Source organism: Scomber scombrus, chromosome 22 (genome assembly GCF_963691925.1).
Source record: "Scomber scombrus chromosome 22, fScoSco1.1, whole genome shotgun sequence".
NCBI lineage: Eukaryota > Metazoa > Chordata > Actinopteri > Scombriformes > Scombridae > Scomber > Scomber scombrus.
The window spans coordinates 19,297,703-19,368,687 of record NC_084991.1 but is presented as its reverse complement, the minus strand read 5'-3'; the positions used below and the strand labels follow the sequence as shown (position 1 = coordinate 19,368,687).

At 39.2% G+C, this 70,985-nt stretch overlaps 5 protein-coding genes across 9 annotated transcripts in view; 4 read left to right on the top strand and 1 right to left on the bottom strand.

The window, feature by feature from the left end:
* cacna2d4a (calcium channel, voltage-dependent, alpha 2/delta subunit 4a) overlaps positions 1-8,528 on the top strand; it is an 88,498-nt gene extending 79,970 nt beyond the window's left edge. Inside the window, exons 26-37 of the mRNA XM_062443561.1 lie at positions 741-785; positions 1,005-1,067; positions 2,858-2,928; positions 4,323-4,398; positions 4,515-4,567; positions 5,191-5,246; positions 5,590-5,604; positions 6,065-6,073; positions 6,215-6,329; positions 7,122-7,237; positions 7,646-7,728; positions 8,436-8,528. Of these exons, the coding sequence (XP_062299545.1) occupies positions 741-785; positions 1,005-1,067; positions 2,858-2,928; positions 4,323-4,398; positions 4,515-4,567; positions 5,191-5,246; positions 5,590-5,604; positions 6,065-6,073; positions 6,215-6,329; positions 7,122-7,237; positions 7,646-7,728; positions 8,436-8,528 (795 nt within the window). The remainder of the gene's footprint in view (positions 1-740; positions 786-1,004; positions 1,068-2,857; positions 2,929-4,322; positions 4,399-4,514; positions 4,568-5,190; positions 5,247-5,589; positions 5,605-6,064; positions 6,074-6,214; positions 6,330-7,121; positions 7,238-7,645; positions 7,729-8,435) is intronic.
* Positions 8,529-12,898: 4,370 nt separating this feature from the next.
* Positions 12,899-28,320, top strand: cpsf6 (cleavage and polyadenylation specific factor 6). Of its 4 annotated transcripts, none has more exons than XM_062444159.1 (11): positions 12,899-12,980; positions 15,503-15,712; positions 15,914-16,017; positions 16,533-16,678; positions 16,971-17,144; positions 18,297-18,404; positions 19,488-19,986; positions 20,076-20,191; positions 20,307-20,460; positions 20,620-20,819; positions 27,891-28,320. In XM_062444159.1, exons 1-10 carry the CDS (start codon positions 12,921-12,923, stop codon positions 20,804-20,806), a joined length of 1,758 nt encoding a protein of 585 aa, XP_062300143.1. In that variant the 5' UTR covers positions 12,899-12,920; the 3' UTR covers positions 20,807-20,819; positions 27,891-28,320. The 4 variants fall into 4 exon arrangements, with proteins under 4 accessions (XP_062300143.1, XP_062300142.1, XP_062300145.1 ...); XM_062444158.1 differs by having other exon boundaries at positions 16,533-16,687; XM_062444161.1 differs by lacking the exon at positions 18,297-18,404.
* Positions 28,321-31,555: 3,235 nt separating this feature from the next.
* yeats4 (YEATS domain containing 4) lies at positions 31,556-34,389 on the top strand. The gene is made up of 7 exons (XM_062444171.1): positions 31,556-31,764; positions 31,897-32,016; positions 32,141-32,207; positions 32,317-32,411; positions 32,635-32,724; positions 33,144-33,231; positions 33,425-34,389. Exons 1-7 carry the CDS (start codon positions 31,714-31,716, stop codon positions 33,592-33,594), a joined length of 681 nt encoding a protein of 226 aa, XP_062300155.1. The 5' UTR covers positions 31,556-31,713; the 3' UTR covers positions 33,595-34,389.
* Positions 34,390-35,007: 618 nt separating this feature from the next.
* On the top strand, positions 35,008-44,229 carry napepld (N-acyl phosphatidylethanolamine phospholipase D). 2 transcript variants are annotated; one of them, XM_062444167.1, is made up of 10 exons: positions 35,008-35,216; positions 38,578-38,653; positions 39,159-39,278; positions 39,477-39,617; positions 40,289-40,513; positions 40,629-40,732; positions 40,831-40,996; positions 42,102-42,250; positions 42,363-42,477; positions 42,981-44,229. In XM_062444167.1, the coding sequence occupies exons 1-10, from the start codon at positions 35,122-35,124 to the stop codon at positions 43,110-43,112; spliced, it is 1,323 nt and encodes a 440-aa protein (XP_062300151.1). In that variant the 5' UTR covers positions 35,008-35,121; the 3' UTR covers positions 43,113-44,229. The 2 variants fall into 2 exon arrangements, with proteins under 2 accessions (XP_062300151.1, XP_062300152.1); XM_062444168.1 differs by lacking the exon at positions 35,008-35,216 and adding an exon at positions 36,584-36,904.
* A 3,952-nt stretch (positions 44,230-48,181) lies between these two features.
* On the bottom strand, positions 48,182-65,543 carry LOC134004772 (proline-rich protein 5-like). Its single transcript, XM_062444166.1, has 10 exons — positions 65,266-65,543; positions 62,659-62,748; positions 59,795-59,992; positions 57,828-57,908; positions 56,749-56,855; positions 54,491-54,582; positions 54,167-54,307; positions 50,512-50,656; positions 49,876-50,181; positions 48,182-48,898 (listed from the first exon to the last, which is right to left on the bottom strand). The coding sequence occupies exons 2-10, from the start codon at positions 62,682-62,684 to the stop codon at positions 48,546-48,548; spliced, it is 1,449 nt and encodes a 482-aa protein (XP_062300150.1). The 5' UTR covers positions 62,685-62,748; positions 65,266-65,543; the 3' UTR covers positions 48,182-48,545.
* Positions 65,544-70,985: the final 5,442 nt, after the last annotated feature.

Genomic DNA, 70,985 nt, shown 5'->3' with positions numbered 1-70,985 from the left:
CCACATATACACGGGTCAATGACGTATACGGATTTATATGAAAATAGTAAATTAGGTGTTTTATGTGTTTTTCCATCTCGATGAATTAGAACTGACCTTAAAAAAGTCATGTGGTGAGACCGTGATCTATCTTAAAATAAATGAATTTAAGTGTTTCGAAACAAATTATTTGCATTTCCTTTAAGTTTTTGTAAATAATAATCTAATATTTATGTTTCTATAATGTCAAAGTTGCCTTCTTAAATGTATGTAAGACTTATTTTTCCTGTAAATTGCTTAAAAATGATTGAAACATTTTAAAAAATACAATTAGTTAAGCATACTGTATCAGTGATTAATATTAAAAGTGATATTTAATACAGTTATTGGTTTTATTGGTCGCACCACATGATATTTTGTCACTTTGAATAACAGAAAAATTACTAATAACTTGTGTTTTTTGAAAAGTTAAAGTGAGTACATATAAAGGAAAGGTACTACATATATATATGGTATTTTTTTAATCAAAGCAACCTTTTTCTAACTGAAAAAAATGCAGTTAGACTGAAAATGTAGGCGTGACGTCATTGACCCACACAAATGCCCACAAAAAATGCCATCAGATAATAACACATCATACTCACAATTGTCACTTTCATCCATATTTTGTCAGTGAAAATCCTCCATCAGTTTTGTTATCATGATGTGATTTTGCAAACATTTTCTTTTCTTTATTTTCTGTGTGCTTGTGTATCTTCCAGTGCTCCAATGTGGAGGGGATTTGTCCTCTTCGGTGTGACAGCATTGTGAGTATATCCCGCTATATCTCAAGCTGGTGGGAATTTATGAATTTTCTACATAGTATGTGGTATTCAAGCACCCAAAATACAAAAAAAAAAAACTTTATCTTTTTCTGCTTTTTTGTAACCACAAAAGTGAGAGACTGACTTTTGTATATTTTGAGTGAAATAATAGCTTACATAAGTAATTGCTTTCTCTGTTGCTGTCTCTTTCTGTCGTCTCAGGATATCGAGTGCTACGTGATTGATAATAATGGCTTTGTCCTAATTTCTAAGCAACGCAATGATGTGAGTTCACACACACACACACACACACACACACACACACACACACACACACACACACACACACACACACACACACACACACACACACATAGCTGGGGTGTTTTTTTGTCACTGACTTGATTATTTGAGAGCCCTTGCACTTGGTAATACTCATGACCCAGCAAGAAAAGAAACACTCAGAAAAAAGGTCCAAATTGTTCAGTGCCTCTAAATTAGAAATCTCAATCTATCAATCACTTACATTTTCCTTATGATCTCCCCATGTATCTTAATCCAACGTGCAAACCAGAAATCTATGTAAATGCTACTTTTCGTTGCCTTTCATGAGAGTTTCACTTGGTCACTGTTGGAGTTCAAGCTGGATTATTTACTCTCCTTGTAACACTTTTGTTCTTTGCCCAATAGTAGTAGTAGCATCACATTTTTACATTTACATATTGAAATGTTCAAAGCAGTAAAATGAGTCAGAGATCATGAATCACATCCACTGTATAAGTAGTGCAGCAGTACAGATGCACCACAGACAACAATTCCTCCCAGCCTACAATTATACAACACAACAAAAAAGTACAGAGCCATCAATGAGCTCTGTAATTTTACTGAGGCAGTGATAGTTTATTTTTTGTCAATGGTCAGTTGTTTGTTCTCACTTTTTGCTTTTGCTGTTATTTTAAAAAAGCAAATCATGTTTCGATGTCTTGTAAGTGTTCATTTAACCTTTGTGTCGTCCTCCCGGGTCAAATTGACCCCGTCTGTTTTGACTGTTCCTTCTTTCCTCCCTTCCTTCCTTCCTTACTCCCTCCTTTCCTTCATTCCTTCTTCCTCCCTTCCATATTTCCTTCCTTCCTTCCTTCCATCTGTCTTCTCTGCCTTCCTTCCTCCCTTCCTTCCTTCCATCTTTCCTTCCTTTCTTCCTTCCATCTTTCCTTCCTTCCTTCGTTCCATCTTTCATTCCTTCCTTCTTCATCCCTTCCTTCCATCTTTCCTTCCTTTCTTCCTTCCATCTTTCCTTCCTTCTTTCGTTCCATCTTTCATTCCTTCCTTCCATCCTTCCATCTTTCTTTCCTTCCTTCCTTCTTTCCATCTTTCCTTCCTTCCTTCCTTCCTTCCTTCCTTCCTTCCTTCCATCCTTCCAACTTTCCTTCCTTCCTTCTTCCTTCCTTCCTTCCTTCCTTCCTTCCTTCCTTCCTTCCTTCTTCCTCCCTTCCTTCCATCTTTCCTTCCTTCCTTCCTTCCTTCCTTCCTTCCTCCCTTCCATCCTTCCTTCCTCCTTTCCTTCCTTCGTCCTCTCTTCCATCATTCCTTCCTTCATTCCTTCCATCCTTCCTTCCTTCCTTCCATCCTTCCATCTTTCCTTCTTTCCTTGGCTCGAGGACAACAGGAGGGTTAATACATTTAAGCAGTCAAATCAGCAACATACATATCCCAAAAGAAAGCAATAATTGTTCATTAGAGCACTCTTATAGTAAGCCGATTGTTTGTTTTTTGGAAGGTTTGAGAAAAATACATTAAAAAGGAAACCTGAAGGGGTCCAGCTCTACTGAGTGCATGCAAAGGAAACACTACCACAAAGTCATGTGTGCTAAAATACATCAAGCAACACACAACATAACATAGTCGGATGAATAATTGATCATGAAGTTCACATTGAGGTGAAAGTGGGAAGGAAGAAGACCAAGAAGCAGAGTTGATTTTGATGAATTGGTATAATTGGTATGAAATGAATTGATATGTTCATCCACACAGATCCTAACGCGCAGTGTTCATCCACCTTTTGTCTTTCCTGACAGGCGGGGAGGTTCTTTGGCGAGATCGATGGATCAGTGATGACCACATTGATCAGGATGGGCATGTTCAAAAGGTAACGCCTGGATGTCATTGACTGAGTGAAGAGTTGACAAGATAATTGGGTGTTTTTCTTGCCTTAGCTGAGGACAGACAGGCAGTGTTGCAGGCCATGAATGTTAAACTGTCAAATGTCTCATCTCTGTAGTGAGAATCTGTAATGTCCTGTCCCTTCAATCGCCAAAAGTTCAAGGAGGAGAGGTTCTTATACACCTTCTTTTCAAAAAACACTAATTCATTAGTATGCATATCAACCATAGACTGTATATAAAATGGACGTAACATCTGTGACGTCACCCATCGGTTTGTGGACTGCTGCTCGGAGGCCAATAGTTTCGGATCTGAGCAGTGCCATCTTGAACATTTCCGGTGCATGCCGGGAAAAATAAAAACACGGATTCTACTTATATGGGCATCAGGAGGAGCATGAGGCGCCCTCCTGAACCTGTGAACCAATCAACCTGTCAATCACGACGTAGCCACGCCCTAATGCATACCCTGCTTTATCGTCAAATATAAAATCAGGGAGGCCAAACTTTCACAAATGAACATCATACTGCATTGAAGAAGGCTTTAAACTAGCGATTGAGACCATAAACACATTTTGAAAACGTTTACTGAGGTTAGAAATCAAGTGAGAAGTTGGTGAATTCTCCATTGACTTGTATAGAGACGAAAGTCCTTTTGACACCAAAGCGGTCGCCCCCTGGTGGCCTTTTGATAGAATGCATAGACGCCATAGCCTGGAGGGTGTTATTTACTTCCATTACAGAGGTTTAAAAGCTGTGTTGCTATTTCTATACAGTATCCTGTGTGTCTAGTATCTACGTGCCGAGGGTAGTTAATTCGCTCATCTTGGTCTTTATGGTATCTATATCTGCTTTTGCCTTTTGCTCCCCTTTCAGCTTCTTTGACTGCTCTGGATTTTTTTCCTTCCCCCCTCTTACTCCCCCCCCCCCACCCACCCCACTTTTATGTTTGAAATCTCATGAGTGATGTGCTATTTTTAAAACAGCTAAAAGATTTCATCATGCTTCATTTGCCACAGGATATTACATAACCGGGTTTGAGCATGCATTACCTGCATATGTTCAGTAGTACGTAACTGTCCATACTTTAGAAAGGAAGATAGTTCTAGCAGGAAAAAGGGCATCTGGACTTGAGTTGCCCAGTTGCCCTCAACTTAGCCCCTTCTGGGTATATCATGACCTGGATGTCTGAGAATCTTCACAGCCATCTAGCAGGGAGCAGATTTTCTACCAGGTTTCTATAAAAAGTAAGCTCAGTTATACAATGCTGCGTGTAGCATCCTGGAGGGGGTCGAGGGATCGATGTAAGTCAATGAAACGCCTCCAGAAAAGTAACATTGTGAGCTTTTGTGAATGTGTGTGTGTGCGTTTGTTTCCTCAGGGTGTCTTTGTTTGACTACCAGGCCATGTGTAAGATGAGCTCGCACTCAGTCAGCAGCGCCCGGCCTCTTCTCAGTGTATGTGCAGTAAAACTCTACGTCTATGTATCATTATTATCATAGTCACACATACACACATCAATTATGCAGTAATTGTGATTTTCTTACTTCTATCTGTTTATCTATCTCTTCAGCCGTTCTATGGTTTGGCTTCAGCCCTCAAGTGGTTCCTCTCCAACTTCCTACTGTAAGTGTTGCTAAGGGCAACCAGAATTGACTCTCACGGTTTTTGACAATTACGGTCTCCAAAATCAATAATCCATAACAGGGTTACAATTTGCTATTATGAGTCACTATTCTTTAAATTCTATTTATTCTGCTATCATAACTGTTTTATTATTTTAGTTGTCAATTAAATGATTAGGTCTAACTTTTCTAATCTGATCAATCATTTGATCTAGAACCTGGAGCACAAGATAATTAACTTATCCTTACTAACCTATTCTTACAATCACACCCCTTGTTAGTATTTTTATACAAATGTAATCAATATCATTAAAGTCATCAAATTAACGGTAGAGTAACCTGTATAACAACAATTTAGGCTTAAGTCAATTTATACACTCAATACCTTTATATATTAGTAGACTGGTTATCCAATTAATAAAAAAACAAAAACAAAACAGAACAAAAAGCAGCTACTAAAGATACCAATTACCTCTAAATAACGTGAGGACCCATTTTAATATTCCCATGACACAACTTTGGGTCTTGGCCCAGTTTTTCATGCAATCTGCTTGCAATCTGCCACCTAATCGACTCTCTCTCTCTCTCTCTCTCTCCACTCTCCTCTTTTCTCCACTTCCTCAGGTTTCTCCTGGAGTTTAATATCTGTGGCTTATGGCACACGGAGCCTTTCGCTGATGGTGAGCTCACACGTTAAAAATGTGTCCAGTTAAGGTCAAACTCCCCTGTCTTTATCATAAATGTCATTCTCTACTGTATATGTGAATCATGTTCATCCTGTAAATCATCACAACCTTCAAAGCAGACCTGAATTATTACAATATTTGCTTTATAAATCAGTTCTTTAAAAATAATCACCATGACTTGAGGTCATTATGAAATAACATCTTGTCCTCTGATCCTCTCGCCTCTCATTTGCCTCCATCCTGCGATTGCTCACACATTCACCATCCTCATTATCTCACCTGTCGATCATCCACCCTTCCTCCTACTCCATATCATCATTGTCATCCCTCCATTCAGCCAAGCCATCTTTCAGTATGCGTGAGTATCTGTCTTGGAGTGTTTTTTTTTAAGGAGGATCAGTGTTAATGTAAATCTACATTTCTGCATTTTGTGTGTTTTTTGTGTGGTTGTAGTGTTTGTATTATACTTCAAACAAAAGTAAAATTTGGTGTGTCTGATTACATAAGTAGCTCTCAGTGGGAGCAGACAGTACAAGAAAACTCTCAAGTTACACTCATGTCATTTTAAGGAAGTCAAACAAAAAAAAAGTCACTCACAACCCTGCTGTCGGACTGTGTTGACCAGCTGCAGAGACGAGAAGATGTGGAGACATTTTGACAAGCCATTTTGGTTCTCTTTTCTAGTTTCAAACCTGCCATTTTGCCTGTACACAGCCACCACATTCAATTGTGTTTGGAGCACACACAGAGAGAGAATACCTTGAGTCACACACAGCAATAAATGGCTGAAGTGTGAAGCGTTTAGATAGTAGCCAGCTCCTGTTACAGACTCTCAGCTTGTCAGTCACCAACAAAATGTCACACATTCTCACTCTCTCTCTATCACACACACACACACACACACACACACAAGCAATCCCAACCTTGTGACATAACCCTCATTTATTCTCTATCTGTCTCAGCTCATAAGAAAAAAGGGGACATCCTGCAGCCATGTGACACAGAGTACCCCAGCTTCGTCTACGAGCCGTCAGTCAAAGAGACCAACAGCATTATTAAATGTGGACGCTGCCAGAAGTAAGCACTCGGTGCACGGTCTCATACACGCTCATGCACACACACACAAATCTCGCAGTGCAGCCCTCTCTAAGCCCCTAGACCAGTCAAATTAAATTGTCCCTTCCAAAAATCCATTTTCTACAGCTTTGCTCTGCTCTGCATACTGAGAGTAGCATGTGTTTATACAAGTATATCAGGAAGTAGGAAATAAGTTGAAAGCGGACAAAATTAGATCAGGGTGCATACGGAGAGTGAATGAGAGACTGAAAAGAGGACGTATCAAGGGAGGTAAATGAAAAAAACAGGGAGGGGGCAGAGTTGGTGACAGAGACTGAGGTGGGAAAACAGTGGGAGGTGAAAAGAGGAGGAAGAGAGAGAAGTATCACAGCATATGTGACAAAGAAACAGGGAGAGAAACATTATAGTTCAGTAGTTTGTCTGTATTATTTCAGCAGGTTTGTGATCATAGGTTGAGTGTGAACGCCCTCATGTGGCCAAAAGTGGTATTACACAGCGCGATCACTGCTGAGAATATAGTGCAGGACAAGATTCTTACATTTCAGTGCAACTAACTCATGCAGTCAGGAAGGGTGATTTATTTACATAAAAATAACCCCATACATGAGTAGATTAAATATTGTTTATTATATTTTTCCCTTTTGGGGGGTCAACACAACAATCAATTCATTGCTAGATTGTACCTGCGCTGACTCTGTTCTCCCTCCTGGAGAAAGTATTAATGCTATCCATTATTTTGAAGGTTTTTTCTGTTTATTTTCAATTCTTTCAATTTGTTTGCCATTGTTTCAGGATGTTTGTAGTGCAGCAGATACCAAACAGCAACCTGCTGATGCTGGTGGTACAGGCGGACTGTGACTGCTCCAGACAGCATCCACCGATCAACATGAACCCCAAAGAAGTCAGATATATCCTTTGATATGTTGGTATATGCTGGTTCATCTCTAAACATGATATTGGAATTATTATATTGGATTGGAAGCTTTTGAGCACAAGCATATTTCTCAGTTTTGGTAGAGAATTTAATATTTTGAGAAAAAAAATGAACAAAATGTACATAATCAGTTTGCTGCCTTTCTCCACGCCTTTATTTTGGTGTCACTAATGTTGCAACAGGTGATGATCCCTCACTGGCTTCCCACCTGTAAAACATATAATCATGTTTTGATCATGCTTTTTCCTTGCATGCACTCTCTGGGAGCCCATTGTGTGCCTTTTATGTTACATTTCAAGAAAAAGCTTTATCATTAATATCTGAATGAGAATGGGAGAGAAACCTCTCCTTTTCCTGTTGTTGCTTCTTGACCCCGCTGTACATAACGCCTCAGTAAAGTGTGACAGGATGAGGTCGCAGAAGATTCGCAGACGCCCAGAGTCCTGCCACGCTTATCACCCTCAGGTCAGCCTGCTCCACTCCATAAATCACTCAGCAGTTAACAAACATCTGCAACCAACAGTTTTAACCCTCCTGTTGTCCTCAAGTCAAGGAAGGAAGGGAGGAAGAAGGAAGGAAAGGAGGAAGGAAGGGAGGAAGAAGGAAGGAAAGGAGGGGGAGGGAGGAAAGAAGAAGGAAGGAAGGGAGGAAGGAAAGAAGGAAGGAAGGAAGGAATGTTGGAAGGAGGGAGGAAAGAACGAGGGGGGGTGGAGGGAGAAAGGAAAAGAGGAAGGAAGGAAAGAAGGACAGAGGAAAGAAGGAAGGGGGGAAGGTAGGGGGGAGGAAAGAAATAGAGAAGGAGGGAGGGAGGAAAGAAGGAAGGGAGGAAAGAGAGATGAAGGAAAGAAATAGAGAAGGAGGGAGGGAGGAAGGACAGACGGAAGGAAGGAAGGGAGGAAAGAAGGAACAGTCATAACAGACGGGGTCAATTTGACCCGGGAGGACGACAGGAAGGTTAACCAAGTATAGATATTTTTGAAAATGTTAATAAACACTTAATTTTCAGACTGAAATGCAGTTATTTTTCACAGCATACATTAAGATAAAACACACTTCCTCTTATTGGCTTCTAACTATGGTGTTCCTGTTATTCATATCTATTGCATCATATTGGGGTCAATGGGTAAAATCATGGCAGAAACTCAAAATCATTTTCTGGTTTGTCCTTCCAGGAGAACGCCAATGACTGCGGAGGAGCGTCTGTTATATCTCTCTCGGCCTCTCTCTTCCTCTTCTGTCTCTCCTTCTCTGCACTCGTCTCCTGATGATGGACAAATGTGCTGTTTCGCCCATTCTTATATAAAGGAGGAGATCAGAAAACACACAGAATCCAAAGACTGTGTTTGGAGACTGGACACCACAAGTGGACTTTAAAAAAAAAAAAAAAAGTGTATCTAATTCTCACAACCACAACACCTATTTTGCTCTTCGTGGACATTTGAAGTGGTTTTTGCGTGATTTGTTGGTCCTGGAAAAAAAGGCTGGATCAAGAAAGCAAATTAATAAGCTCTTGTTGCCATGGATACTTCTCCATTAGTTACTTTCTCATACACCACTTTTGCATCTTGAAATGAAAAGAACTAAAGAGATGCAGGTGGTAGCTGTGACTCGCATCGATAGAAGGGGATTATGAGCCACAAGATGCAACATAACAAAATCTGGGGGAAGTATTGCAGACACACGTGCATATTATATATGCGACTGCAAGCATGCAAACCTACAGTACACACATCCAATGCATTATCACCTTGAATATATCATTTACAGACTATCATAAACATGCTTTTTTTTGGGGGGAGATAGCCAGTGAGAGAAGAGGGACGGCAGTATATGAGGAAACAGTGATATATAACATTGTTGCTGCTGGGAGTAATTTTTTTACATGGACAATGGATGAGGTAATGGTTACTTGTCTATAAAGTCATCACAATGGTGTGTATCAAATTTAAAAATGTAATAAAGATAATCAAACTATCAGAATGGCAATTTTTCAGTTTTTATTTTGATTACTTCCCCAAAAAGCATTTATATTTCTGACAGTTGTTTTAAAAATGTCTGTCTGCCTTTCTGTCTTCATCGGCTGTGTCTTTTATGTTTGTTTGTACTATACTGTATGTGATCATGTGTGTCTGTCTGTTTGGCTCAACCTCACTGTGGAAACTGTAGACTCTCACTGGCTGTAGGTCTGACAATCAACATGGATTACACTATGATAGGCTACAATTCAAAAATGGGGTTAGATTTGATTTTTTGAAGACAGAAAATGTACGTAGTTTTGAGATTTATCTAGAATGTGTTACCCACAAGGATTATTTGCACTTTCATCACAAAACATTTTAAAAACGAATTTAATGCATTTGATGCCGATGCTGGTTTTGAATAATTGCATTGGGCTCCAAAAATATGATTTCATAATTTCATGATAAACACAAGATAACAGACTTGTTGTATCTGTACTGTAAAAGCCTACTCTTGCAAACTTGTCTTGTCGATGCATATGTTATTATAGCAAAAATGAGGTTGTCTGCACATGCAAATAAGTATGTAACACTTATATTAATGCACAGCAACAGTGAGACATGCATAATACATATTTGATTGCAATGTAAATTAAAAGTGTAAATCTAATTGCACAGGTTATTTTTGTATACATCTGCTTGTGTGTTTCATATTTTTAACTGTTTGCATATTGTGGGCTGTGAGTGTCCCTGTAGCTTTTTCTATGATATTTTTTGAATCATCTTCTAAAGCATGTGTTTAAAATTGAACTAATTCTGATGAAAAAATTGCCTGAGATTTTTGCCTGTTTTATGTAATAGATACATATCGTGTGTATGGGTATGCATCATTACAGTATGTTTATTCATTTCTTTCATTTTTTGTTTTCCATTGATGCTAATACAATGGTTTGTTTATTGTATGGTTGACATGTGTCCACATTGTCTATTGATGAATGAACCATGATTTATAATAAGTAAATTAAAGTATCCATATGTTTTTGAACTGTTTTGGATGTCAGTGTGTGAGCTGCTTTGTGTGTCTGTGGTTATAGCGATGCACACATACAGTGTACTGATTCACTTTTCGGACCTCTTTGAATTACTAGTAAAAAAATTGAATTACATCTCTGTTGATTTTGCCCAAAAAACTACTTTTAGAGTCATGGCCTCTTCTCTGCTTTTCAAACAGTTAACCCTCCTGTTGTCCTCGAGTTAAGGAAGGAAGGGAGGAAGGGAGGGAGGAAGGAAGGATGGAAGGGAGGAAGAAGGAAGGAAAGGAGGGAGGAAGGAATGAAGGAATGAAAGGAGGGAGGAAGGAAGGCAGGAAGAAGGAAGTAAAGGAAGAAAGGGAGGGAGGAAGGAAGGCAGGAAGAAAGAAGGAAAGAAAGGAGGGAAGGAAGGATGCAAGGGAGGAAAGAAGGAAAGAGAGAGGGAGGGAGAAAGGAAAAGACGGAGGGAGGGAGGAAAGAAGGCAGGAAGAAGGAAGGAAAGGAAGAAAGGGAGGGAGGAAGGAAGGATGCAAGGGAGGAAGAAGGAAGGAAAGGAGGAGGAAGGAATGAAGGAATGAAAGGAGGGAGGCAGGAAGAAGGAAAGAAAGGAGGGAGGAAGGAAGGGAGGAAGAAGGAAGGAAAGGAGGGAAGGGAGGAAGAAGGAAGGGAAGGAAGGGAGGAAAGAAGGAAGGAGAGAGGGAGGGAGAAAGGAAGAGACGGAGGGAGGGAGGAAAGAAGGAAGGAAGGAAGGAGGGACGTAAAGAAGGAGGGAGGAAGGAAGGACAGAAGGAAGGAAGAAAGGGGGATGGATGAATGAAAGAAGGAGAAAAGGAGGGAGGAAGGACAGACGGAAGGAAGGAAGGGAGGAAAGAAGGAACAGTCAAAACAGACGGGGTCAATTTGACCCAGGAGGACGACACAAAGGTTAATTCATTCAAGAATGAAATTGGTTCATAGAAACAGTTTGTTGTTGGTTGTATCTGAGGAGGGCATTTGTCTTAATTCCAATCAGTAAGTGAGGGTAACGGCAGCTTATGTTAATAAATGACTCGTAAAAATGACTCATAAAAATGAACATGTCCTCTGTGCTACACTGCAAGAATAGAAATGTAATGAATAACTTACCCAGACACAATGAACAGTGGGTCGCCTCATCACTTCAAAGTGCTATTACTGACACACATATTCTGCTCATTCTGTTATTCACTTGTGTTATTCATCTTGTAAGTTTATATGGTCAGATTTATTGGGATTTACATGAGCCTTGTGTTTACATCGTTATCTACTTTAGATTTATGAAGAGTCACGCAAAGATTTTAATGTCATCGATAAGAGAGGAAACTTCAGCTTGTTATGTGGTCAAATACTTTTGTTGGAGGGACACATTTTGCCCCCCAGGGCTGCATTTTGCATGTTTTACCTCTTTAATTTCCTCTTGTTGTCCTCGAGTCAGGGAAGGAAGGGAGGAAGGGAGGAAGGAAAGGAGGGAGGAAGGAAGGAAGGGAGGAAATGAAAGAAGAAAGGGCGGAAGGAAGGACCGAGGAAAGAAGGAAGGAGGGAGGGAGGTAGAAAGGAAAAGAGGAAGGAATGAAAGAAGGACAGAGGAAAGGAGGAAGGTAGGGGGATGGAAAGAAAGAGAGAAGGAGGGAGGGAGGAAGGAAGGGAGGAAGGAGAGAAGGAAAGAGGGAGGGAGGAGGAAGGAAGGACAGAAGGAAAGAAGGAAGAAAGGGGGATGAGGAAGGAAAGAAGGAAGGGAGGAAAGAGAGGAAGGAAAGAAAGAGAGAAGGAGGGAGGGATGGAAGGAAAGAAGGAAGGAAGGAAAGAAGGAAAGAAGGAACAGTCAAAACAGACGGGGTCAATTTGACCCGGGAGGACGACATGAGGGTTAATTTCCTCCCCACTCAGTTTTTCATCTTGTTCCTACACTTGAATGTCTGAGCTTCATCGTGCAGAATGATATATTTACAGAGTTTGACACTAGAAGGTTATTTTAACATTCATCTGGTGAAAGTGGAAAGTTTGTCTGAGAGCTCCTTGATTAATCCAATTTTAAGTGGTGGACCTAAAAACATCACAAAAAGTTTAGACGCCAATTCAGTTAGATAGATAGATAGATAGATAGATAGATAGATAGATAGATAGATAGATAGATAGATAGATAGATAGATAGATAGATAGATAGATAGATAGATAGATAGATAGATAGATAGATAGATAGATAGATAGATGTAAACTTTATTGATCCCCTTGGGGAAATTTAGGGTCCAGCAGCTTAATACACAAATACATCAAAAGAGCAATATACTAAAACATTAAATACAAAATACTAAATAAGAAGAAAAACTAAATACTAAATACTAAAAAACTAAAATACTAAAATAAGAACAACAAGGTCTGAGGATGAGGCTGTGTGATAAAGTGCAGAAATAAAATAAAATTAAAATAAACCTAAAAATATAGTGCATATATTCTGTACATATAATACCTTCGGCCAATATATCAATATCGGATTTTTTTTTTTTTTTTTTTTTGAAACCCCAAAAATCCAGTATCGTACGGGTTCCAAATTAAACATAACACCCCCCCCCTCTCTCTCTATCTCTTTCTTCCTGTGTGTGTGTGATTGTCTCTGCGCCGCCGGGCGGAGACAGTAGCGGGTCAGAGGAAAATGGCGGACGGTGTGGATCACATCGACATCTACGCCGACGTAGAGGAGGAATTCAACCAGGTAATAAATCCACATTCAACCCACTTCTAACAATGCTGCAATGTTTTATATATTTGTGTACTGTGTGGTTATAAATATAGTCGGAGAATTACGCGCTAAGCTAGCCAAACGAGCCTCACATATACAGGCCCCCGCTTCACCATGCTGCAGGTCTGCAGCCCGTGCTAGCATTATCGGTCCGAAATGTTGCATTCATACTTTTGACTGCATTTAACACAACTCCAGGTGCATGTACCAATCGATAAAGCCAAACTATTAGTTGGGTTAAATGCTCAAACGAACCACTTTCATTGTTAAGTTGTGGTGCTGCGTCGGGCCTCGGCGTGGCCGCCAAATAAACGCAGTTGCGTTAGCTAGCTAGCTTGCTAATCTACTGCAGCTTTACACTTAATACCTTTTTTTAAGTAATTCAACTTCTTTGTGTTGCTGTTCGTACAAGCTAACCTGAAGTAGGAGCGAGGTTAGCTAAAGTGTGGGGCAGCTGGTTAGGTTATTGTTTATTGCGTAAAATAAAAATGCATTATTGGACTTATGAATTGTTAGCTTTGGTTGTTAGCGCAGTGTAGCATCGGTGTTTGTGCTCGGTAGATGTTGTTTTCACTCTTATTACACGCCCCTTTCCTGTGTAGATGAAAAATCAGGGTTCAAACTTAACCAAATGGCTAATGCATGCTCAAATTGTATCAGCCACTTTATCACCTTCCTACCATTGTTTTTTGGCTAGTGAATGGAGCGTGTTTTAGCAATATTTGGCTTGTGGCTGCTAATTTTTGAACCCTGGCTTTAAAAAATACAACCTCATCTGGTATGCATTTTCTTTGTTCTTGTATTTAATTTAGACACGATGTTATCTTCATTTTAACGAAACAGTTTATTTAGAAAAGTGGTGTGTGTGAATCTAATAGTGCGCTCTCAAGTTCACTAGTTCATGCAAGTCGTTGGTTCAAGGCATCAAGACCCAAAGTAAAAGCAATTTAATTTATTTTTAATGCAATCAAAAGTTTAATAGAAAATAAAAAAATAAGCTTAAATAGAGCAAGACAAATAAAACAGTACAGTGCAGTGTGAGATATTACACTGCTAAAAGGGACCAGTCTGTGTCCTGACGTCATCATCTAGTATGTTTACATGCCCTCCATTGCTGCAATGACTTGAGAGCTTCGGCAATAGTATGAAAACATTTAACCCACACTGACTGTGATTTCCCCCTATAACCTGTTCTTCTCCATACATGCATTCAGCCTCAGTCTTTTCAGTTTTTCACCACACATTGTGCTTTGTGTTGCATTTTGTATGAGTGGTGTTTTATCTGACAGTATTCTGTGATTATCTCAGCCACAAAAATGCTCGATTTTGCAGCAGTTTTCCTCAAAAATTGCAATACAGTTTGCAATGTTTTACATGCTTTCATTGTGATTTAAACTGCAGGAGTCAGGGGAAAATGTTAAGAAAAGGTAAATAATACAGTTTTAAAAAATACTACCAAAGGGGGAATCGTATGTAATCACTTCCTTCGTTAAAAAGCATACTTCATATCACAGAAACAACATTTCATTGCTAACTTTTAATACATTTTCTGAACGTAAGAACCATGGGCTCAAAGTTACATAAATAAGAAAATACAATAGTTGAGTTCTGTTTAGAAATAAACTTAAAATTAAATAAACTTTCACCTCAACATCAGCCCCTAGTAAAATCAGTCAATAGCGCCACAAAAGTTCCATTTGTTATCTCAATCATTACCATCAAAATATAGTTTAAAGGCCCTTTATGATTGGCGTAGGTTATGTCCATCTTTAACCTTTGTGTCGTCCTCCCGGGTCAAATTGACCTCGTCTGTTTTGACTGTTCCTTTTTCCTCCCTTCCTTCCTTCCGTCTGTCCTTCCTCCCTCTCTCCTTCTTTCCTTCCCTCCTTCCTTCCTTCTTTCCTTGCTTTCCTTCCTCCCTCCTTCTTTCTTTCCTTCTTTCCTCCTTTCCTTCTTTCTTTCCTTCCTCTCTCTTTCCTCCCTTCCTTCTTTCCTCCCTTTTTCCTCCCTTCCTTCCTCCCTCACTCCCTCTTTCTCTTTCTTTCCTCCACCCTACCTTCCTCCCTTCCTTCTTTCCTCTGTCCTTCTTTCCTTCCTTCCTCTTTTCCTTTCTCCCTCCCTCCTACCTCCCTTCCTTCCTTCTTTCCTCCGTCCTTCCTTCCTCCCTTCTTTCCTCCCTCCTTTCCTTCCCTCTTCCTCCATTCCTTTCCCCTTTCCTTCCTTCTTCCTCCCTTCCATCCTTCCTTCTTCCTCCCTTCCTTCCTTGACTCGAGGACAACAGGAGGGTTAAACCTCACCCCCGCTGCCACAAGCCCAAAGGAGTCAACTTGGGGGGATGCTACTTAAAGTAAAAAAGAAAAGTCAAGAGAAACAGATACTCAAACTATGTGACCTGACCTGAACTCTGTCATTCTACACATTTTGATACTGAGAGTGCAACTTTATGGATGTACAAAGATGTTTCGACTGAACTGTTGTTATATCGTGTTCAACAGGAATCTGACTATCCGGTGCATGAGCAGATCGACCTGTACGATGATGTAATATCCCCATCAGCCAACAATGGTGATGCACCAGAAGACCGTGACTACCTGGACACACTCCCTGCACCAGGTGGCTCAGAAGGAGGGAAAAGCGCCCCACCCAATGTGGTATACACCTATACAGGCAAAAGAATTGCTCTATACATTGGAAACCTAACATGGGTGAGTGTCAGATTTCTTTTCAGGCTACTTGGAGGAAAAAATATGAAAAATTCATGCCTGCTGAATACATTTTCTTGCATACTGTGCCAGATCTAGACTCTCAAACTGATCTGCAAGTTGCTTTAAAACGTGACAGAATTACTGTAATTAACCAAATCATTAAATTTATAAACTGATATAAACTCTTTTTTTCTTATGCAGTGGACGACAGATGAGGACCTGACTGAAGCAATCCGATCAGTAGGCATCACAGATGTGCTGGAGATCAAATTCTTTGAAAACAGAGCCAATGGCCAGTCCAAAGGGTGAGCTTTTTCTGTGACGTCATTAGACTTTAATAAAGCCTGGTGAAGATTATTATTACTTTTTTGTTGGATTCAGTGTGAACAAGGCAATTTTTTCTGTATTTCTGTATCATGCTGGGCTGAAGCACTTGTGTGCTGAGAGAGAGAGTGTGGGGGGGCTTGTTTCTATGACAACACTATCTTGACAATTCTATGACAACACTCGTGAGCAACATTCAGTGTCTGGCCAATCTGTTCCTATAAAATGGGCTGTTTCTGTCTTTATGATGACGACAACAACAGCTTTTTGAAAAGTTCGGAAATGTTCAACTACAAGCGCTCTGAGCTCTGAAAGAAGCGCCATGAAAAAAACGCTCAAAGCGGCTTCATATGCTCTGTCCTTTTTTAGGAACAATTGGAAAAAGACAGCGATGCTCAGGAAAAATGCTATATTGACACTCAGTCTTAGAAGGTGTCCAAACTTTTGACTGGTGATATGATTGATTGTGTGTGTGTCATTTGCACATGTTTCCCAGGTTTGCTTTGGTGTGTGTTGGCTCAGAGGCATCATCCAGGAAATTAATGGAGCTCCTGTCAAAGAGGGAGCTCCATGGTCAAAATCCCATCGTGACTCCCTGCAACAAACAGTCCCTGAGCCAGTTTGAGATGCAGTCACGCAAAAGTAAGAATGGCAAGTGCACTCATGGCATAAACGATATGCATCATCAATATTACATTTAACATTACACACTTGTTACAGTGCAGGTTGAAAGAAGTCTTGAAGGGAAATATTGCACAAGTCAGTCTGCTGACAGGTTTTATGCATACTTTTTATACAGTCAATCACAGAAGTATGTTTTATTCCACTTAAAACATTTTGGACTAAATACCCTTAGTTTGCTTTTCACACACATTTATTAAGTATTACACCTTCAATGGAAAAATGAAGTAATCTTATTCCACCCATACCACAGGTACCCAGTCAGGCCAGATGTCTGGGGAAGGTAAAGCTGGTCCCCCTGGCGCTGGCCCTCGTGGAGGTTTTCCCATGGGTCGAGGCAGAGGAAGGTTTCCTGGACCACCCGGCCCTGGAGGAGACCGCTTCCCTGGTCCTGTTGGGCCTGGAGGGCCGCCACCACACTTCCCTGGTTAGTTTAGTAACGAGTGTTGTGCCAACGGGGTGGGGACAATTCCCCTGTCTGTTAAGTCAGTCGAAGGATAATATTTGGAAACCGCAAAAATCAGTTGAAAGTCTTAATAAGTAAATTAAGTGCAGTTTATTCTATATGAGGTCTTCTTCAGCACTTCTTAGCACTTCAGCCAGTTAGGTTATTTCAGTCACTTTACATGACAGCACTTTGCTTAATTGTTAGCTGTCTCGTAATCCACTAATTAACACGTATGTCAGACATCTGCTGAACTTACCTTTATGAGTGAAAAAACAATATCTGACTATGTTGAATGATACATTGCTTGTATCTTGCTGTACAAAACAAGGTGAGTCCATAGTTTTAGGAATATAAATAAATTCATGGATGGATTCCCAACGCATCCATCCATGACCGTCATGAATCACACTGGTAATATCTGTGATCTGTGATATATATGGATGGATGTATTGGGAATCAGCCTTGGTAGTGGGTTGTGCTCCACCACCTGTTGAGGTTTAATGGGGCAATGGATTCACAATTTACACCTGGTGTTGACACTTTTTTTTATAAAATGCCTTTTTTATATTGTTGCTTTCTGTCTGGCAGTGCGGCTTTGTTAGCACAGTCCAGGCTTTGCTTATACTCACACCCGCATGGAACCAAGGCTGGTCTGTTTTAGTGTGTGTTTCTTAGGGATCTTTCACCCTTTTTAAGTCCCTCTTGGCGATGGCTGTGTCTGTGCATGTCTCCCTCCCCATATGGTTTGTTCTTGCGTTGTCCCTCTTCACCTCCAGTTGAACAAATAATCCTTCCCTGGCTGCAATTTTCTGCTCACTGACAATTTCCAACGCAATTCCTTGACAAGCAGTTTGCGTAAGGCTTCACTTGGCAAGCTATCAATCTTTAAACTCTTTACAAATCTTGGATTGGCCGCCTCACACCCTTAGTAGAAGAGAATGGAGTTGCCAGCTTTTCTTTTTTTTCCCCCCCATTTTTGCGTCTCTTGCCATCCATCCCACCTTTTTTCACATCTGTTCTTTCGCTTAGCGGCTGGTGCCCCCGTGCTGCTGGGCTGTGAAAGGCCTTCAGTTGGTAGGCAGAAGTGAATAAAGGGAAGAGTTGTGATTGGTTTGCTTTCTCCCCCATTAGGCTCGGGGATGAGACCAGATCTGATTAGGCACCAAGATGGCCCTCTGATGGATATGAATTTCAGTCCCTTCCCGCCGGGGGGCAGGAACGGGAGCTGGCGTGGCAGAGGTGAAACACCTCGATTGATCTGATTGATTTGATCGATCGCCTTTTTTATCTTAACCCTCAGCTGTTTGTTGGTAGGAGTTTTGCCATTGACATCGTCAGACTGACTGCTCCAAAAACAGCTGATTTTTATCACTGAACACTCTTACGTCCCTAAATAAACAGTTTCCACCAATTACTGCCGGCCCTACATGAGGCTAGAGTAAATATTTTTAATATGTTGACACTGAAACATTGTAGAGAGGCACACCCATTAGTGATGGGGCAGAAGCACACAGCAGGGGTCGTAAAGACCGCACTGCTTTCTACCTACTCAATCATATACATAATGCCTAATGGCAAGTATAAAAAGCCTTTCACGCTTGTATTTATCAAGTCCTATCAGACTCACACTGTCTCTGTAGCTGGTATACTCCTCAATTCTCTTATCTAATGTCCCAGTAAAGTAATCTTACATGGGACAATTTCTGACTAAAATATGTGCTAATATATACAATGTAGCATATCAAATACCTGAGTATGTCATGCTGAACTATTGTTGCCCATGGCAACGTGCAGCAGTCCCATCATTTCCATTTAGTACTGTGGAAAAAGAGTGCAGAATTAATTGGGAGAGCACTGAATGAAACAAAGCAGACTGGATAAAAAGCCAGCACCTCATCTGTGTGGTTGCCTTCTGATTTCATTTGCAGCATTATTTGTTGGCCTTTCGACATGTGTTGTTTCCTGTAGCTATGGCTTGCTCTTCCTTATCTGTCTGTGTGATTGTATCTGCTTTGAACTGCCGTAAATCAGTACCTAAGGATCACATATGAAGGGAAACATGAAATGCCACAACACAATAAAATTAGAGCTAGGCCAGTAGGAGGCATGAGCAGCAGGGCTGATGTTTTTTTATTTTTTATTATTTTTTTTTATTTTTATGTTTTTATTGTAAAAGGGTCCTCTACTTTATTTTTATAAGCACACTTAGTTTCTACACTATGCTGAAAAATATGGGGGGTGTCCTGCCTACTACAACATAAACAACAGACAGAGTTCATTAGGCCTTATGTTTTCTGTATTGTCCTCTGTCATGTCTTTTAGGTGGGATGCAGGGCCCCCCACGTCCCCCTCCCGGTCCACCTGGTCCACCCGGCCCTCCAGGACCTCCACCTCCTGGTCAGGGTCTTCCCCCTCCCCTTTCTGGTCCTCCAAATCGCGGCGACAGGCCTCCTCCCCCTGTTCTCTTCCCTGGTCAGTTTGGCCAGCCACCAATGGGACCCCTGCCCCCAGGCCCCCCTCCTCCAGGTTACGGCCCTCCCCCTGGCCCACCACCCCCACAACAGGGCCCACCACCCCCAGGACCATTCCCTCCTCGTCCCCCAGGCCCCATTGGGCCCCCCATGGCTTTGGCTCCACCTCCTCACATGCCAGGTCCCCCACCAGGTGGACCGCCACCAGCACCCCATGTCAATCCTGCCTTCTTCCCTCCACCTGGCAACAACAACATGCCCCCCAACGACAGTCGAGGACCCCCAGGACCAAACGACCCATACGGACGCCCTCCACCCTATGAGAGAGGAGACTACGGTCCCGGAGGCCGGTGAGGATGGATGGAACAAATAATTGATACAACAGTATATCATGTTTTCTGTATGCAACTATACAACAATAAACTGTATGTATTTGTAGGGAGATGGAGGCGTCACGGACCCCTCTGAGCGAGGCAGAGTTTGAGGAGATCATGAACAGGAACAGAGCCATCTCCTCCAGCGCCATATCTAGAGCTGTGTCTGATGCCAGTGCAGGTAACGCATATTAATTCCACATCCTGAATGCATACTGCACATGGAAGTTTTTTCAGATATAACTGGGACCCAACATCAAACAAATGTTAATGCCGTGTTCTCTTTTTGTGTCTAGCTGACTATGGCAGTGCTATAGAGACCTTGGTTACAGCCATCAGTCTGATTAAACAGTCCAAAGTGTCGGCAGATGACCGCTGCAAGGTCCTCATCAGTTCTCTGCAGGACTGTCTTCATGGCATCGAATCAAAAAGCTACGGCTCTGCCTCCAGGTAAAAACTGAATATAGTGAAGTTGCCATTAAACATGACAGTGATATGATGGGCTATAATAAAAAAAGTGAGAGTTTGCTATTTGATTATTCTACCTTTACTTTTGTAACTTTTTAAAACCCTGATACACAGTTCAATGATGCTGCCTGTGTCTGCTAGGCGAGAGCGTTCCAGGGAACGTGACCACAGCCGCTCAAGGGAAAAGAGCAGACGCCACAAGTCCCGCAGTCGGGACAGGCACGAAGACTACTACCGAGAACGCAGCCGGGAACGTGACCGTCACCGCGAGAGGGACCGTGACCGAGATCGGGAAAGAGAGAGGGAGAGGGAGTACAGACACCGCTAGACGAGACGGGGAGGTGGGTACAACTTCTCCCTTTTGTTGTGTTCTTCTGTCTTAAAGCTGTCTGTCTTCTGAATCAGTACATTTGTCTGAAAGTGGACTGAGCCATGCCACTAGTCCAGGCTCAGCTAACCTAAAGCAAGAGAAGAGAGCAACCAGTGTTGAGTTTTAAAGGGTATTTTTTGATTTGCTCACTTTTTCTCTCCTGCATTGGATTCACAGGCTGTAGTTAAGCACACAGCCCAAAAATTGCTGTGCTTGTTCCGTCAAATTTTATATACAGTGGATGTGCAAAAAACATCATCCAGAATAAGAAAAAAAAGAGACTTCTGAATATTTTTAAACATTTTGAAATCATGATGTGGAGAGAAGAGGTAAGCAAGAAAAAAAAAAACTTAATAAAACTCAATTAGTTGGTTTCAGGTAGGTATGAGGTAAGTGTTCTTTCCTTTTTTTTTAAATTACATTATTAGTGATCACAGCTGTGATATTGTGTAAGTTGTGTCTCAGGAAAATGTGCGTAATATACACACTTTTGTTTGTAAGAGTTGAAATCTTGTGTTTTGGTTTTTTCCCCCAAAATCTGAAAAAATACACTGATAGTCACTGGAAATTGACTTCAGGAATGCATTGTTACTTTTTGGTCTACAGGCGTTTGAAGCTAGTAAATTGCAGAATTCAGCAGCTATTTTTATGTATTTGATTAAATAAATTCAGAATTTAATGGTTAAAATAGAACATATAACAATAAAAGGGAAGCGAGCAGCACCGACCATGTTGGGCTGTGGTGGGTAAAGTTTACACATTTTTTTCATATCGTCATAACAACAACATTTTATCTGTTTGGCTTGTTAAAAAAAAATGAAGTTATCTGAATTTTGGATTTTACCAGCAGCTATGGCCAGTAGACCAAAAGTGAAATATTTTTCTAGATTGCTGTATGAGTTTACAGATTATGGAAATGTATTGCGACTGAGTTCGTTGTGCTTGAAATATTGGTCCCTTGAGGGGTTTCGTAGGTTTCACACCGTATTTCCCAGTAATTTATAGAATTTAGTACAGATCGAGCAATTTTGTTGTAATGTGGGGTATGTTTGTTTTTTGTTGTTTTTTTCCAAATTGGATTGTATTTTGAGAAAATACATGGCAATCTATATACATGTCAATAGTAGAGCAACAGTTAATAAATAATAAAAAAAGCAATGTTGTATACATGCTACCATTTCAATTTGAAAGTGGAACATATTATATCATTGTCATGTTATATTGTTAAGAAATGGAAAATTAATTTTTTAAACAGCATCAAATGATTTTTTGGACACAAACATTTTGACAATGTGATTGTGCTATATTTGCATGTCGGTAAAAATTGCCTGACATTTGTATTTTTGTGTTTTCATAGCAGAGTGTTGCTCACTTTGCAGTCATTACACCCCAATTTAAGGCATTGGGGTGAAATTAAAAAAAAAAAAAATCATGCAAAATGTTATTTAATGATATGTTTTGACATTAGGATATGTGCATGGTTTCCAAATGCTTTTGACCTTAAGTCACATAGATTGTTAGAGGCAAATATCAGAAGATTGCCCTGATTGATTTGTGGCATTGAATCGATATTGTTTGTAATTTGTTGATTTTTCAAAAAAATTGCCTCACATTAAGCATTCTTGTATACTTCCTTTTTGGTAAATTACTTGTAAACATAGAATAGAAAGTATGTAAATTAAAAAGCTAGAATGAGAATATACATGTTTTTCCCGATTCCCAAGATTTTGTGCCTGTCACCTGGCCATCATTTGATTTTTAAGTCGAGGTTTCTGACACAATAAAACTGTCTGTGAGACCTTGTAAGTAATGAAATGTTTACAGCAACGTCTAAAAAAATGTCTTTCAGTGCAGCCAATATACGTTACAACAATTATGTTTTTTATTGTGTGTGTGTGTGTATCTTTTGAATTAATGTAAAAAAAAAAAAAAAGCTGCAGGGTTGATTTTTAAGGGATAAATTGAGCCCAGGATGGCAAAAGATCACGCAGGTAATTTTTGAATAACTTGGCTCATAGCATTGTGAGAGCTCCATTGGTCTTTGTTGGCTTTTGGATGATATGTTATGGATGAGTTACAGAGTATGTCATCAGTAAGCATTTCACTCTAGTTTGTGTATAATTGATACTGGTACCATATTGTCGGTTGCAAATGATTTTATAGTATAATACTTTTTTTGACCACATTCCACAGAGGTCAGGAGCAACGGATTTGTTACCACTGGTGACTGAGGAATTGTATATGTGTGAGTTTATGTGTGTGTGTGTGTGTGTGTGTGTGTGCGTGTGTCCCAGAGGCAGAGATAGCAGCTCTCTTGTTGGCTCCCAATGCAGTTAGACAGGCAACGGACAGAAGCATTAACAGGATCATAAGCCAGTTTGAAGGCTATTCTTACCACAGAAACAAAAGCCAGTGTGACATCCAGAAGGGCGTATGTGTGTGTGTTTGTGTGTTTGTGTTTTTGTGTGTTTCCTGTCAGGGACGGTCATCGTCGTGAGCGGGCATGACGCTCGGCAGACAGACAGAAATCTACCTCAGTATCTTAATCCAGTTGAGCTCAAAGAGCAAAAAAATGTTACATATACATCAAATTATGTATATATGCTCTATTCCTTCCTTCCGTCTTTTCTCCCCATGTTCATACTGAGGAGTCTTACCTGGGGTGATGTCATTGCTTATGGAGGTGCTGAACTGTGAAGACCGGTCAAACCAAGACCTGCCAAAAGAATGTAACTTAGCAACTGTTCTAGTAATCTGTCATGTGATCTGAATAGTGCAGATTTATGCAAATCCCTAGCTGGCAGTGCTAGTTACACTGATCTGGACTTTTTTTCCCACCCCCAAAAGCTGCAACAGTTGCATTGAACAGTAAGACTTTGTGTCCACCGGGAACCTCTTTGCAAAAGGATGTGCTTCCTAATTGTTTAACAGGAAGTCTATAGTGTTTTAGGTTACCATGTGCATAGCATTTGTACATTTTTCACAGTTGTAGAAACGTAATCCTTGAAAGAGCTATCCATTTTCAGTTGTAATTCATCTTTTTCAAATGTATCTTCATGATTTTTTAATCTGTGGTATAAGAGAGATCCCCAGTGGACACAAGGCCTAACATGTTTTTTTTATAATGTGTAGTTGTAGATTGAGTAAATGATTATAGAAAATGTTTGCAGTATCAATGAAAATGATAAAAAAGGAAGTGGGCAAAAATGTTCTTGTAATAAGGCCAAATATGTCCATTTTCCATATGTCCATGTCCAAAAGCTGATTTATAAAAGATGAGAATTTGATTGCCAAACATACTGCTTTTATTACTGATAGTAGTATAGATATCTGTTGTGTCCATAGATGTGTTTATATTGGTTCATACAGCCAATGGTGAGGTGCAGAAATGACGTTCTGTAATTTCTTCAGTCTTGTCTTGTAGGTGTATGTATACTGGAGATTCAAATCGCTGATGTCCTTTTCAAACAAGCATACTATTTGCATTTGCTCGTGTCAAACCAGGGTCAAACAGGGAGTCAAGTAAAGGTCAGCAATAAGCATCGATGCCCATTTAATCACAGGGTGAAAATAGAGAGATGCTCATGGTTTAAAATAAATTAAAAAATGACATCACTTGACTTAATTGGGCTCATCTAAAGCGAGTTATGGTTATTATTATTATTATAACCCTTTTATAATGTCGTTATACCAGATAATGTTGAACTAATGGCGCTTTTCCACTACACAGTTTCAGCACGACTCGCCTCGGCTCGGCACGGTTCCTTTTCCATCACAAAAAAAGTACCTACTCAACGTGGGCGGGGTTCGTCATAGCACGGCTCCGCGAAACTGCCGTGACTTCGTTTTATACGCGACGCAAAACACATAAACAATGGAGGACATGGAGGCAGTGGTGTACTTGCTGCTGTATGAGGCTTTTTGTCACACACACAAAGCAAGATAATTGAGCCGTATGGCTGTAACTATGGTAACGCCGTATAGCTGTAACTATGGTTGTAACGCTGCTGCCGGTATTTAAAAATGCCGGGTTTGATTCTTGTGTGGGACGGCTCATGACTCTTCCAGCGACAACTCTTCTGACCAATCAGCGGCCAGCAGTGTGTCGACGTCACATTTTAGTACCGGCTTGGCTCGCTTGGAACCTCACCAGAGCAGGTACTAAAAAAGGACCAGGTACCAGGTACTTTCCTTAGTGGAAACGCAAAAAGAACCGAGGCGAGTCGAGGCGAGGCGTGCTGGAACGGTGTAGTGGAAAAGCGCCATAAGCTGCTGTGTAGTTCCTCAGTGGAAGGAATCGTAAAGGTGTAGACCCAAAATCCTCTCTGAAGACTTTCTTATCAATTTACAGTGGAAGCAAAAGTGATACAAACACAACAGGCCTGCTAAAATATATATATCTATATTAATATAATCTGTAAGGTAGTACTTGTTAAATGGTAAATATCTCATCCCAGGGCTTTTTTACGGAGTGTTTGACCCTGGTTTGGCTGTTTGATATGCATGCTGTTTTGGCTGATACAATGCTACATACTTAAATGTTTTTTTATATGAACTTTATTATTCTATAATGAACCTTAAGCTTAAACAATATGGCATATAAATTATTTATTAGTCTCACATATCTGGATGTAAAATTTACCATTTGACTAACATTCAGTATTGCCACCATTCCCACTTGTACTCACTATGTTATCGTCTATTTCAAATTATAGTGTAACAAAAAAAAAACCCGAATTTTAATATTGTTTTGTATGAAATGTCGGATAACTTGTTTTTGTCTGCCGCCATGCACCATGTGAAACAAAAGCCTTTAGAGTTGCAGTATGCATTTGAGCCTTTTGAGCCATGTAAAATCACCTGTACTTATTCGGCCTGGTGCCTGTAGTGTAGATGCCAAATTAAAACAATTAAAGCTTCATAAATTTGATATGAAATTAATAGGAATATACCCATATAATAATAATTTGACATGACTTTCTATGTCAGAGCAGTTTGTAATTTCATCAGATATTTCTACCATTTCTTCTGAGAGTAGTTTTTAAATGGAGAGAGGAAGTTGCTTGGGCCAAGGGACTGTTGGGGTATGATGATGGGGTAATTACCCAGCGCCATTTATAATAATGACAAAAGAATTTGCTTATCCAATAACTGGTAACTGGCATGTTGGACTTCCTCATTGAGTACAAAATGTTGATTATTCACTGGGATTAGGTTTATAAGACCATATATTAAGTCATATTTACATATTTTTTTCAGTTTGTAAAAAAATCTTGCAACTAAATCTTTGGGTGGTTGTGGTAAAGTATGCCACATTGCGTGCCTTTCTTTGTAGTTTTGTGTTTTTGATATACAGCTTTTGTCTTTTTCTGTGTCTATTACTCCTATATGCCCAATTTCCCTGGAAACCAATCATGCATTGTTTCTATGTTTTCAGTGTTAGGCTTTTAGCTCCGTTACCTCATGCCTACCATTACTAGTTGGTTGTAAGGGGGAAAATATGAACAAGGTATTTTTGAAGTTGGCAAATGACAAACATATAGGGTCAATTTTGCTTGGGGTTGTGAGGAGTGACTATAAGGACCTGTTCACATCTGTCATTACGTGCCTTTTGGGTGATCTGATAACAAGTGGACAGCTCTACATCAGTTCACACCTTGCATTAGAATGCAGCTCCACATGCCCTTATGATAAGATCTCACTTCTCTGCCCTACATGCAAATAAACTCCGACATCATTTCCATTGGCAAATACTAACTGCTTTTTTATATTTTTTGTTTTTTTTTTTGTTTTTTTTAACTAATTCTTTTGCCTAAATGGAAATCATTTGAGCCTCACTTGGGAGAGACTCAGCAGCTAATATTGCTTTATCTGTTTAGGGGTGGCAGAGATTGTTGCCATGGGAATAGCTGGTCCATCTTAAAGCTCAAACCACCTTTATGGTAGGAGTGAGCAGGTATGTGACAGTGAGGCTGGCGACGTAAAGGTAAACTGGCCTTTTTAAGATGGACTAGCTATTCTCAATTAAGGTGGAACAGCTACCCCACCTTCCCCCCCAATTACTATGCATTTCCACTTTTGCAGAGGACGCCATTGGAGAAGGCAGTCAGTCCTTCAATGTGACCCAGGACACTTTTGAAAAAACAATGTGGTCATTTGTGGCCCAGAACACCTCCAAAGTGTCCTGGGTACATTTATACATTTTACATTTATACGTAGAATTGTCCACTTGTGATTGGATCAAACCAAAAGGTATTGTAATGCCAGTTGTGAACAGGTCCTAACACATGATTATACAAGGGCACTTAAGTATGTCATGGTATTAAAATGAAACAGCCAATTACCTGTTGCTTCAACAATAAAGAGCTAAAGGATTTTGGATTTTTAAAACACTGAACATGACATTACATCAATTTTAACCTTCACACATAAATAAATGGATTTTTAAACTCCAAATTTATAGATGTTAGCTCTATTGGCTAATTTAAACACATTCAGTATGTATTATATTAATTTTTACATGTGATAGTTGACCCATTTCCCACTAAATTACATACATTGCAAATCACTCAAATCCAAAATGTTTGGTTATTCAAGTTTGCCCTCATGAGAAAGAATAGTGTCTGCAACAGTCTCGGCATAGACTCAACTGAATATTGGTGTATTTCTGTTAGATACATTTCACTTTTGCTTCTTGGGTTTTTCCTGTTCAAGTATGCATGACATGTTTTCTCTGTGTCTGTGCCGGGGTTAGGGACAATACACGATCAACTGAGCCCTTTTAAACAGAAGTCAAGTGTCCTAAAAAAGGAGTTTTGGATAATTTATGTCTGTTTTTTCCTTTTTTTAAAGTTTTCTGTTCTACCCCCCAATTGGACAACCTCTAATCTTATGGCTCAAAATGATGGTGAATTGACCCCCAGCCCTGGTGTGACTATGTATGTGTAGTCTAGAGGTTTAATGTTAAAAAGGGGGGGGAGGGAGTGTTCACTGTTGGGCTGCCTCGAAACCAAACACCACCCTTCATTTTGACACCTTTCAGCTAACAAGGATCAAGGATGGATGGAAGGAAAAAAGGAGGAAAGACTTCAGTGCGCCACCACCTCCTCCCCACCCTGCATGACCGGACAGGATTACAACCACAGCCGCCTCCTCCACCACCACCACCCCTCCATCTCTCCTCTCCTTCTCCACCCATCCTTCTCTCTGTCTTGTTCATCTTGTCTGCCTGACTTAAAGCAGTGGATGGAAGACCCTGACCTGTGTAAGGCTATGTTTATCCAAGCAGCTTATACTCATGGTAACTAAAGATGAAAGGAGAAAAAAAAAAAACAACTTTCCAACCAGCTCTTTTTATTTCTATGTTTTATTTGACATGAAGATGAGTATGTGTGATGCTTCTTTTTTTTATTTTTTATTTTTTTTTGCAAACAAACAATAAAATGGCCCGCACGACCCCCCCCCCCCCCCCCCCCCCCCCCAAATAGAAGACACAAACATTACATCTTTTTTTTTTCTCTTTTTTTTTTTCCTTGGCTCGCTGTACCGTGTACATTCAGTTTAGAGACCAGTTTTTATAGGGTACATGTTTGATGTTTTCTCCTCACCCCCTCCCATTTATTCTTTTCATGGTTAGTATGTTTGTAAATGTCTCTGCTTTTGATTAAAATCTAGATGGTGTTGTAATAAAAAATGTTTACCGAGGTACACTCTGCATTTGGTGAATTCCTCTATATGGTTGGCTCATTTATATTAAATGTATATTTTGGACTGCAAAATGTTTTTCATATTGGATTGGTCTACTTTTTAGATGATGGTTTTTTATTGGTGAGTACCTTTTTTATATGTTTAAGAAATATAGCTGTCTTATTTAGTACTGGTTTTATTTTCTTCCTTTTCTCAAATGGACACAATCTTTACAAGGTAAGAAATGAGTTGAATGTACTATTTTTGTAATGTGCTGATTGGTGGATGCAAACATTTCTAGATGAGCGATTTGAAAGTTTATATGCAGCACATTGAAACCACAAAAAAAAGACTTAATTAAGCTTTGGTTTTTGATGTTTGATTTGCATGTATTTGCACTGAATCGCTACCACCATTGCCAGACCACATTGTCTTTTAACATCTTGTTTTGTTGTGGGATCCGTTTATTATTATTATTATTATTAGCTTTAAAAAGTCCATGTTCACTCAGCTGTTGTAGTTACAGTTATCATGGAGTTGGTTATTTCACATCTTTGGTGAATTGCATTTGTTTGAAAATGTGTAAATTCAAGTAATGGTAAAAAAAAAAATTTCTGCTCTCGTGTTCCACATCAAACATGTTTTGTTTTTAATGCACATAGGTCTCATCATTAACTGTTGACCACAGCATTTAAAAAAAAAACTTTATTCATATGCAGTTTATAAACATGACACCAACACTGTCGACTGCCATGCAACATGTCTATTTTTGTTTTTGTTTTACACCACCCCATCATGTTGCATATTTTTTGTTGATATAGACTGTGGTTGTCAACACTTTGTCTCGAGTTAAGTGTGGAAAATAAGCACTAATTTACACGTTTGTTGTTTTTTTTATAACTCAAAATAGTCCCAGATTGAAAGCTAACATCTTGTATGAATGCAACAAAGACCAAAACACTAACACTGATATCAGCTGGTTTACACTTCCTGTTTTGTTTGGGCCATAATACCTCTTTTTTTTATTGATTAAAACTAATAAACACCTTCTGTGTTCATATTTTTAACAGAAAATGTGATGGAAAAGATATTTTGAAAAGCTGAATGGTTTTTTTTCTCAAGAATGCATGTTTGTCTTTTAATTTTTTTAAATCAGTCATGTCAGGTCAAATCTCCATGTTCATCCCCTTTAAAATATTTCATTTCAAAAGGTATTTGATATATATATGTGGATATTTGTGTGGACCTCATTGCTACAGGAATCGATGAACTATCACTTCCTACAAAAAACATGGATCAGTGGCAAAGCCTCTGAACAGATTATGGCATTGTCAAACCCCCCCCCCCCCCCCCCCCCCCCCATGATGCTCTTGAACTGTATTCTTGTTTTTAACAGTGTTTTATGTTTTATAAATGTTGGATCACTTTTTATACCTACTCTGTAAAAGAGTAATGAAACAAACTGAGAAACTCTGCAGGAAAAAGTGAGCATATGACATTTAAGCTAAACCCTCATTCTTGAATCTCTCACATTTAAATATTCTGGTTGATTGGACCTCTTCTCAGGACTGTGCAGGTGTTTCCTGATCATGCCTGTTTGAAGTTGTCTTTTGCACCTATAATTGACCTCAGCAAACTCCAAACATAGAGCAACACCTCAGCACCAAAATCAACCATGAGTGGAGTTCAAATCAGCCAGAATAGGTTGGATTAAACAAATGTATGTGTGACTATGTAGCTGCTTTGTGTGCTGACTTCTCTCCACAGTGGTGAAGGTAAGTGTTTTCAGGTCTACGTACACTGCGGAAGAAGAAAGTCCAGTCCAGAAGAATTTTGGTATCAACCTAGAGCAAGTTAAACTTCAGAAGGAATCAGTATTATCTACTTTTCTAAGTCTAATATTACCTTATTTTCCTTAACTTTTTTTTTTTTTTTTCCCCACTTGAGTCAATTATACCAAAATCTGAACTGTTGGTAAATAAAAACTCGGGAATGACATTACTTAAAAGATCATTTGTTTAAAGAAAGAAAAATGTCATAGCATAGTTATGCATACTGGATCAGTGGAAAGCAATGCAGGACTATACAACTGCGTTAAAGTAATTCATGCTCTTGTTGGTACCCTATGAGTGTAACCTGTGTTTAAAGATTAATGGGGTAATTTTCCATTTTTTATTCCCAGTCAGGACTTGCTATCCTGTAATAAATGTATTGTTTTGTGCTGATTTACAAATCTAATCAGGGAAATGCACTCAGGGGCCAGAACAAACAAATGGTCATTGGTCTCCAAAAATAAAAAAAAACTTTCTAAATTAAGTTTGGTTTTATTGCTTTTCTTTATTCTCCTTATTGATTTATGTAATGCGTGTAATTAGAGTGGGCATCATGTTAGAAGTGCAAGTTAATGGATGACGTCAATGTAGTTAATTCATTGATGCATTGATTGATTTATAGCCTCTGTTTTGTAATATTGAGTAGGAATCAGGAAAGGTTTAATGGAGGTGAATAGATGAACAGTCTAAAATGTAAAATAGACATGAAGTCCTTTGTGTGTTAAATTCACGTAATGCCAAAAGAGAGAAGACAGCTGAGTTAAGGCACAGCAAACATTTTCTTTAAAAAAAAAAATCTTTGGCATCCTTGGATCAAAATTAAATACTGGTATTCTTTCATTGTCGCTGATAAGTTGGAGCTACTTTTTCTAGTGTACTCACTTATGAGGGAGGTAAACATGATTTTAATTACGACTGACCATAATGACAAGAGGCTTTTACATGTGTTTATAAACAACTACAGAGGGGTTTTTTTTACTGAAAGGTGGTTGCAATGTATGTGAATAATGTCTGACTGATTGCACCAAAGCTAAAATGTCCTTTCTAATTTATATGGATAATTCATGCAATGGGTATTTTGATTATCTATATATTTAACGTAGATGTAATTATTTATTCCCTCCTGTAGCCGGAACCTTTTGTCTCGAAGCGTTCCATTCCGGACATGTGAAAATGGGACACTTCCGGCGCTTGTTTCGCTTGCCGGTTTAAAAATGAAAAAGCTAGCTGTAAAAAGCGTATTTTTAATGCTTGAATGGCAGGTTTATTAGATGTGGCGACACACAGTGGATGAATAACTCTTTATAGTGAGTAACGGGACCAATTTAACGCTGTGCTTTCCGTACTATGTTCAAAAAGATGACTGAATTTGGTCCAGATTCCGGGGGGCGAGTTAAGGTAACATTAGCATTTGACTAGTTTAAGTATTCACTCACGGATTTGAAGCTTTTAAACATATATTTTAAGTGTTTTTAATAATAATAATAATAATTTTTGTGATCTTTTGTATTTCCTCTCTGTTTGGTACAGGGAGTGACTATTGTGAAGCCTATTGTGTTTGGAAACGTTGCCCGATATTTTGGGAAGAAGAGGGAAGAGGATGGACACACACACCAGTGGTCTGTCTATGTGAAGCCTTACAGAAATGAGGTTAGACATCATAGAATAGCAACAAGTCTATGAAATATACTGTTTTTGATTGGTTGGTTTATTTGAGAAACATTCACACATAAAACACATCAACATAAATAAAGTTATTACATTGTTCCTCCAGGATATGTCTGCTTATGTGAAGAAAATCCAGTTCAAGCTACATGAGAGTTATGGTAACCCACTGAGAGGTGAGGAGACGCTTATATTTCAGTTATGGAATGAGGAAAAGTGTGTTTTTATCTCTCTTCAATGTGACATTTGTTCATCTGTCTGTCCCGCTCACTGTGTCTCTTCCAGTTGTGACTAAGCCTCCCTACGAGATTACAGAGACGGGCTGGGGGGAGTTTGAAATCATCGTCAAGATCTTCTTCATTGACCCCAATGAGAGACCGGTGAGAGCCACCACTAGGAATCACACATACAGTGTCGTGAAAATGTTTCATAGTGTGCTTTTTGAAGTATGTTACAGTAATGTGTAGTATCATTATGAACTGTAATAGGACATATCCAATAAGTCGCTCTTCCTGTGTCGAAACACTAAAAAGGAGAAATGCCATTTGGTTACCTCCCTGTTTTTGCTGTTAACTAATAGATTTCTTGATGTGTGTGTGTCAGGTGACTCTGTACCATCTGTTGAAGCTGTTCCAGTCCGACTCCAGTGCCATGCCAAAGAAGACAGTTGTCTCTGAATTCTATGATGAAATGGTATGATTGTCCTCATGCTACATCTTATTATCTCAGTAATGAAATTATTCCCAGGTGCTGCTTTTCACAGAGTTTTCATGCATCTGGAACTCTTTTTTTTTTTTTTTTTTTTTCAAAACTTTATTGAAGTTTGCAATGTACAACAAGATCAGTCATTCCAGTTCACAGTTTGTGCAATAGCAATAGCATGGTTTACAGTCATGTGAAGGGTCATTTAACAGTAATAATAAATGCATCTGGAACTCCTGTAACCACATGGCATTAAATGAACACCTCATCAAAAATTGTACATGGTGTTTAACATGTCATCTCAGTTTTAATATATTACAGGACATGTCTCAGGGCTGTTTGGCTGTGAAAAGATACTGTTTAAGAATGAGAGATCTATCTGACTGCTGTGTTTTCTTTCTAATTCTCAGATCTTCCAGGATCCTACAGCCATGATGCAGCAGCTACTGACCACATCGAGACAACTCACCCTGGGAGCATACAAGCATGAGACAGAGTGTACGTATACATAAAGGGAAAACGGCTCAGAAGACATGTTTGGCTAATTCTTGGCTCTGTGGGTTGCCTGGCAACTGGTCCCAGCCAAGAAATAGTCTGACAGTAATACATAAATAAGAGTAGTTCCCCAAACTAGTTCTTTTAAGATGATTCGCTGCAGTTTTGGTCATTTCCTTCCTTCCTGTTTCTGCAGTCGGTGAGCTGGAGCAGAGGACCAAGGAGAAAATGGAGACAGCAAAGAAGAGAACCAGTCAAGAGATCACAGAGCTGAAAGACAAACTAAAAGCCAGCAGAGAAAACATCAACCACCTGAAGGCAGAGATCAGGAAACTGGAAGAGGATGGAGACCACAAGGATCACTGAGAAACAGACAAGCACACACGCAAACATACATGGACGTGACTATTCGCCAGGGCTCTGGACCTCATCCATAGTTTAAAAAAAACACATATTTGTAATAGGTTTTGTGGTTCATCTCAGTTTTTCATAACCCAGAAAAGACTCAATGAAATAAAAATCTGAACTTTGTAAGTGTCATCAGCTTCCTTTTCGAGGGGCAAGGACAAACAAGGATTTTGTGATTGGTTGTTGTTGTTTTTTCTTTTCTTTTTCTCTCTTTTCTTGCCCTACCATGTCTGGATTAGTTGGCTTTGAGGTAGAGTGAAAAAATGTTCATTGTAATTTTTCTAATTGTGTATTCAATGATGTTCGCTTAGGCTTTGCCAAACAGTCTTTGTATAATCCTGCTTCCAGTCTAATTATAATATATTCTGCTGGAATGAGGCTCATTCTTACCAGTGAAACATGCCTATAGTGTTTGTTCCTGCCTAATGAAACATTGATATTTGTGTGAACAGTTCTGAATGTGAAAAGCTCATTCGCTGCTGTTGTTGTTGTTGTTTTTTTTACTGACTTACAGTTTTCTACATAAAATAATTGTGTTTACAGTATTTTAGTTTTTCTGTTGTAATTATGAAAGCTTATTCATACATGATGAAACACAGTTTTTGCACTGAGAACAGTAGTTGCATGTATGGGAGGAAATTTGCAAAAACGGTTCTGTCACATTGTAATGTCGTTAAATGTAGGCACTTAAATTATGTGTCGTCGTCACATGATGTGCCAGAGCAGAGCAGGTTAAACCTTCACGCTTTATATCAAGCAGAGCAAATTCTGACATGAATGAACAATATATCCTTTAACCCTGACAATCCATTCATACATAAACTGAATAACTCTCTGGGTATGAAATGGTTGAAGCAAGCAGAATGGGTTTGAGGGTGTCATGACCTCTCAGCTGTTGCACTCCTTGTGTAATTGCACTTTTAGTTCATGTAAACATGAAGTTTGTACACACGGTGTACACAGCCAGTTCATTTTGGCATAGTTCCTTGTATATAATAGACTTTTGAAGCATAATCATGTGAAATATTATATTTTATTTAAAAAAATATATAAGTTGCAAAAACTCTTGTTGCACCACCATAGACTTATTAGCTCAAGCAGAGATGCTGTGGTTGCCTGGTGTGTTTTCTGCATCTCCATATTTTCTACCACCAAAGAAGTTTGATTCCATGTTTGGCTTTTGGGTATATACAATTTTAATACATCTTAAGTGATTAGAAAATATAAATGCATCTAAAGTGTTTATCTTGTACATCTGCAAAGAGGTTATTTAAACACTTTTTCGTAAAGCCTAAGTGTAGAATTGTCTGATTTCCGACGGTTCGTAAAGGCAACTCGCAGGAAGTTCAGACGCTGTTTAACTTCCTCTCGTGCACTCATGAAGTTTGTGTCCTCCAGCTGGTCTGTAGTATTTCCAGTAGCAAATATGGTCAGATATAACACGATAGAAAGTAATCATTGTTGTGTAAGCCTGTGCAGTTGTTAATGGCGTGTAGCTGTAAGGTTAACAAATATACAGCGCGACTGAATGTAGGGTTAAAGTTACTTCAGCAGTCCTTCTGCAGGAGGCTGAGTTCAAGGTAAGTCTGTAAAAATCGGATTTTATAATTTGACTAAAAAGTCCCGATTGTCTCACACATTTTCTAAGTTACACTATCTCTAAAAACATTCAAATTGAACTTTATTATCTAAGTGGAGCCATAAATGTGTTTGTCCTCGTTTATATTATTTACAGTGCTCATGATAGCCTACATATAAAAATAGCTTTTGTAGTAAACGAAAGCAAATATCTGAAATGAAAAATATCCAAATTCACTGGTTCCAGCTTCCAAATGTTGACTATGATAATACACTTAATATCTTTGGGTTGGCATTTGGAGTTGCACATTGGGTCTTGGTCAACACTGATGACATTATTCACCATTTAATGACATTTAGACCAAACCTAATCTATTAATACTAATAAAAAAAATAATAGTAGCAGCCCTTAGATATAAGACTGCTAACTTGTGGTTTGGGGATAAAACAATAAAGTCATGCATCTCTTCTAGACTTTCAAAATGTGATCAGACCAAATGAAATGCATCACATTTTGATATATTTCGTGATGCTCCAATAAAAAAAAAGTATCCACTGATTTAAAGACATCTTATTCACAATGTAAGTCTATGGGGAAAGTTTTTTTTATGGGTCTATCTTCACGTGAAATTATAATTACACAGTTTGGGCACTGTGGCAAATTTGTTTCAAAGGCCAGCTGTCCCTGGGCCATGAAGGAGACCCGCATGTAGATATAAAGGACTAGAGCCCAACCGATATATCGTCAGCCGATATTATGGGTCGATATCAGCGATATCACATATCTATCAGTATCGGCCTATTTTGTCCGATATGTACTGTACCAATATATTTGTATTGTTTAACTTTACATAGGCAGCATTTTCTGTGTGTGTCTGATCCTTTTTCTTTATTCAAGTTATAGAGTTATATATTCACATAAATTAATATATACATACAGATGTTTTAAAAAAATTTTTTTTTAATATATTGGATTTTTTTCTACTCCTTAAATCCAGTATCAGTCGGGCCCTATAAAGGACTTATTCTAAGGTAGTCTAAACAGCGATTCGTATTTTCTGGTAGGCTACACTAAATAAAACATACTTATGAATATTATATTTAACTTCTGCCAATTGATTACACACTGACCCTTTTAAATAAGACCAAAAACATGTATGATGGGAGAGTAACACAACCAAGAGTGTTCCTAATATTTATGTCATAGTACTTCTCTTTGATTATATAAATATTAGTTTCACCAATATAAACATTTTCCACACAATCTTCAGGATTTAAAAAAAAGTAGGGGTTTACAACATCATCATATAGTGTATTTTTTGTTTCGCGGGAGTTTCTCTGGCAGTCACGTGACCAGAGGGTTTAACACCGACGTCAGAGAAACAGAGCTGGTACCGACTAATGACCCTCACCGTCCAGGGCTGCGTTTCAAAACTCTGTGTCTCACCTCTGAACGACGTCCTACCTGCAAGCATTCACTCTCAGCCTTTTTGAAGCTGAAGTTGAAGTCACTGAAAGACACATTTCTAGTAATGCAAACGGTATTGGAAATGTTCAGTGCACCGTGTAGTTATCGATAATGTTACCTAGCTCGCATCAACGCAGCTAATGTGTGGCTAACCTGCATGCAACAATGTCTCCTCGCTAAAGAAAAACAACTGCTGGTGCTTGTGTTGCGTTCAGGTGTCAGGTAAGTTGACTGAAAATAGTTAGTTTTTATTTTATTTTACCTATAACCACGCCTGTGAGCTGTGTGCTGGCCTTGTTGTATCCAGTGGTATTTTAATATCTTTTCATCTAGTTACATCTATTGTAAATTAGTCAAGTTAGTATTTATATTGCCGGAGTTGTTGCCAGTTTGTGTTTTTCCCCCCCTGTCTTTCTAGTGTCTTATAACAGGAATCAGCAGTAGATTTCTCAAGCTTTGTTTATCTCATGTTGTGGCTGTCAGTATCACAGACACTGGAATAATTCATGTTTAGACTAGTGTGTGTGTGTGTGTGTGTGTGTGTGTGTGTGTGTGTGTGTGTGTGTGTGTGTGTGATAACCGCATGTTCACTCTTAAAAGACACCTGACTCTTTCCTTGAGAGGAATCTGGGCTACAAAATGTGTGTGTGCATTGTGTCATGTGTCAAGTGTCAAAACCCATCTCGTCTCATATTGATTTAACTACACTACAGAGAAACAAGGAAAGTCAGGCTGCAGCGTTTTGTCGTTCATATGACCACATCGAGGCATGCTGGCTGGCTTACACAGATCTTTGTTTTGGTTGTCAAACCCACAGAGCTCCATTGTTGTCCCAGTGTCTGTGTGTAGTGTGCAGTTAAAAGTCCATTCATGAGGCTGAGTGCATCATCAGCACGCCATAACTTTAATGTATGGGGTTCCCCAAAAGGCAGCCAATGCACGGTGGATTTTAATACAATTTTCATGCAGTCAAGCATATATTTCTCTTATACATATGAAGGGGCTGTTATAATCAATATTTGATAGCAATGAAGACCGTCATCCAGTGTGTTTGTTCATGTAAGTTGGTGAAGAAGTCATTTAAGAGTGGATAATGGTTATTAAGGGCGTGTCCTGCACTGTAATTACTGTGGATAATGGCAGGATAGTGGAGGGATGTCATAATAGGCTTGCTGGCACACAAGTGTGTTGATGCACTATGTAAATGTTGTTCTTTTCATACCCTCTAAACTAAAATTTCAGTTTCACATGTTCTTATATTTGCAACTCTTCCTGCAGAGTGGATTCATTCCTTTTTTTGTCACACAGATTTAACCCAAAGCTCATGGAGAAAATGTTTTTATCCTGTGCAAGCCTCTTGTTCAATATAAGACTGAGCTCAGTTAAAGTATTATCGCCGTGCCATATTAGAGGCGGATAATGGACAAGGAGGAAGTAGCCAGTTGCTGCACTGTAACTGCACTGATGCAACAAAATTACTGAGTCATTGTGACTTTTGTATTGATAGTGAAGATCTGTTTACATGTCTTGAATATTTGTATCATGCATGTACATGTGCACACTCCCAATCAGCATTACACAAGAGTAAAACAATGATTTCTGTTTGTTTTTCATCTGTCACACCCAGGAGGCAACTTGTTTCTTCATCTTTCCTCCCCACAAGGGTTAAAGCATAAAAGAAAAAAAAGAGAGGGGCATAATAATAGCAACTAGCTTTGTTTTGAATTCATTTGAATGCAGTGCCGTTAATCGTTATCTGTCTGATTATCCCTCTTTCTGCCTCCATATGCAAACTAGCACCGTTTAACTGTCGGCTGCTATCATCACATTAGCGTTAAGGTCAGTGAATGCAGCCTGCTTGTAACTGGGTGTGTGTTTGTGTGTGTGCATGCTAGGTGTGGTGGTGAGCCCATGGAGAAACCATCGTCTTCAGACAAAGCAGCGCTGGAGGAGAGGAAAGGCCTTGTGGAGGTAACGCAGGCTTCTCATCCTCTCACTGTTATTTGTAGAAGAAAGTATGTGTTCGAAACAAATTTAGTCAAAGGATATGTGTGTTTCTGTAGTTGCTAGCTGTCCAAATATAGTTAAGTTTCATTCCAAGAGCTGAACATTTTACTGCTAGTGTTATCTGTTGATTTTCGTGATGGGATACCTGTTAAAATAATGATTTAAAGATTTAAAAAAAAAAAAAATTTAATGTTGAAAACACCCTGAATGATGAAATAACGTTTAATTTTCTCATGCAAACATTGTTTATTTGACGGCAAATACTATTCAGGAATCCACGCAGAAACAGTCAGCAGCAACACATAAAACAAGTGGCATTTTACCAGCTACAGGATGTACTGAGTATTGTCGGTTACAGGTGCTAATTTCCCACCTTGTTTAAGTTGTCGTAGGGATTTTAAACAGACTCCATCATTCTGTGAGTGTGTGTGTGTGTGTGTTTGTATGTATGTATGTATGTGCACTTCAGGATGGTGAAGTGCTGCGAGGGGCTGAGGGTGGTGAAGCAGATCCTCAGGCACAGACCCAGAGGAAGAGCAGCTCCTCCCGTTCCTCCCGCAAAAGCTTCCGCCTGGACTACCGATTAGAAGTAAAACCCCCACCCCACCTCCCCCGTCACACATCCTGCAGACTAAAACCTCCGCCCTCTACCTGAAACACAGCCTTCACCTCAAACCTCCTAATTTCCATATACGCCCTTTCCTGCTTAGGTTTATGCACTGAAACAGCAGACATTTTTCAACCTTTATATAAGGGGACTAATGTAATTGTTTAACTTGATTTGCAGGAGGACGTGACCAAGTCTTCTCGAGACAAACACGGCCGCTGGACCAATCCCTGGTCCACATGGCGGTTCCCTTCCTACACCACCCTGCTCAGGTTCCTGTTGTGGGACAAAAATCACAGCAATGTACCAGCTAGTAAAGAGGTGGGTAATTATTAGAGATTATGTAAAAGACAAACAAACAGGGCTTCATTAAATTAGTGTCTGATGGGTCATGGATGTTTTATATGTAACATTTACTACAATATATATATGATTCTACTTGTATTCTCTTTATAGTGATGAGTGTTAGAGGACGTATTTCCTACCTCTGGTAGAAACGTTGCCCCTTTGTCGACTCTCACAGCCCACAGACTATTTATAGCACCTAGTGGAAACGTTGCTGAGCTCAGTAACGGCTTAACAGGCTTCAAAGGCTGCTTTCACCCAGCTATAGGAAAGAATTTAACCCATTAATTGCATTTGCTGATCAGTGTTTTTACTACTAGAATAGTTGTTTAAAAAAAAATTCAACAACCAGAGAGGTCATGGGTCAAATGTTTGATGATGCAAGGGTAGCTAACAGTGTGTTTAGGATGTAACCTCTTAAGCTGCATCTGCATAAATACTGGCCAGATAGAAGTAAAACTTAAAGAGCGTTTCAGCTGCATGGTCAGTGTTATTCCATTAAAGACATCAGAATCCCACCTCAGCTGTTTATCTTCATGATGTTGCAAAACATTGGAAAAAGTGGGGATAAATCTTCTGTCTCCTTCTATAACCTCCCTGTGTTCATTCCTCTTGTGTTTCTTTTACCCTCTATTCTCCGCCTCCAGGTGCTAGAGAGTGAGCTCCCAGTGATGGAACCGTATTTTGTTAATAACCTGGACCTCTCTGACTCCAGTCCAGGTCTGAGAGTCACCTGGCTGGGTCACGCCACAGTTCTGGTTGAAATGGACGGGCTGAACATTCTGACAGACCCAATATTCAGCCAGAGGGCCTCACCGGTCCAGTTCATGGGGCCCAAAAGGTACAGAGGGCCCCCCTGCACTGTGGAACAGGTTGGTATTTTTGATGAATGATTTCTCATCATCACAAAATTTGACCCAGATCTCTGTGTCTTTCATACCTCTCTGTTGTCTCATGTCCTCTCCCTCCCTCTCTCCCTCCACACAGTTGCCCAGGATCGATGCTGTCGTCATTAGTCACTCTCATTATGATCACCTGGATGCTGGATCTGTGGCCAGCCTTAACGAACGCTTTGGAGGGGAGCTACGCTGGTGCGTGTGATGCATTAAGAGATAGCAGATGTGCCTTTGATGTAAATGAGGCAAAAGAACAAACTTTAATATTAAGTGTGTGTGTGTGTGTTTCATAGGTTCGTGCCCCTGGGTTTAATGGACTGGCTGGTGAAGATGGGCTGTGAGAACGTGATGGAGCTGGACTGGTGGGAGGAGAACTGTGTGCCGGGTCATGATGATGTCACATTTGTGTGCACACCGTCTCAGCACTGGAGTAAACGAACCGCAGTGGACGATAACAGAGTAATTGATTTAAATGATTAATTATTGATTAAGATTGTATTAATTTGTTGCTTTTATAGCATTTATTTGATTTAAATGATTAATTATTGATTAAGATTGTATTAATTTGTTGCTTTTATAGCATTTATTTGATTTAAATGATTAATTATTGATTAAGATTGTATTAATTTGTTGCTTTTATAGCACTCATTTGATTTAAATTATTAATTAAGATTGTATTAATTTGTTGCTTTTATAGTATTTATTTGATTTAAATGATTAATTATTGATTAAGATTGTATTAATTTGTTGCTTTTATACCATTTATTTGATTTTAATGATTAATTATTGATTAAGATTGTATTAATTTGTTGCTTTTATAGCATTTATTTGATTTAAATGATTAATTATTGATTAAGATTGTATTAATTTGTTGCTTTTATAGCATTTTTGATTTAAATGATTAATTATTGATGAAGATTGTATTAATTTGTTGCTTTTATAGCATTTATTTGATTTAAATTATTAATTATTGATTAAGATTGTATTAATTTGTTGCTTTTATAGCATTTATTTGATTTAAATGATTAATTATTGATTAAGATTGTATTCATTTGTTGCTTTTATAGCATTTATTTGATTTAAATGATTAATTATTGATTAAGATTGTATTCATTTGTTGCTTTTATAGCATTTATTTGATTTAAATGATTAATTATTGATTAAGATTGTATTCATTTGTTGCTTTTATAGCATTTATTTGATTTAAATGATTAATTATTGATTAAGATTGTATTAATTTGTTGCTTTTATAGCATTTATTTGATTTAAATGATAAATTATTGATTAAGATTGTATTAATTTGTTGCTTTTATAGCATTTATTTGATTTAAATGATTAATTATTGATTAAGATTGTATTAATTTGTTGCTTTTATAGCATTTATTTGATTTTAATGATTAATTATTGATGAAGATTGTATTAATTTGTTGCTTTTATAGCATTTATTTGATAAATTCTTTACATAAGTCTTTCAGTCAAGCATAAAACAGCAGCTTTAACTGAGTTTTTAGTTCAAATGAGATTCTTACATAAAAAAAAAAACACGTTGGGTCTTTTCTCCCAGACTTTATGGGGCAGCTGGTCTGTTTTAGGTCCGGATCATCGCTTCTTCTTCGCTGGCGATACCGGTTACTGCCCAACTTTCCAGGAGATTGGGCGACGCTTTGGACCGTTTGACCTCGCAGCAATTCCTATTGGAGCTTACCTGCCCAGGTACTGTATGAAATGTACACACACCTTACATGACACATCCACACTTTAAAAATAACCGGCAGAAATGCAATCTCTATAAATTCTAATATAATTATCACTCTGTTTTTTTCAGGGACGTGATGAAGGGGCAGCATGTAGACCCAGAGGAGGCTGTTCAGATTCACGAAGACCTTCAGGCCAAACAGTCTGTGGCTATTCATTGGGGAACCTTTGCCCTCGCCTATGAGGTAAGACTGTCTGTACGGCAAGTATAGTTATTTGGTTAACGACTAGCTTATGCTTTGGTGCAAGCCATGGATTATCATACAAAGATTTAAAAATGATGAAATGGGGGAAAGTGTTATGGTCCATCAACATGCTAACTATCATTTGGATTTGACTGGAAAAGTCTGCGTCACTGGTTTCAGAGGTGGAGACATAAAAGCCAGAGAGTGTGTTTTTATAGGAGGTAAAAATGCTTTTGACACTTTTATGTTCTGGTAACTCAAACCAAACAAAAGCTTCATTGTTTGTTAAGCTCCATGACTATTTCTACAGCTAATGCGGCTTAATGTAGCCTCCCTGGCTTGCTGCCCCGATTGGAAAGTTAGGAGAGAGCTGACAAAAGCCAATACACTGTTGTACCGAGTTAAAATGAACTTGTTTAATGTATGGCAGTGGTCATGTACAAATCTGTCTTTAATACACCCCCCCCCCCTCTCTCATCCTCCTGTCCCCCTTCTTAACACAGTACTACCTGGAGCCACCGGTTCGTCTCAGAGAGGCCCTGGAACAGAAAGGTCTCAAACCAGAATCCTTCTTCACCTTGCATCACGGGGAGTCTCGCCTCGTAGCCTCACAGAGCGGAGACGTGTTTGATTGATCCTGTCTGTGGCTGATTTTTAGATTTGTGTCTATAACAAAAAGTGCAGAACATTTTGTTTGAAATGCATACACATATTCAGCTTTCAATGGAGAAAAAAAAGAAAAGAAATTGTTCTACCATACTGTTTACACTGCCATAATCACAGCAGGCAGCACCACCTACAGCAGCTGTGAAGTCACTAAAAAACATCTTTACATAATGGAGTACATGTTTTTTAATTATTTAGGGCAAAGGTCAGCACTTAATACTGTGAGGCCAGTGTTTGCACAGTGTCAAATAAGATTTAGATCATTCCAATAGTTTCTTTTAAATCAGTATCAAAACAGAGAAATTAAGCACAGGTAACAAAACTTCACCTGTTTTTATGATCCCAAAGAAGAATGTTAACAGCTGTCAATAATTACACTTAGAACATTTTCTGCAGTTATTTTGTGTTTTCCATAAAGTGATGATTTGCATTTTGCTGCACATTCATTTCAGAAGAGGTTTTTGTGGTTTACATGCTGCTTCAGAAACCTTTCAGCCTTGAGGAGAAGAGATTTCTGGACCGGAGGAGAAGGTTTAAAAACAACTGCTGAAAAGAAAATCTGTTTGCACTTACATGGAACATGAAGTGCTTGCTGTTACTATAGTAACCGGCTCTCTTTTGGTGAAGATTGTTACGTTGTTAACACTGCTGAAACATAAACCGTCACTATCATGCTGGACTGGAGACTGCAGTCATGCACAAAGTCGGACTTCTTATGAGCTGTAATAGAGAGAGAGATTGAAATATTAGAAAGTTATTTAGAGTAGTGATTATCTGAGATAATGCAAAAAGGTATCCTATTTTACTCTGAATGTATTCGGCCAACGACATGCAACGCTGAAGTGTAACATCTATCTCCATCTAACTCCCAACCGCTGTATTTTAACAGAAGTTGCAGCTGCATGCAGACGTTGAGCTGGGTTCAACTTCATGCACTGCAAATATAGTGGATTGTTCCTGCTTCAGACATTTTTGTTTCCAATGCTCGGAAACCACAGCACAGAAGGTGTTTTCCCTTATCTTTGAACTTTCTTTAGAGAGCAACAGTAGAATCATTTTAGTACTTGATTTTTCAAGTGATTTCTTGTTTAAAAAAAAAAAATAAAAAAGTTGTATTGCCATCTTTTCAGTTAGAATGGAAAACTAGACAGCAGCACAATGTTGAGCTTGTTTACCATAGTAGCCTGATTTTAACTAAAAGGTCAAACTGGCTAGTTTTTTTTGCAATTGATCTTAAATTTCATTTTGCTTGTTTTTTTTACTGTCAATCTAAAGCTGAACATCCAAACAGTGCTTTCAAATGTGTTAACGAAACAAATCTGGGGGATATTCTAGTCTAGTCATAGTATTTGTACAATTTGATCATTTCTAACTTTGGCGCCTACTAGTGGTAGATGTTGGTAGACACGTTGATTCAATCTGCAATACTTCAGTGGAGATTTTGCATTTTACACAATGAAAATAAGGCATGTGAAATGTTTTCTGGTTTTTTGATTCTAGCATTTTTATTGGCCTTTTAAACTGTGGTGCCCATAAAAAAAATACAATGTTCACACTGCCATATACCACATATCATATAATGTCAGTAGGCTGGTGTGTATTCTACTTGTGGAGATATACAATACAATAAATATGAACTGTTGAATGAATCAGTTTGGTCAGTGTTTATGTGCATGAATATTATCTTTAGTGTACTGCTGCTAACTGCTCTTAATGGTAATTGAGATTAAAATGACTGTAAAGCCGTTTAAGGCCACTTGGTGGGTTTTTAGCAACAGGAGCTAAATTAAGAGAAGTATGAGAAGCAGACAGTGCTTGTGTCATCATGCTGAGGGAGTAATTAAGAGTTAGTGAAAAGGTTGGGTGGCAGAGGGGAGAATAATCATAACTGTCACTTTGTAAGTATAAATGGTAAATGGGTCAATGACGTATAAGGATAATAAAATAATAAAAACAAGCATATCTAATGCAGTAGTTCAAACATTCAGAGGGTTGTGTACCTGAAAATTCATATTACAATTTGAAGTTAAGTGATTTTAGTGGGTTTTTTCAAGATTAATTGGCACTGGCCTTAAAAAAAAAGTCATGTGGTGCGACCATGATTCATCTTGAAATAAATTAATTTACTTAACATGCTTCACATCTTTTTTTTTTTTCTTTTTTTTTTTACAAGTTTTCAGTAATATAAAGTGTTTGGAAACAAAGTATTTGCATTTTTTAAAAATTTTTGTAAATGATGTTTTATTTATATAAGATATTTCAAGATGAATCATGGTCGCACCACATGACTTTTTTTTTTAAGGCCAGTGCCAATTAATCTTGAAAAACCCACTAAAATCACTTTCAAATTTATAATATGAATTTTCAGGTACACAACACTCTGAATGTTTGAACTACTGCATTAGATATGCTTGTTTTTATTATTCTAAAATTGAGTTGTTGAAAATCCTTATACGTCATTGACCCAAATATAGCTGATAAGTTTTTACACTGGGAAAAAAAAACTTCCCAGCTGCTGGTTGAAGAAAAAAAAAAAAGTTATGGGGGAACTTTATAAAGCTACTTTTCCTGTCTTGTCCATCTAGCCGTTAAATCAAAGAGGAAGAAGAAAAAAAGTTTTTACTCCAGACTCTTAATGTGTCTAATCAATGAATGCAAACCAAACATATTGAGGAGAGTTAACCCTCCTGTGGTCCTTGAGTCAAGTAAGGAAGGGAGGAAGAAGGAAGGAAAAGAGGGAGGAAGGAAGGAAGGAAGGAAGGAGGGAAGGGAGGAAAGGAAAGAAGAAAGGGAGGAAGGAAAGGAAAGAAGGAAGGAAGGATACAAAGAGGAAGGAAGGATACAAAGAGGAAGGAAGGAAAGCAGGATAGAGGAAAGAAGGAAGGGAGGAAGGTAGGGGGGAGAAAAGAAAGAGAGAAGGAGGGAGGGAGGGAGGAAGGAAGGAAGGAAGGAAGGAGGGAAGGAAAGAAGGAAGGAAGGTTGGAAGGGAGAAAGGAAGGGAGGAAGGAAGGAAAGAAGGACAGGAAAGAAGGAAGGGAGGAAAGTAGGGGGGAGAAAAGAAAGAGAGAAGGAGGGAGGGAAGGAAAGGAAGGAAGGAAGGAGGGAAGGAAGGTTGGAGGGAGGGAGGGAGGAAAGACGGAAGAAGGGAGGAAGGGAGAAAGGAAGGGAGAAAGGAAGGGAGGAAGGAAGGAAGGTAGGGGGGAGGAAAGAAAGAGAGAAGGAGGGAGGGAGGAAGGAAGGGAGGAAAGAAGGAAGGAAGGAAGGAACAGTCAAAACAGACGGGATCAATTTGACCCAGGAGGACGACACGAAGGTTAAAGGAAGGGAGACTTAACTTTTGGTTTGGTACAACAAATAAATTCAAATCCTGATCTGACTGAGTAAGACAAGAAAAGAATAATATATTAAAAATCAACAACAACAACGATCTATTCAGACCTGTTTCAGGATCAGCCCTCATCCAGCAGCACAGATTATGGGAAGTCCAGGGAACGTTTTTAAATGTCCTTCACTACTTTTGCTTTAGGTGTTAGACATAAAGAAACTGGTAAAAGTCTTTAAGTGTTTCCTTTCTAAAGCAGTAGAACCCCTTTCTATGTTTCGCCTCCATGCTTTTGTTAGATTCCCCCCCCCCGCCCCGCCCCGCCCCCCGCCCCCCGCCTCACACCTGTCTCTCATTAGTCTCATCAACTCTCCTGACACCATTTTAAAGGGCAATGCTGCACTTTCCTCTCTCTTTTGCTCCTCTATATAATCAGTGCATGTTCCAAAGTAAGAAATATCCCACTCGTGATGCTGAAGAATAACACAAGGTGGCAGTGTCTGCAAAGTTTTCTCAAAAAAAATGTTATTAAATATTTATATTTAAATTACAGATTTTATAACAGAGGTATATTCATAGTTGTAAGGTTTTTACTAAAAAATATTTTATAGAATGTAATATCTCAACACAATCTATAAATATTGAGGCGTTTGATGATAGCTAATATAATCAATCAGTTTTTACAGGATGTTATTACAATTTTTTAATTTTAAGCCTGTTTTTAGAATAAACCTTTTTTGATATTATCATGTTTGCATCTCATTTGATTATTGAGCAGATTTCTGCATTAATTTGGAAACATGATGTTTTTGAGGGCTGGATGTGATTTTCTCACAGATGTGTAAACAAGGAACATTTTTATTTGAGAGGAACATACGTCTGCTGTATGACGAGAAATTCAGAGTGTTGTTCAGTGGATGCAGCAGATGGTACTCTCCCATCCCCTGCATTAACAATAATAATATTTTTCTTTTACATACCTCTGTCCTCTGGGCCTTATGGACGCCTTTGTCAACACAACCAGTTCTTATGGATTTTTTAAGAAAACATTCAATATTTGCTTGAATGACTCACATTTCAGTGATGAACTGACAGGAAGTGCGAGGAGTGAAAAAGAGTGAATTTATCAGCATTTCAAGGTTTTTGTTGGGAGAAAAAATGCTACTCGTTAACTAATATATCAATAACTACCTCTAATATCTTATCTAAAGAAACTGAAGCTGTTATTTGAACCCACATTAGTATTTCAAAACTCCTCTAAACTAAACTAAAGTAATGTTGATGTGACTGAAGACCAAATTAGCACTGAGACCAGCTTTCACTTTGATGCTAACAGGTAATACAGGTTTGCTCAAACATCAAAGTAGCATAAATATTAGTCATTGATCTTATGTTGATGAAGCTTTTGGCTGAAAAGCAAAGAACCTGTTTTCTTACACCAAGTTGCCTGATACACTATGACACACTCTATCCTGAGTTAAAGCCACAATCAATAGAGATACTGTAATATAGAGATTAAGTACGTGTTAAATATGGGGTTTTGATTAGTAATGAAAGTAGGAGATAAGCATAAAAAAGGTTCCGACTTCAGTTCAATGGGAGACAAAATACAAAAATCAAATTAATATTTTAATAATCAGTTTCAACAATATATAACTACACATTTAAAAAGTTTAAAAGTTTGAATTTGAGCTATTTAATAGCCCTGGTCTTGATTTCAGCTATCACCACTGGCAATCTATTTTCTCAGTTTTCACTTTTCACACAGGAAAAAAAAGGAAAACCTTCTTCTAAAAACTGCAAAATCTGACACAGTCATGATTGTCTGCTCTACTCAAATATTAATTTATCTAACTTGTAAGTCAAGAGATTGATGCGCTGTGCCGTAAATGTTGTGCCAGATTTAAATATTGGAAAGATGATCACATCACATAGAAAGATATGACAGTTTGAACAAATCCCTGATGATCTGGACTTCCTAGAAAACAGCAGGAGACATCACAAAGTTTAAAGGAATTTCAGTCTTGGCTCAGCATTGTGTGCAAGTCCCGCGTCATACATGCATGTGCGTATGTGTGTGTCACGCCACACTCTGCCTTTTGCTGTCTCTGCTGTGCGTCGATCCTCCGGAGCAGTGCCTCGAGAAGTCCAGAAAGATGCCGTCATGCTCCGGCTCCGAGTCCAAAGATTCCAGGATATGGTCCGTCATCATCTCCGGGCTGGATGACGTACTGGGACCCGAACTCGTGTATGCAGCCAGCAATCTGGAGGGCGAAGGGGAGTCGAACATCGGCGAGCCTGTGCAGTGTGTGTCTTCGCTTGGGGAGGGCTCAGGGAGGATGCAGGGGGAGTGATGCTGCGGCTGGAGGGGGTGGGGACCTGCATGACTGTCGGAGCCTCTGGGTTGGGGTTCCTGGCTGGAGGTCACGGTGTCTGTAACAGTGAGTTGTAAAGTTAAAATGAAGGAACCATCAGTACATTTAATAGTCATCAAAACTCCCATCTAGACCATGATGGGACACTAAATCTCTCCTTTGTTATTCTCACTGATTTGCAGGATCTACATACTGTATATAGAAGTACTTTTCATACAACAGGAAGTGTCTCACAACCATGTCAGGTTTTAGCTCCATACAGTACAAAACCATCATAACAGCCTGTGTAAGTTAACAGACATAAAATCTAGAAATAACTCATGTAAATTAATTTTTGAGAGCAACAAGGTGGAAGATGAGTAAAAAAAAAACCTCACTATCCCGCCTGAAAACGCACTTATTCAGAGTGGCATACTCTGTCTCACACTAACTATGCAATCACGTTCTTGTTTATTTGTTGCACTGATGCACTTTATAGTCACATTCATATTTATTTCTTTATCTTTGCACTAAATGTTACCTGATTTTTATTGTTTGATGTACTGTACTGTTGTCGTGTTTTATGTGCCTTGTAAGGTGTCCTTGAGTGCTTTGAAAGGTGCCTTTAAATAAAATGCATTATTATTATTATTATTATTATTATAACGTACATAGACATTTAAATTCTAACTCGACTTTATAACTGATAACCTGACGTAAAAATGTTCTATGTTTAAGAAAAAGATTTAAATCTGAACAGTATTTTGTTAGATGTGCACTAATGTAAAAGTAATATTTCTGAAAAGTGTAATTCAATATTCAAGAACTGAAAGATAAAAACATGTTTTCTGCAGAGATAAAGATGCCAACATGAACGTTTTTTGGAGGATGTATAAAAAAGGCTTTTCTTAGACATTCTTGGACTAAATTTAAATGTCTGGGAAAGCACACTATTCATTTGAAAAATCTGTTCTTTTAGGAGAGAATAGCCTCCTCCTATTGGAAAAGTTGCATCTATCAATATTTAGTTCCACTCTGTTTCCAGTGTAGTTCTACCTGAAAGTGTAACAGAGGCTGTGGAAGCCAGGGAGTGGTTGGCAAGGCTGGATGTGCTGGTGTTACTGGTGTTATTGGTGACACTGGCGATGGATCCGGCCACAGAGCTGGTCTCCTCCACACAGGATGTCATCTCACACACTGAGTGGCGTCTGATGCCTACGTTTCCTCCCGCAGAGGAGTCCACGTCATACTCCACCACGGGAGTGAGCATGGGAACGTTGTAGCTTTTAGAGCGCACCACCGGGTTCTTGGCCATGGGGGGGTTGCCTGGTTTGGAAGGCCAGGAGCGCTGCAAACGCTTTTCTAAATGGAGGAAGAGAGAGAAAGAGGGATAAGAAAGGAGACAATAAAGCTGCAAGATGCACATGCACATCATTTCCAGTTATGGGGCAAATTTCATGGTTTTAGCTCATTCCAGCTCACAGCAATTTGAGCCACAGCAGAAGACAACAAATAATAATAAACTGGCACAAACTCAATAGGGTTCTAACCCTGCGGGATTTGAACTCTAATCCCTATTTAAATACCATTACTTTATAATTGAAAACATGCCACATAGCACTAAAAACCTCAGAGATAAGAGCATGGAAGTTGTAACCTTTAAAAGCATAAAACCATCGGACACACACATACCCAACAAGCAGGAGGAGCAGTGCAGATTTGACGATCCATCTCTGGAATATAAACCATGAGTCCCGAGGTACGGAGAGACCACCTTCTGGATGAGAGACTCCAGACGCAGGTAGTCATCTGTTACACCTTTAGATTCGTGGACTCCCTGCATCGAAACACACACACGCACACACACACACACACACACACACACGGACAAAGAAAAGATTGTGTCAGCCAGAGTAATTACTGCTTGTTGGCTCGAAGTAATGGAAACTTTAAAAGCCATAAAAAACATTTCCGGGGTAAAAAGAAAGAAAGAAAGAAAGAAAGAAGGAAGGAAGGAAGGAAGGAAGGAAGGAAGGAAGGAAGGAAGGAAGGGAGGAAGGAAGGAAGGAAGGAAGAGAAGGAAGGAAGGAAGGAAGGAAGAAAGAAAGAAAGAAAGAAAGAAAGGAAGAAAGAAAGGAATGAAGAAAGAAAGAAAGGAAGGAAGGAAGGAAGAAAGAAATAAAAGAAAGAAAGAAGGAAAGAAAGGAAGGAAGGAAGAAAGAAAGAAAGAAAGAAAGAAAGAAAGAAAGAAAGAAAGAAAGAAAGAAAGAAAGAAAGAAAGAAAGAAAGGAAGGAAGGAAGGAAGGAAGGAAGAAAGAAAGAAAGAAAGAAAGAAAGAAAGAAAGAAAGAAAGAAAGAAAGAAAGAAAGAAAGAAAGGAAGGAAGGAAGGAAGGAAGGAAGAAAGAAAGAAAGGAAGGAAGGAAGGAAGGAAGGAAGGAAGGAAGGAAGGACAGACGGAAGGGAGGAAAGAAGGAACAGTCAAACAGACGGGGTCAATTTGACCCGGGAGGACGACACAAAGGTTAAAGCTAAAATAATTGATTGTTTGGCAACTTGAGGGCAGTGCAACAAATTGTATCACATGACATTAACGTGTCGACATTCAACATTCACGCTGGTTTTAGCTCTATTTTGACTTCCATCATCTCCTGAGGGAAGTATTTGCCTCTGTAGCTGCTAAATGATCAACTATGCTCAACAGCTAGTTGCTAAATGTGCCTGTCTATCTGCTCAAATGCAAATTGAAAGCAAAAATATAATTTGATCCATTGTTAATTTAAAAAATGCTAATTAGAGCAGCTTTCCAGACATGTGTTTCAGGCCCAAAGAAACATTTGAATTTCTAAGTAGATCAGCGACTGGTGTTGTTTTTTGAACTTTGAAGTTGTCATGAATAACAAACAAGAACCTAGAAAACATAAGAACATAATATAACAGTCTTTTTTTTTTCATGTTTTCTAAAGTTACAGTCAGCCTGACCCGCTTCCACATTTCGGTTAACTTGATAGCAAATGTTCACACTGAGAGTTTGATACACATGGGCCCAGAGCTCACTCCAGGGTCTTCCAAGATCAATCAAGTTTCAACACTCTGAATCATTGAGTCCATTCATCAAAACCACAGCACAGAAACAAACCACATAAATAGAACAGACTTCACTCGATTGGCGTCACAGCGTCTCAACAGAACGAAAAGGAAATTACTAACAGATGAAACGAGAAGAAACAAAAACAGCTAATGTTTCAGAGCTAATTTTTTTTTTCTCTCTTACAGTCAACTTTTCTTTTTAACTGCCCTGTTTTTACTTTCTCTGCTTTCTTATCTTCTACTGTACCTGTTTTTCCATCTCTCTCTCAAGCAGACCAGTTACTGTGAAAATTACACTGCAGTATATTTTTTATAGAGAATGGATAAAACATGGAAAATACACTCTCTCCATACCTCCCTCTGTCTCGCTGTCCTGCCCTCCCTCGATCTCAAAGTAGCAGATTTGGGTTAATGAGTCACCACAAAATGCGACAACTTACCCACGCAGTAAGAGACACACTCTCACTCAGACAGACTCATACACACGGATATACTTGAGAGCTCTTTCTACTCGCATTCATTTTCCTGACCCACAACTTACAGCTGACCAATTAATGCCTTTCTCAAGTCTTCACTGTGGCAAATGATACTTGTAAATTTGATAAAAAGTTCGAAAAAAGAACAAATACAGAAAATGAACACCAATATGAAAACTGTCATTGATGAATGGGTTTTTTAAGTAACTGTTACATAATTTACAGTATTGAAAATCTCAGTTAGTTCTTTACAGTTCACTCACTAAAACCTCAATAACGACGACAACAATTCAAACTAGAGACACTGCGGAGGATCGTCTGACTACTGTGGTCTCCTCTCGGGTATTTTTTCTTCTCTCTTCAGAAAAGAGACTGCGTCATCTAGTGAGAAATGAAATGCTCATCCCTTTGATGCAGTGTGGTTTCAAACCTTTTTCTCCGTCACTCACTGGGTGTATATCTGTGCGTTTGTGAGCAGTTCAATCAGAGAGTGGTTTTCTCTTTTAAAGATTGTTTTCATTTGAATAAAACTACACAATATTAAATTATACAGTTAGGGGGGAAAAAAGCATAGATAGCAAAGAACCTGCAAAGGGGCATTTTGTGAGTTATGCAGTGCAAACTTTATTACTTAGTTATAATGGAACGAAGTCTGAGCTGCAAAACCATCAAAGGGCTCCTCCCTCTTTGCAGGTTTTTATGGTTGTTGGACGCCTACAGTTATCAAGATCAGTTATCGAGATCAGTCGAGCACCCTGTCCCTGCAGTTTTGAACATGTTAGTTACCCTTTGGACAAACCAAAAAAAGCACCCTAATCATGTGTTGCAGACTTGCAGTCAAGGATGTATTCTTCAATGAGTGAATTCCAATAGTAAATAGCAATGACTGGAGATGAATGATTTTGTGAAAGGGGGCACTGACTTGAAAACTTGAAAATCCAGCATGTGTTGTGTTGCACAAAGAGCACGGCAACACCACAGTTAAATAATAACCAAACAACTCTCTTCCTGTTCCCATAGGAAGTGAATGTAATGGGCAATTAACTATGTGCAGCTACAAGTCACTGCACAATGGGTGAATAACTAAACCAAATAAACGTGGTTCAGCTGTTTATTAAAAAATATATAAAACTCTAAAAGGTCACGCTTCTTCCTTTGGGGGGGCGATATCAGTCGATTACTGTTACCCCACTGTAGTTTCTTTTTAAATATTTACAAACTGACGCAAATTATCCACAGGGGACATGAATATCTGTGCTCTCATCACTAAGAACTAAAAACTCACATATTCCTTTAATCCTTCGCTTCAGCTCTAACTCGACAAATAAAAATGTATGTTGTGTGCATGAAGGACCAAGACGCTCTACACAATATTGACTTTTTGGGTTTTTTCTGTTTTTGTGAGGATGTCAGGGTCTTAAAGGAAAGTGTAAACACAGATAACTCACACACACACATACACAGGCAGGGTGCAGAGGGTACTGACTGGTCATGGGAAGACAACTGTGTTCACATTGAGATTACTTCCTGTGAGATCCCTTTGCAAGAAAAAAAAAACAGCTCAACAGCTCTGTGTACCCTCTGCTCCTCTTTCGCCATCTGTTGTCATTTACCCTCTTCCCTCACCCCATAGCAGTCAGGGATGTTTGTGTGTTCATGCTCTGCGTGGATGAGAGAGATAGCGTGAGAGAAAGACAAAGAGGGTGAAAAATAGAGAGACAGAGGACTTGTGCATGTGTGCGTGTATGTGTGCGTGTGTGTGTGTGTGTGTGTGTGTGTGCACCTGTAGTATCAGCAGCATCTGTATGATAGAAGGGGGAACTCTGGCCCGAGGTCGAGACAGAGCCTCATCCAGTTTCAGGTTAAGGGTGATGATGTTTCTGAAGTGGAGCAGAGCCAACTGACGTACTGACGGCTCCTTTCCCTGAGGACACACACACACACACACACACACACACACACACACACACACACACACACACACACACACACACACACACACACACACACACACACACACACACACACACGGAGGTCAAAACAATAGCAATGACAGTAAGGACAAAGGACAGTATTTATGTGTGACTGTGTGTATGAGTGCATGTACCTGTACAGGATAGAAGATGGCCTGCAGCATGGATAAAACATCACAGAAGAAGAAGTCCCATGTGTCAGCCAGAGAGTCCAACAACTTCTGACCTGCATCACACAAGCGGAGGAAAACAATCAGCCAACCAGAAGAAATTACAGCACATGCAGTCAACAAGAGATTATACTCAATTTATGGATGTTTTGGAGAAATAATTGGTCCTGTGTGAATTGGCATCTAGGTTACATATATCTTAATAATAAATTCCAGTATTAAGGACACCTTTGTTTAGCATTTGAGTGTCTGTTTGAAAAAGAATGAAGCAAAAATTCATCAAAAGTACAAAATCTTGAAAGCTAATAAAACAGATGATATGTATTGGCATTTGGTGGCGAACATACAACCAATGTTTTGGGCACGTTAGATATTTAGATTCTTATCCATAATGCAATACCATCATGGAGGCGTCTGATCGGTCCAAATGTTATTCTGCAGCATGACAATGACCACAAATATACAGCCAGGGTCACAGAGAACTATCTTCAGTGACAAGAGGAACAAGGAGTCCTGCAACAGATGGTTTGGCCCCCATCTCAACATCATGGGGTCGGTCTGGGATTAACATGAAGAGACGGAAGCAGCTGAGACGTCTAAGTCTAAAAAGAAATGTGGCAACTTCTACAAGATGCAGGAACAACCGACCTGCCAATTATCTTTAAAAAAACTGTGTGAAATCAGAGGACTGACGCTGTTTTAAAGGCAAAGAGTGACACAGAAATATTCATTCGACTTAGGTTTATTCTGTTTACTGAACTTTGTATGAAAGCCTGGCAGTTCAATTCCCAGCACCTGCAGTCCACATGTTGAGGTGTCCTTGGACAAGATACAAATCCTAAAATGTTTTGTTATTTGGTCATTGCTGAATGTGGCAGAAGCATAACATGTGAACGCATCACATGAAATACATAGGGTGTAAATTTCTACATATGACCCAGGGGAATTACCAGATATTCTTCTATTATTATAGTGCTATTATTACACACACACACACACACACGCATGCATGCACGCACACATGCACATGCACACACACACCAACTATTGATTAAACCAGAACAATTGCTCTGTGAGTCACTGAAAGTACCGCAATGGTTTTGTCTTTTCTGTCTTTAGTTTCTGACTGAGTGTAGGTTTTGTAATTGACGTTAAGCCTCGCTTCCTGTCTGGTTGCTGTGACGACAGCACTGAAAATCAGTAACAGACAGTGTGTATGTGTGTGTATGTGTGTGTGTGTGTGTACAGGTGTGTGTTTGTGTGTTTTATTCTTTCAAAGGTGCTTCAGAGGAAGGTCACACATTCACCACAACAATGAGAATGAAATTATTTAAGTTTCTATGGTTCTCACCCCGTCAAAAGCCCAGTCCCGCTATGACTGTGTTTGCATGTGTGTGAGTGTGTGTGTGTGTGTGTGTGTGTGCATGCTGCATACTGCTGCAAAACTATCCTTCTAGATAAGTAATGGCAAAGATATAAAGTCCTGTTCCCACAGTTCAAACTACTAGTTCAAAGGTTAACTTGGCATCTGTAATTTTAGTCAATTATTATTTTTCCCTGCTAGATGTTTGTCACATTGAGATAAAAGTCTTAACATTCATCTCTGAGTTTCCCATAAATGACAAAGCCAGGACCAAACAAAGCCAAATTCAAAACTTTAGGTTCAGCAAAGGGACTTGATCACTTTTGCATTGCCTAAAAAAAGCATATTGTAGAATTTTGCTTACCTAGAAATCTTAGATGCCTTTTACATATTTATATCTGTTTATAAACATGTTTTATATCTGCAGACTTGTTTATGTGTATGTTTTATTTCTGTAAGTTACAATTAGTCCATTAAGTTGTTATTTTTCAAGAAAAAATGCCAAATATTTACTGATCCCAGCTTCTTAAATGGGAGGATTTTATCCTTTTTTTTGTCATATATGATAGTAAAGTGAGTGTTTGAAATTATAACGCAGGAATGAAAAAAAACTTAGTTGCGGCCCCAGTAAATTTGTTCTAATATCTCAGCTGAAGTTGAATAACACGAGGGAATGGATACAGGATCATTATGGTGTTGTTAATGCATGTTTTTATTTAATTTTAAGCTTGTAATCGGGATAATCAGGATGGTGATGTTTAAAGTGTGGGACAAACACTATAATGTTTGTCACTAAAAATATATCGCCAAAAAAAAAAAAAAAGAAAGGTGTACATGTTTTGTTTGTGACGACATTTACCTTCATAGAAGCGAATCTTGTCTCTCAGTATGACCATGCCTTTAGTGAGCAGCTGATTCTGAAGGTACTCAGTGAAGAAGGAACCCAGCTCTGTCTTCAACAGCTGCCTGCAAAACACACAGCGACAAGTGAGTGTACACAGTACTGTACTGACGCACATCATCAGCAATTCCTACCATGAACCAGAAGTAATGAGTACTCATGCATTGGCAAGTTGTAGTGTTTAAATAGCAGCAGACTCAGGAAATGAGAAAAGATGTTGTTCACACTGAAAACAAAGGCTACAGCAACGTCGGAACATTTCAATAACAGGATTTTCCACTGATGTACAGTTCACACAGGTACACATTAGTATGACATCTCAGGCACTGTTATTGCAGGAAGAAGAACATTTCACCTTTAACCTATTTGGGAACAAAACATCAAGTTTGTGCACATGAAAATATAAACTTAAAAAGCTGCAAAAAGATGCAGATGCAGCACAACCCCAGGCCTTGTTAAACTGCTACGCTCTGGGAAAATTAACCATCATGTGCACCAAATAATGTGTGTGCATATTTTCATTGTATGTGTATGTGTGGAGTAATATTTACTGTACATGACTGGAGTCAGGTTTGACAGCCCTGTCTCAACTGCCCACAGCTACACTGTAATTAAACACCCAACACAAAACAGTGACCCCTCTGTAACCTCAACATGTCTTTTTCCCTTATCAACAAGTTGTTTCTGATTCAGTGGACACAGTCAAGAATAGCAGCGGATTATTACCTGCGATGTAGTGATGCCGTATGAGTGACGGTAAAATCCACCAACCAGTAAAGACTAAATTTAGTGTACTGAAGCTATCATTGTGTGTACATGGGAGGAAGAATGTGTGTGTGAGAGAAATCTGTCACAACAGCAAGGGAAGATGAAGAATTACAGAAGAAAACACTATAATTTAGCTCAATTTCCTCTTAAAATACAAACCAGCTTAAGATCCAAATTTGGCGTGTTTGTGTGAAAGTATGTGAGAAAGTCAGAAAAAGAGAAAAACAAAAAAACAGCCGGACAGATGGACGAAGAGACGGAAAGCTAACCTGACACCTTCATTCAGAGTGTAGAGTTCGTTTTCTCCCAGATCCTTCCTCTGGAAAACTGAGATCACTGCGTTGTGGATGCTGAAACACAAAGAAACACATACATAAGATTTCATATCAATAATAAAACTGAAGCTAAAATTACAGATTTGCCACTAATATTTTCTGGTGTCCATATGAGTCTCTTAGAAAGCAATAGAAATGGTCTCCATTCAGAGAGAGAAGATGCCATTTAACTTTCAGTGCTCATTTATTGAGTAATGTATCAGAGCCAGGCTGCCAGGCTGTCTGGGTGGATCATGTTAAGAACGGTGTTTATAATTTACTGACGTCATGTCTAGAGCTACAGCGATTAGATAACTAATCTATTTGTTGTTTTGAAAGAAAAAAGTCTCTTATTCCAGCTTCTCAAATATAAATATTCTCTGGTTTATTTAGTCTCCTACTGATTATCAGTAGGTGGTGGATTGTTTATCAGAACCATAGACTGTGAATGGACGTAACATCCGTGACGTCCCCCATTGGTTTGTGGACTGCTGCTTGGAAGCGAATAGTATCGGATCTGAGCAGCGCCATCTTGAAAATTTCAGGTGCATGCTGGGTAAAAAAAAAACTTATATGGGCATCAGGAGGAGCATGAGGCGCCCTCCTGAACCTGTGAACCAATCAACCTGTCAATCACAATGTAGCCACGCCCCTAATGCATACCCTGCTTTATCGTCAAATATAAAATCAGGGAGACCAACATTTCCCAAATGAACATCATACTGCATTGAAGAAGGCTTTAAACTAGCGATTGAGACCATAAACACATTTTGAAAACGTTTACTAAGGTTATAAATCAAGTGAGAAGTTGGTGAATTCTCCATTGACTTGTATAGAGACGGAAGTCCTTTTGACACCAAAACAGTCGCCCCCTGGTGGCCTTTTGATAGAATGCAGTTTTAAGTTACTTCCGCGTTCGCATCATTTCAGAGGACCCGAACTCCCCGCCTGATCAGAACAAAAGAAGACAATTGAGGTGCTCTCCTTGGGTTTTTGGAAACACTGGTTAACTCTTAATAAACCACAAGACTAATCGATTATCAAGAAAACAACTGATATATTAACCAGTAATGAAAATAATGATAAGCTGCGGCCCTAGACACGTCACATTTGTTCAAGGTAATGAGGCTCTAAAAATGGTAGTTATCTCTTATCTCATTAATAATAAACTCCACAATGGCTGCTTTAAGAAGCAAGAAAACAACTTTGGGACGTGAGAACATAAAAAGACTAAAACACTGACAATGATGACCACATTCATACAGTATATGTTTGCACACATACACCCCGAGTAATCTCCGTTGAATTACTGTAAAGCTGGTTAAAAGCCATACAGCCCCAAGTGTAAATAAAGTGAAAGATAGAGAAAACAGTAGAGTAAAACATAGAAAGGTCAGGAAGGATATGAACTTGTTTCACTGGATGTTTAGGTTCAGCTTATGTGCTCATATGACTCTCCAACCTTCCACTGAATAGAGCTCTCAATCTCCACTTTCAGCTGTCTAGTTTAGAATAAAACTGAATACCATCAAAATAACCCAAGAAAAAGACAAAAAGGACTAAAGAAGAAAAGAATCTATGAGGCAGAGTTAGATGAAAGCAGTGAGGGGATGGATGGAGATAAAGAGAGATGGTGATGGACCCTGAGGGAAGAGAGAAAGAAGGAGTTGATGTATACGTGTGTTTGTGTGTATAAAAAGGTTCCTATTCATAGCATGAATAACATAAAGCTTTTTGCTAGAGAATTTTATCCCAATGTGGCATGCCTAGGGAAAAAAGGCACGTGCACGGGCATCGGGAGCTTTGAAGGCACACATGGGCGATGAAACAAAACAAATATTTTCACATTCAGTTGAATATGAAAGTAAACCAACATTCAGACCAATTAGGAATATAAACCTCATTCTCTTTTCCACACCAACCTGTTCCAGGTAGCGTTGGCTCCGGCCCTCCTCTGCTGGGTCCCTTTGTCCTTGCTGCAGTCATCCGCCAGCCCCACAACTGTCCCGCTCTTCTCTCCGCCTCCTCCTCCTCCTCCTCCTCCTAAGGTTTTTGCTTGTGAGAGGTCTGTCAAACTGGAGGATGAGCTGCTGCCCAATCTAAGCTTGCTATGAAGACTCCTCGAAATCCAAAAGGAAGAAAGAGAGAAATAATATTAAACAAAAGCTGCGTTCAATATTGGACAGTATTGATGTGGGAAGTGGAACCATGAAAGTACATCCAAAACGTATTCTTTCTCATGGTCTGTAATCTTCATATTCCTGGCCTGTGTTAGATTAACAACCAAGCCAACATACTGAAAAGATCAAATAGATCAACACAAACAGATGATCTGAAAACCAAGAAAATCAAAGTACAACTATTGCACAAACACGCCACTGCAATTTCCCTGATTTTGATGGCAGGCAACATTAGCATTTATTGATGGGTAATTACTTTTTATTAGCCACCTGTTAATGTTTACACAGGCTGATGCACTTTGGAAACATACAATAAAGAGAGATGAGTACAGTTAAAGAGACCAAGATGAGGGGAAAATAAACAGGACAGGGAGAGAGGAGAATAAGTTAAGACAAAGGATGAGAAGGGATAAGAAGAGAGGAAAGAAAGAGGAAAGATGAGTAGAAAGGAACTTTAACACAAGCTAGAGTAGGTGCAAAAAAATAAAAAGGATACAGTAAACATAGTATGCGTGTGTGTTTGTGTGTATGTGTGTATATCTATAAATGATGAGTTGGGAAATCAGGATACTTTTGGATATTGAAGACATTTTTTCCAACTGTTACTTCTTCAAAGGGCTAGTTGAGGGGTTCAGGTGAAGAATGTACATGTGATAGTTAAGCTTAGGGGCTAAGGAACGCGTTATTTCAATATGGGTCCTCTTAAGCATAGAAATACAAACATGTATGTATGTGTGTGTGTGAAAGAGGACAGAAAAAGAAACTAGTATAAAACTGCTTAATATGCCAGATACAGTAAATATGAAAAACATGTTTTCTCCTGTGCAAAGTATATTAATGATGTATTGTATAACGCTTGAATAATCAACTAGTCAATCAGCAACAATCTTGATAATTGAGTCATCATTCATGAAGCAAAAAGAGACAAAAAAATGGGTTGTTAAATCCTCACAAATGTGTATATTTAATGCTTTTTTTGTTTTCTGGAGCAGTGGATTGAACTCATTTGAACTCATTTTTGGATTGTTGGTGTTCTATGTATATATGCATGCTAGTAACACACACATTGTAAAGTCCTGTTCTTTATATCATTACTGTCTTTGTTGTCTAAGAGAAGACCTTCACATTCATTCATTCAAACAAACAAACCACACATTTCTTTTCACAGTTGAAAAAGTTCCCTCTGCACACACACTTGCAAATTCTCACACCACATATCCCCACTCCATGAGTGTGTGTGTGTGTGTGTGTCACACACTGATCACAGCGAGAGGTGGGTGAAGGATAGAGTGGAAGAAAAAAAACTCCCTCTCTTTGTCCACATGGCTCTCTATCTCACTCTTTCATATGCATACCTCACCTTCCTCTTTCTCTGTCTTCTCTCTCTCTCTCTCTCTCTCTCTCTCTCTCTCTCTCTCTCTCTCTGTACCTGAACTTTTTCTACCCTCTTCCACCCTCTTCTCTCTCTCTCTCCATTTGCCAGTCTGTGCCAGCCGGTGACCATGCGACCCTGTGAGCTTTTGTGCCAGAGGAACAAAGGAACCCTTTGAGGTTCAAGAGCTGCCAAGAGGGAAGGGAAGGATTTAAAGGTGACACATATTTCACTTCCTCCTCTTTCTCTGTCTGTGTGAGGCCCAAGACAGTCTGCTACTTTCTGTCATCTGTACTTTATTCTTTTCTTTTAAAGCAAAGTGAAGACGCCAAATTGTGCCAAGATTGTTCAGGTGAACTAAATTAAACTAAACTGAATGGTCAGAATTTTACATGAATCTGGAGACAAAGAGGAGGAAAGAAAAACTCGGGACACAGAGAAAAGATAAAAAATGAGAAAAGGAAAAAAGAGGGGATGGAAAATACGAATAATGAAAATGGCAGTGAATAAGCAAGAAGGGGTATGTGTGTGTCTCTGCATGTGTGTGTTGTAGGTGCGTCTGTCAACCTGGATCTTCATACAACTCTGCATAAATAGGTCAGTGGGAGAAACAGGAGCCCTGGGCCCAGACACAGACACACACACACACACACATACACACACACACACACATACAGGGACACTCATAAATACTCAGAGACTGCTCACGTCAAAGTGAGGAAGAGTTTCCAAATTCTCTCAGAAAAGGTTCAGTGCTGGAACTTGTGCCACTCAATGCAGAGGCACTTTCAGGACATAAAACATAAAATATGCAGAACATAAAACAGAGGCAGGCTACTGACTCTCGGAGTGAACACTGGGTTGCAAACAGTGTCTGCTGATGGAAAAAATAATATATTTCTATATGTGTATGAATGAAATGGCACTGATGTGACCTGGAAGTCTGATACTTTTTGTTTTTGGCCTTGAGACAACAAGAGTTGAGTGAGAGAAAGCTTTGGTCTAATTACAAAACAAATGAGGATAAGGGGGATGTTTGTATGAAAGAGAGAATGAATGAGGTCATTCAGGAATGTGTGTGAGGGTATGTGTTTTTCACTTTCATCCACCTTTGTGTGTCTCAGAGGACTGAGACGAAGAGAGAAAAAGGAAACAAAGACTTGGAGCTGCAGTGAAACTCTGAATTAGACCTGCTAGCTAAAGTGTGTGTGTGTGTGTGTGTGTGTTTTCTTACCTCCTTAACGAGCCCTCCCGTTCCATGTTAAATGCGACAGGCAGCTGTGTCCTAGTGACCGCCCTGCAACCACCACCAACCAATCAGCATCTGAAAACAAGGAGACGAATCACTGGTTAGAGAGCATCATCTGACTTAAAAGAAAATAGTCACCTCACTTCAAATCTTGCCAACAAATGTTACCGACCAACACAGTTTCACTTCTGTTCAACTAGGAACTCAGGTGTAAACAATACAATGAATGGTGTCTGAATTACATTTAGCTGCTTTAGGTGTTGGTACTGTGATGATGTCACTGGCACACTGTCATGGAACAGACCCGTTGTTAACATTACTAGTAACACTCGTGTTTTTCCCACTATGAAAAGTTAGAATAAAAAAGGCCTATGGCATATTCACTGCATATTTAAGCATATTCAGTCGGTTGCAATCTGCAACCTCACCGCTAAACTCCACTAAATTCTACACACTGGTCCTTTAAGTATGGGTATATTTAGGCAGCTTTATCAACTTCCAGTACATTTATCAGCTCCACACGCCTCTCTAATTAGGATAATTATAGTGTTTTTCAACACGAGGGGCTAATGAAAAATTTGCTTTTAACACATAATCAATTTAATGAGTAATGAAAAGTGAAGTCAGGTGAGTCATTTTCACTTTAAAGACTTGACATTTTACAGTTTCACACCTTTTTACAGTCACTATGTGAAGGATTGAAACATTTCAGACGTTGACGACTCATGATAGTATCAAAAAAAAGTCACTGTGGCAGATAGATACGGATGGATTCCCCCCCATGGATCTGACCCTGCACACTGAGATGAACAGGCTGAAAGTGACAAAGACTGCAACAACTGTCTCTGTATTTTTATGTGTGCTCTGTAACTGTTACAGTACTCCGACTACGACATACAAATACAGTAAACTCACTGACACACAGACAGACAGGTGGTCTACCCCATCTCTCGCTAACAAGACACAGTACTCTAATTAAATTGAAGTGGTTGAGATAGACATTTGATCCTACCCCAAACTCAAATGCCCCATACTCGCTCACTCACTCACTCACTCACTCACACACGCAGATAGAATGACACGTACTGTATATCAGGCAGGTTTGTCATACAGGGCCAAACAGGGTAACGCTGAGGCTTCCTCATGACCTATAATGACGTGTTAACCAAAACAACATTTTTGATATTCATTCTTTGCCTTGTTTAAAGTGTCATGAAAGCTGTATTTTGGATATAGGAGTGAGGTCTCTGATGAAGGTAGTATAGTCAGAGCAATCACTGTCTGTTTAGATGAAAACTGTGACTCTATTGACTTTACGTAATGACTCTCCAGTGGTTTAGGTTTACTTCCTGGAAATTGTATTTTGTTGCCATGCAATATAAACTATAACCTGCTGTTGCTTGGTGGCTGAAGGCGTTCCTTCATTTCACATGATTTACTATCTTTGTTATCTAATTGTCTTTTAAACTTATCGCCTTGTTTTTAAATGACGATCTTGAAATATAGTGACATGAAGTATGGAGTATGAGGTTTGAGAAGCTGATTTAAGAGCAGAAACGTCACTTTCAATCTGTGGACTGTGTGGGAATTGAGTGGTAAAAAAAAACCAAAGGTGAATGATATTACAGTCATAGCTATGTCTAGATGGATGTCTGTGCCTCACAGTAGCTCCAGTAAGTCACACTTGGCCATGAAGAGGGGGAAATGTCTTTGGACTGAATGATATTAATCGTGGTGCTCCGAGTTCTGCAGCACCAACTCTGTCTCTGCCATGCACCACACAGTGTGGTTTAATGTCTTGCTTAAGGGTACTTGGGGGTGTAGTTATTTGGATTTTGGAGTGTCTTTCTCATTCAGCCTCGGGCCACATTTTCATGAGCAGTTCGGGGAATGAACTCAACAAGCTCCAACTCATTAAAAAAAATCGTCCTATTCCAGACAACAGCAGACGGTTCACATTGTAAGTAGATATTATGAAGTTTACTGCTGAGAAATTTACACCCATAATCTGCCTCCACTGGAAACACACCAAACACACACACACAAATACACACACACACACTTCTGCAGACTGGCAGCATGACAGGGAAATTACCACCCTGCAAAAGACAAGTGATCAAGTAAAGGATGCCTGTGTCTTGCAGCAGGTTTGTCAGCTTTATAACTACCAGCCAAACTGGCAGGGGACCAAACCACAATTTGGAGACCCATGCAGATGTAGCTCAACTCCTACTACAAAAACCACATCTTTAAAAAAAAAGCTATTTCTGTCCTCTTCAGGTGAGCCTTTGCAAACTGTGAGCAACTTTGTGCAATGCAACTGTGCACTTCAGTTTGCATACAAGCTGCGCAGTGCAAAACGTGAATTATGGTGCATGAAAATAGTCATTAGTTACATCAATAACGTCACTAGGAGAGGAAATGTCCCAAATCACATCTTTTCCTATATGGAACTGAAAGGGAATTTACATTAAATTATTTTATATGATAACAGCGGATAGTTATGCAGTTTATTCTTTTATCATTACGGACTAGAGAGATTGTTTCCTTAAGTTTGGACCGACTTAATCGATTTTCATATAGTATACTCACTTTTTTCAGAAGTCTTCTCTATTTTAAAGCCAAGAATAACTCCTGTATGTTTTAAAAATGGAGGTCCTCGCGGCGATTAAAACATCCTCAAATGTCTGCGTGAAGGCTGCGCACGTTCTCCCCCAAAAGACCCAAGATATGAGGATGTGAACCCGCTCGAGCTGTCAGCGCGGCTTTCTGCTCTGTCCGCGAGCGTCAGAGAGAGAGAGAGAGAGAGAGAGAGAGAGAGAGAGAGAGAGAGAGAGAGAGAGAGAGGTTTTAGGAAGCGACATTCTAAAACTGTGAGAGTGTGTGTGTGTGTGTGTGTGTGTGTGTGTGTGTGCGCGCGCGCGCGCGTGTGCGCGTGTGTGTGTGCGCGTGTGTGTGTGTGAGAGAGAAGGTCGGTGGGTGAGAGGTATGTGGAAAGTGTTTGCGGTCAGTGAAGTCTGAAGTGCAAAAGTAGTTATATGTGTTGGATGACATGACAGAGTGAAGAGTGCATATCCTCAATAAAAAACCAAAAGAACATAAGCCTACAAATTTTTTTGGTGAATGACAAAAGAAAACAATCAAAAGTCTATATTGTAATTAAATACATGCTCTTCAACTTAATGAAATGGTATCTGGTATATTGCAGGGCTGCATCTGACAGTTATTTTGATTTTCAAGTATTATGTTGATTGTTTTCTCAATTAATTAATTAGTCCTTTTGTGTTTTAGGATGTCAGATAATGGTGAAAAATGTTCATAACTGTTTGCTAAAGCCCATGATCCAACCTTAAAGAACCAGTGTGTTAGAGTTAGTGACATCTAGTGGTGAGGTTACAGATTGCAAGTGAATCCCCCTCACCCTCCAAGCGAGTAGGAGAACCCATAGTGGCCATGAAGTAGGCAATATATTGATATCTATATTAATATGGTGACATCATCTTTGATTGTGGATATCACAATAATCACAATTTCCTGTTTTAAAAGCTGCATTACCGTAAAGTGATGTAATTTTCATGCATTTTTTCTTTAAACAATTACTAAAAAATGATTAAAGCGATTATCCAAATAATTGGCGATTAATTTTCTGTCACATAGCATTGACGTCCAGCTGTATTTGTGGCAGTCATTGGGGTTATTCTGCAAAATCACAGATGTCAACCTCATCTGTGAACAATGACTTTCTGTGCAGAATTGTGTGCCAATCCATCCAGCAAATGTTGAAATAATTTACTGGATAAGTCACTTTGATCTGCTGGTGGCACCAGAGGAAAATCACTCAAGTCATTGTAATTCATCCTCTAGGCACGGCGGAGATCTGTAACTGATTTTGAGATATTTCACTTAAACCCCAACTTGCAGCTGCCGTTGTTAGAGCCCAGTGAAAAGAATCTGCAACTTCTGCGGCAGGGTTGTAAGTACTTTGTTCGGAAAGAAAAAGAGCATGAGCATACTGAATGAGGATATCTCTTCAAGATCACTACAATGCATCTTTGAATTTTTAACCCAATAAAAAGCTAACTTTCTGTGTGCTTTTTGAGATTGTTTGATTCATTTAGTAATAACACAGTCGAAACACAAGTTAAAAGAAACAAAAGCCACCAATATTCCAAAGGCAAAAATTGCATGTGCATGACCTAAACATGTATATGTAGCCATATACACATATTTTATGTTATATTAGTGAAACTCTGTGGACAGATCAGCTGAGAAATCTACTGGAATACTTCTTATAACAAAAACATTGGCTGCAACTTCTTCAGTTACTCACCTAATCATGTCAGGTCAAATTGTTCTTGGTCCGATTTGTTAACATTATTTTGCAGCATGTTGGCAAAGCTGCACAATATTTTCACATTTTCAAACAATCTCAACTAAATTCATGACCCTCAAGAGGAGGAATCCTTTTTTTTTTAATGACCCTGTAAGGTCATCAAAACCATTAAAATTTCTTCATTACATAAGACATTTAAAATGTAGTGGGTTCATTACTGTGAAATTCACTGAACACATTCATGCTCTGCAGGATGAACTCCTTTCATTCCTGATAACCCTGGAGCTTTCCCTCCAAAAAACTAAAAAGGAATAAAAGAAAAAAAACCTTACAGACAAGATAGCGGCATTTAGACTGTATCCGTTTTATTTCCCAAGCACTGAATCTGTATCGTGAGCAGACATGTGGTAAATGTTGCCTCCCTACTAAGTATTGCTTGTCCCCTGAAATGTGTCAGGGATGTTTGTCCCTAAACTTTACTACATGCTAGAGGGAGATGTTGTACTTTCCCCGAATTCATTTCACAGCCAATTTACCTCAAAAAAACATTAGATTGTAAAAGATGAACCTACCCAACAGCATATAAAGCACTTAAAATGAGCTCTACTTCAACTCATAATAACATTAAAAGTGACAGTCATTCAATAAGATTATATAATTTAATACTACTCATAAAAAACAAATTGAATAGTTCAACAAACTCAATGGGCAAATCCTGCATACTGAGTATTGATACTTATAGATTTGTAGTTAAGTAAAAATGTTAAATGCAATAAAGTAAGTTTAGGATATGAATTTCCCTTCCACTGCTGCATTTTGCATGTCTAACTATCATAGAAGAAGGATGCCTCTTATTTTGCTCTTCTTTTCCCCCTCGATATCTAAGGTCTACGGCTATAGTGGTGTTAGTATCTGGACAAAGTTGTGATTTTTGTGCTACTTTAAAAAAGTAATGCTACTAGAACTCCAGACGGACAGAAAGAAAGAAAGCCTCCAAACTCCTGCTTGAATGTAACTTTTTTAGTGCAGCTTTGTCAGCAGACTGAAAACATTGGGATTCCTTGTTGTCAGCAGATTGGACTCCCATCATGTTTAATTCATAGTGAAATAACTCACAGCCAAACCCATACAACAGCAGCACACTCAAAAAGCTGGACATTAGAGTGCTTTTATTGCCAGCAGAGAAGTCCACTCAGTAGCTACAGTGGTCTGTGTGTGTGTGTGTGTGTGTGTGTGTGTGTGTGTGTGGGTGTGTGTGTGTGTTTGTGTGTGTGTTTTACTTGATCAGCTCTGTCTTGGCTCATTAGCTGCACACAGTATCTAATGTACAGATCACTGCATTTACCACAGAGCTCACTGTCACATGAAACAGAACTGCACTTTGTCTGCAGAGACCGCATACATATGCAGCTGCACTGCACACACACACACACACACACACACACACACACACACACACACACACACACACACACACACACACACACACACACACACACACACACACACACACACACACACACACACACACACACACACACACACACACACACACACACACACACACACACACACACACAGAGGCAAAACCTTATGCACCACCCCTGCCCCTTCTTCTATAATAAGGAACAGGTTTTTATAATAACAAAGTTTACTGGTCAAGGCCAGATTGTATCTTAAAAGTTCTCAGGATCATAAAACAACCACAAAAACACACACACACACAAACACACACACACACACACACACACACACACACACACACACACACACACACACACACACACACACACACACACACACACACACACACACACACACACACACACACACACACACACACACACCTCGCCCAGGGTTCGATGATCACTTACACAAACAGCCACACACACACCAGTCATACACACACACCAGTACACAGGCACACAATAATGCATTTTGATACACATGTTGAATCAATCAGTTTCTAGACTTTCAGGAAGTGTGTGTTTGACGTTCAGTAAATTAGTGATGAGAGTTTTTCCTGCAGTTAGTGAATGTTTGTTTAAGGACATTCTCTCACCTGCTTACAAATAGCATGGGTGGGTGGGTGTGTGTGTGTGTGTGTGTGTGCGCCTGTGTGTGTGTATTTTGGATAATGGGTACCGATGCAATAAAAAAGTGTTTTGATACCAGGAAATACCAAACTTATTTTTAGACTTTTTATTAGCTTAATTATTTTGATTATATAATTTGAATACAGCCCATTCTTTATTATGCATTCAGGAGTGTCTCTTTATTCAAACTCTGACACTCATTTATTTTTTGCAGTACTTCGGCAGCAACAATGCTTCTGTGTTTCTCTTTCACAACCTCTTTCTGATATGGTTCATGGCTGACAATTTGTACATTTACAGCACACTTTGAAGCTGATTTAACGAGGAAGCTAGCTGTAGGTTAAAAAACCACAAAGCATTGTATGAGAGTGTACAAGTCTGTGCAGGATAACATGAGATATGCTATGTTTATTCCCCTGAAAGAAAAACTTTCTTCCCGTAACATCATTAGATTAGATAATCATCCATGTGGGTGTCTAAGGTTGTCGAAGTATGAAACCTGTGAGCTTATATCAGGGCGAGTTTCACTCAGTGTCCATGGTTTTGGCTTTCATTTCCTCTCCTGCACACACACACACACACACACACACACACACACACACACACACACACACACACACACACACACACACACACACACACACACACACACACACACACACACACACACACACACACACACACACACACCTCTCAAACATTTTTGTGTCAGGTGTTTTAAACCATAAAGGCTTCCTCTTCCTGGTTACAGTTACCATGGCAAATGGGGTTAACTGTACAAATCTGCTGCAAATCTTAATTTCTTTGTCATGACATTACAAATGATTTACTTTACTTATAGCTAAACATTTAGGATGTTTCATCAGCCTATAAAGACATTTTCACTGATTTACCCAGAAATTTTTGTTGCTGTTGTTTTTCAATTTCCAGCACACCTACACTCCCTTTACTATTACATTCAAGACATTTAAAGTAAGTGATGGTAAGACTTACTTACATTTTTCCAAAAGGTGGAGGTGCAGTTTTTTGCTCCAGGGTGCGTCGACGGGACAAAGTGTCTGTTCCAAGGTCTGAACCTGCGGCCTTCTGGGTGCTGGACGGTCTGTGTAGAGATACACAGTGTTTGTTTGTGTTCAGCTACACTCCATTTCCTCCAGTCTATTTAAACACACACAAACACACAGAGGACACGTACACACACATTTATGACCACATGTGTACAGGAAAAACATTTAAGATGAACAGGTTGACACAAACCTTTACTGAAAATGTCCTAAAATACACATGTACACAAACAGACAGACACACAGAGTCTCTGTCTGTGGACTAACTGGTGCACCATTTATAAGTCTGTGCCATGTTAATCTGGACTGTGTAAACAGAGGAGGGTGAGAGGCTGCTCTAAAGCCAAAGGAAACAGCAACAGGAACCTGTAATGACTCCACTAAGGAGCCCACATCACCCAGCACAAACCTGCAGCGTTTGCTACAGCTGCAGGATTACACTAAACACGGAAAGGTTGCAACATCATCACTACTGCATAAAAGATGGGATTTTCCTCCAAACTCTGCAAGTAGATGGAGATCATTATTTATTCTAAGAGAAAGATTCTGTCCCAAAGTCAGAAAAAAAAGAAAAATGATCTCACACAATTTTAACCAAATATTTTAACCAAAGATCTTCAAATTTCTCTCATACATCTGCTTGTCCTCTCTTTGTCCGTCTCCTTCTTTGTGAGTAGTATTTTAGGTCAGCAGTAACCTAAACCTGTATTTACTCAGACCAGCAGTCAGCACGAATGTTCCACTTCAGTAACGTCACACTTACCACGGTTCGGATGCAGCGACAAGGTTAAATACTTTGTTCAAGGGCTACTGAAGGTA

Coding starts and splice junctions, on each gene's coding strand:
- LOC134004772 (XM_062444166.1), bottom strand. CDS start 62,684: ATGGAACGGGAGGGCTCGTTAAGGAG. Junction 57,909..59,794: donor GCCAACGCTACCTGGAACAG/GTTGGTGTGGAA, acceptor TTTGTGTTTCAG/CATCCACAACGCAGTGATCT. Junction 54,308..54,490: donor CCATCTTCTATCCTGTACAG/GTACATGCACTC, acceptor GTGTGTCCTCAG/GGAAAGGAGCCGTCAGTACG.
- yeats4 (XM_062444171.1), top strand. CDS start 31,714: ATGTTCAAAAAGATGACTGAATTTGGTCCAGATTCCGGGGGGCGAGTT. Junction 31,765..31,896: donor ATTCCGGGGGGCGAGTTAAG/GTAACATTAGCA, acceptor TGTTTGGTACAG/GGAGTGACTATTGTGAAGCC. Junction 32,725..33,143: donor CTGAATTCTATGATGAAATG/GTATGATTGTCC, acceptor TCTAATTCTCAG/ATCTTCCAGGATCCTACAGC.
- cpsf6 (XM_062444158.1), top strand. CDS start 12,921: ATGGCGGACGGTGTGGATCACATCGACATCTACGCCGACGTAGAGGAG. Junction 15,713..15,913: donor ACATTGGAAACCTAACATGG/GTGAGTGTCAGA, acceptor TTTCTTATGCAG/TGGACGACAGATGAGGACCT. Junction 18,405..19,487: donor CGGGAGCTGGCGTGGCAGAG/GTGAAACACCTC, acceptor CATGTCTTTTAG/GTGGGATGCAGGGCCCCCCA.
- napepld (XM_062444167.1), top strand. CDS start 35,122: ATGGCGTGTAGCTGTAAGGTTAACAAATATACAGCGCGACTGAATGTA. Junction 35,217..38,577: donor TGCAGGAGGCTGAGTTCAAG/GTAAGTCTGTAA, acceptor TGTGCATGCTAG/GTGTGGTGGTGAGCCCATGG. Junction 40,733..40,830: donor TTTGGAGGGGAGCTACGCTG/GTGCGTGTGATG, acceptor TGTGTTTCATAG/GTTCGTGCCCCTGGGTTTAA.